The sequence below is a fragment of the Amphiura filiformis genome, unplaced genomic scaffold (genome assembly GCF_039555335.1).
Source record: "Amphiura filiformis unplaced genomic scaffold, Afil_fr2py scaffold_111, whole genome shotgun sequence".
NCBI lineage: Eukaryota > Metazoa > Echinodermata > Ophiuroidea > Amphilepidida > Amphiuridae > Amphiura > Amphiura filiformis.
In genome coordinates this window covers 91,705-163,793 of record NW_027305575.1, presented here as the reverse complement: position 1 = coordinate 163,793, position 72,089 = coordinate 91,705, and the positions used below count along the sequence as shown (strand labels likewise).

At 36.1% G+C, this 72,089-nt stretch overlaps 1 protein-coding gene across 1 annotated transcript; it reads left to right on the top strand.

Annotated features, from left to right (window-relative positions):
- Nucleotides 1–26,272: 26,272 nt before the first annotated feature.
- On the top strand, nucleotides 26,273–69,141 carry LOC140144997 (uncharacterized). Its single transcript, XM_072166790.1, has 9 exons — nucleotides 26,273–26,335; nucleotides 28,283–28,316; nucleotides 28,420–28,442; nucleotides 29,975–30,008; nucleotides 32,778–32,838; nucleotides 39,895–39,968; nucleotides 63,400–63,484; nucleotides 64,326–64,388; nucleotides 68,838–69,141. Exons 1-7 carry the CDS (start codon nucleotides 26,273–26,275, stop codon nucleotides 63,468–63,470), a joined length of 360 nt encoding a protein of 119 aa, XP_072022891.1. The 3' UTR covers nucleotides 63,471–63,484; nucleotides 64,326–64,388; nucleotides 68,838–69,141.
- The last annotated feature ends 2,948 nt before the right edge of the window (nucleotides 69,142–72,089 follow it).

Genomic DNA, 72,089 nt, shown 5'->3' with positions numbered 1-72,089 from the left:
CAAAACGTCATAACTTTAGAACTAAGTATGCTAGACCTTTGGTATTTTCAGTATATGATAGCCTAATGTTACTACCAGGCAATAATAATTACTTTCAAAAATGCCTCCTTTGACCCCCATGGTGCAGATAGTGTCACAATTCTAATACATATTTGGCTCTTATTTTTGACATGTTTTTCAGACTATGAAGGGTATTTTTACGAGGTGTTGGTAGCTTATTTGGAAGCGAATACTGGTAAGCTACAATACGTCTACTGTTCATTACAAGTTTTAGTTGATCAAAATAATGAATTGATCGGAGACGTAGTGTTGAACATTGAATTACACGTTAAAAACCAAAAAAGCAATGTGGACATTTGAAATCGAATCACCCATTCAGGTAACCCCACTTGAAATTCACACTGCCTGTGTAGAAGATTTAGGCAATGTCTTCTATAAGGCCAAAAAAAAAGGTTCGTCTCAAAGCTTGCGCGCGCGTTTGTAAAATCCCACGATTTGACAAAAACAAATGCGGAATTTTTTTTATTTCAAAAAAATTTCTTTTATTTTTTTCCAGAAAAAAAATCGCCGAAAATCAGACTTTTTTGTCAAAATACCATGAAAAAAAGTTGGGAATAAAAGAAAAATAAAAAAATAAATAAATCGCATTTCGCATTTGTTTTTAAATTTCTCGTGAGCTTTGAGACAAACCTTTTTTTTTTTTTTTTGGCCTAAGGGTGTATGGATTTCAACTATTGATCGTATTTACAATATTTGGCATATTTGGTTTATTACGCGCATTTTGATACCCTATTCGTCCAAATGTTGATTAGTATTAACAACACAGTAGTGTTTTAAAACAAATATACAACTAATTAAAACGCTGCAGCTTTTTGTATTGATTTGAATTAAGTGCGAAGATAAACTGTGATTTTGAAATTCATGTTTATTCCTTTAATTGCATATTTTGCAATTTTACATATTATTTATAAATAAATTATATTGTTTTGTATTTTTATTTGTTCAAAATGATGAAACTAATGGAATTTATTATTTTCTTTAAGACATTTGTGGCCTTAAAGTTGGTGACGCAATTTTAATTGACCTTCCAGAAGATAGGGATAAACCATATGGCCCTGGAAAACGAGGTAATTAATATTAATAAAAACAAAGTTTACCCGGACAAATATCTAGCACGGCTTATTAATGTCTTTCAATAATGAATAGGCCTTTCTTCATGTGAGATGGCTTCCAAGCATCGTTTTTCTCTGCTGTTGGTCAAGCTGGTTCCCCGCATGCTGCAGGATTTGCTGCAAAGTCCTTTAAGGTGACGTGGTCCCTCACTTGCCCGCTTGTAACAACTTGAGTCTTGATAAAGGCCACCCATATAAATGTTTCTGGACCATAAAAGGAATGACTGACCAATGAATCGAGTGTATAGGGCCAGCATAAAAGATCTAACCATGAATCTGTTGGTCCATTGGTTAAATTAATCAATGAACATCATTTATCATTGAAGTTACAGTTGTTCCTTCCCAAAAAAATTAAATTAGAATGAAAAACTTGTTAAATTTACACACGTTAATGCATACAAATAGCCAATTTAGAAAAGTTCAACTTTTGTTGATGAATATAATTTCATAAATGGCTATATGATTACTCACTGAACCATAAAACATGTTTGAAAAGTGTAAAAATTAATTCATGAACAAAATAACTTATTATTTGAATAAGAAAAAAAAATATAGAAATATTCCTTTTTGATTCATTTTATTCAAGTGAAAGAGGTCTGTAACAAACAGTCATGCATACAAAGCCTATGTAGAAAAGTGCAGTTTTTTTTGGCCGAAATTTTTATTAATGGCTGTATTTTTCAGTGAAGATGATAACATATAACAAGAAGACACCGTTCACTTGATGCATAACTAATCAGCCTATGTTCCAAACTTTAAAACAAGAGAATTGATCAAGCCGTTTTTGGATTATACCAAAAATTCTTAGGGGGGGGGACTTATTTTTTTGAACCGATTAACAGGAGATTTCCAGGTGAACTTTAGTAGGTTGGCATTTGCCATTTCGTCGTCCGTATTCCATAGTGGCGTATAGTGGGTCGCCGCGAATAAACAACTTTTCGAGAAAATCGGGTTTGAAGAAATGCCAATTTAAAATTGAGTTGTGTAAATCAGACATTCATTATATTTTGTAAATGATGTGAAATTTCTGTAGTAAACTAAATAGATTTATTTATTGTTATATATTTTTCAAAAGAAATAAATACATACTATTGCTGGCAAACTGAAAATAAAACTATACGTCACTATGGAAAACAAACAAAACGCAATACCCTAACCTAACGTTAACCGTACGCCACCTCGGTCGCCGTGTAATCCCTATGGCGTTACTTTTCGTCGTTCGTATTCCATAGTGGCGTATAGGTCCGATACGTGTACGCCACTATGACATACGATGTGTTTCATTTTTGCCGATATTTCATAATTATAAAATGTGTATAAAAAGTGGCGTATGGTCGATACGCCAATAAAAAATACAAAAAATGTCACTTTGTTACTATACGCCACATTTAATTAATTAATTACTAATTAATTAGCTAATTATGACTGATGAGACTTAGAAAAATGAAAGAGAACATCATTAAAAACATATGTGCCAATTTTCAAAAAAATGACCAAAAATCACTATACGCCACTATATTATATGGAATACAGCCGACGATTTGTGATATAACTCATGTAGTTTCATCTGGTATTATTATCTTTATTACTGCGAGAGTCCTACATTCAACTATTTTATTGAAACCTGTGTTGTAGGCAATTGGTACTGTTTAACTCCATGGTAATAATATTGTTTTAGTTGTAAGTGAAAACAGATCCGGCTATATGTGACGTGTCATGTCAAAAACAGACACTTTTGGGCAGATTGTACATTTTGAGGTTTTTACATATCTTAAATATAGAGATATTTTGCTCCATAACGCCATTTTCCCCAATGAAATCGGACATTCCTAAACGAAGATAATGAGTTCGTAAGTTATAGTAATATAAAATTGGAAATTGAGATATCGGCCTTTAAAATATTATTGACAATGTTGAGAGTATGAATTACCTTGACAAATGTCTCACAAAATACAAGATGCCAGTTATATTCCGGTCTGAAACTATCAGACAATTTTTTAACATTAATAACATCACAAATTCGCATCAAACCCAAATTGTGAAAAAATCACCCCGAGCAGATTTTTGGCTATTTCTCCATTTACGATATTGCCCCAAAGTGTCTGCTTTTGGCATGACACATATGTAACACGTCACATATGTAAAAGCAAAACACTGAAAGACGCAAAATATTGACATGATTTAAGTTAAAACTTGAACCTGTCCTGTATCACTCTGAAATGATTGGGACTTTTTTCATATGGGTTCAGCTTGTTAGTTTCATTTTAATACACATTTGTTTTTTTATTTTTTACTTGTTTTTCAGGACTCCCCAACCCAGAAGGACCACAGTCACCCGAAGTGATCAATGCGATCAATATGATTTATCTGATGGAAAGAGGTAAGCTGCCCGGGGGAGGGGGGGGGGGGGCCACTCTCACAACAAAAGTGCTACCCACCCGCGTCCGACAACCTCTGTAATGCACCCTTAATGGCGAATTTTCACATAACTAAATTGCACCCCTTAATGTCGAAACAAATGTAAAATCCTACCATAAATGGCGTAGCACATGCAAAAACCATACCCTGAATGGCGTCAACGTGTGAAATATCTAATTTATACCCAAGTAACGTAAACAGGAGAACTTGTTAATTTGATACCCAAGATGTCTTGTTGATGTTGCAGACCTATAGATACTAAAGAAGACATCCACAAAGGTAACAAGAATCAATGAAAAAGTGGTGATTTTTTATCAAATTAGTGCAAACTCACTCAAACAATAATATTACTAGCCCTAAACGTCTTAAGCCAGATTTGGCTGAAAAGGGACCCCTAAATGGCGATGCCTTCTGAAAAAGTACCCCTTTTTCAAAAAGACGTCGACGACGCTGTGTAGTGAAAAACATAACCTTTTAGACGTTTTTGTTGGACGCGGGTGCGTAGCAAGTCAAGTAGTGAGTGACCCCGGGGTAAGCAGCAGCATGTCTGCTATTCATTGGCACGATTAAGTTGATCGAAATATATATTGTAACCATGATATCCTATTTCAATTCAATTTCAACGACAGAATATTAAATACTCCGACCAGGTAAAACGTAGACCAATGTCAGTATATTTGGGTCACATGATGATCATATAAGTCCCTTCTGTGAATAGGCCACTCATTTATGTATGATGGTTTACACACTGACCCGCCCAAATATGGAATTGTCATGTCATATTACAGAATATGTTGGAAACAACCTACACATTTAAAGGTGATTTGAGATACGATTAATATATGATGAGTCCTAGGTGATTGTATGACCGTTAATAATTGAATACATGAATACAAAACCCACCAAAGTCCATGTGACGTGATTTTGAGAAACAAAAAAAACCCTGTGTATCATTTTAATTCCTTCAGTTAGATTTACCTGGTCAATATGGTAAGTTTACCGTGCAAATGAGTGGGTTAAACTGTATAAGGTGTGACGATTAGCATTTCAGGGACTTCGTGGGTTTCATTTTGAATGCTGGACTTGGGTGATTTTTTTAATCATATACAAAGACAACAATGTTGGAATGAGATTACCACTAGTAAGATAATACAAAATAAAGCACACAGGTATGTATGTTGATTATAAGCATACTGCCATGTAATATAAACCACACACTTTCCTTGATTAAACCTTTTTTTTTTCAAAAGTCACTCTCCAGCAATAAATGTGTTACAAGTTGTTCTTTTATACATACTGGATTTCAATCAATGTGTTACTAAGACTCAAATCCTGGACTTGAGTGATTCTTTCATACATGCTATTTTTCACATGCTCAATAGACACAGAGGATGAATTTGAGTTGTTCTCTCATACATATGACAGGCCTATGTATAGCAACAATTTTCATACTTAGCTCAATTTGGCCAAAGTATGGACTTGGGTGGGTTTTGTATTCATATATTCAATTAAATAAACTGATTGATTTCTTAACTGTATCCCTTCAATATGTTTTCAGCTCCGCCTTGTGATGAGCCTGCTTTCACCGAACCCCAATATGCTGACGATGTAAATTTCCCGCTATTTTGTCACACTGAAGACGGTTTTAAAATCAGATTGACAGGAGACTTTGCTGACTTGGTAGAAGAATGTGATGAAGAGTAAAAAACCATCAGGATCATACACTTCATTAATGCACATACATGAAGAAGATCAAATCCTGTAAATTCAAATGTCGTCATGCTAAGACACATCATTAATATTATTATCTTATCGTTTCATTAAAAGTTAGAAATCCCACTATTGCTCAACCCTCATTTAAATCTTCAACACCAACTGTAATTTAGTGTAAGTTTTGCGTTGACAAAATTGTGTGATTGGTGTAATGCGAACCTAAAAACCACTAACAGTTTTACTACTTTTTAAAATGTCAGTATTAGCCCTAGACCTGACTGGATCTTTTCCATTAGATCTCTTTTCATATTTATACATGAATATCATGTGTATGTCTTTGTATTTGTATATTGTGTTGATTTTTTAGAAGGTAGGAGACATTGCACATTATGTGTACTTTTTTTGCATACACTAAGTAGAATAGAGCCCAAGCATTGATAACTTCAGAAACAAGACAATAATAATAAAGGCTTGATATGCCAATCAAACATTTTGGAAATGCAATCCATTAACACAATCTGATATTCTCCCTTTTAAGATCTAAACCTTAAGCGTTTTTATTATGTTTCGAGACCGAATTAAAAAGACTAGTTTGTGCCTTTAATCTTAATCTAGTGTTTTTAAATTGGTTTGAGATAATATCGATAATCCTAAAATAGTTTCTGTTCACACTAATTTTCACATCACATATATGCAAATGAGTTGAAACTATATAAAAAGTATATTTTTAATCTTACAGAAATCCCTGACATTTTAAAGCGTGTTAAAATCTAAAACCGTATAAATTATACATTTCAAGTATGTCAGCCTTGAGAGAGTGATATCTTCTCGGGTAGCTGCAATTTTTTTGAAGTTATTCATTCAAAGAATATATCATATTTTCTAAACTCTTCATGACAATATGGTGTATGGGACTTATCCTGCATGATATAATCATAGATTATCAAAAATACCTTTGTAAGCATATCATAAAACGAAGTGGTTATGTAACTCCCTGGTATGGATCACGGACCTTTGAAAACAGTGGCGTAGCGTGGGTCATCCGATTTTTTTGGGGGGTCTGATGGGGGGCACAAGCTGTTTTTGGCAATTTTCCTATGGATGTCCCCCCCGTGCCCCCTATGACGCTACTTCACTGTTTGGAAATGATGGTAGATCCGTAGACTGTGTATCGCACAGTGTCGACTTCCTATTCGATAAATATAAATTTAATACTCCGTTGGTGAGCGACGGGCGACTGGTATTTCACCGAACTCAAGAAAAGGAGTTCTATCTGATTGGCTAGCAATCGATCGCTTAGGTCGCTTAGTAGTCAACTACAAACTCAAAACTGAGCATCGTATTCAATTCGATTGAAATCGATATTCTATTATTGCCGTAGATAAAGAGAGTGATAGTGTGTCAATAATGTACATTGTATTGCAGCTGGATTTTACATGCATTCTTTTATATAAATTTTTTCTCAAAGAGTTGAATATGATCAAAATTTTTACTCAGGATTTCAAATTTTTTACCCGCAAATTGCAGGTAAACATATCCACAGCAAAATACCGGTCCTCACTAATTAGTGTATTTAATTTCCAGTTAGTGTATTTAAGATAAAACCTGACAACAAATAAAATTTTCTTGCAATAGAAATATCATATGAGATACTGATATGGTAGGCCGCAACCGCCACAACGTGGAGCTGCTACGCGTAGCTGACTTTTTGCTCCGTGGAGCCAAATTGACCAATCATGATCATGTTAGAGTTTTTCATTACTCGGAGGTAAAACTGACTAATTAAGTACGACTTACTCATTACGTGAAGCGAATTTATTCATTAAGAATTTGCCAGACGAGCGTCACGTAGTTGCAAGATATCCTCGGTCACGAAGTTATGATTCAAAAAGTAGTTTATGAAAAGTACGAACTGACTTATTATTAAGATGGACATGCACTCATAAGAAACTCATACAGTATTGTACATAACTATATAGCTAGGCAGAGTGGTGGTAAACTATGCACACAGTTCTGCGATCTGCAGTGTATCGCCGGGAGCTAATTTGTATAACTTGCGCGGTGTCCCTGCGGAAATCGACCTTCAGCAAACTGCAAACCAGTTCGGATTTACTTTATATACTAGTAGTAGGCCATACATACTGTAGTTACTGTCCGTTTTCCTATACACAATACTCAGTGCGCTCACCATTGACGCGTGACCTCTACAAATAGTGTATGTTAGAAGTATAGGCCATTGCCTAGTTGACGTCACTACTGTGTAAAAAATAACCGGCCAATATTTAAAGTATTCTCTGAAATTCTAGAAAATATAGTTTTGTAACATGTCCTAAATTTTTAGCTAATTTAGGTGTTTGGAAATATTGGTACTTTTGTACCAAAAAATATGAAGAAATTATTTCTAAACCGTGTTAAGTCATTAAGCTTCTCATTTTCAAGAACGCTGGTTAACAATAAGCAGACTATTGTCTCATTTCGTAAACAAAAGCCCACAGTATTGTTACCTTGCGTTCGCTTTATAATCGTTCACCCAACTGAAACTATAATACCAGCTCATTGCTCATTGCACAGGTAAAACAGACACAAGTGCAGTGTGTATTTAACCAGAGAAGATCTGATGTAACATAGTTGAGCCGTTTTCATTGAGTGTTATCTTGGTTTAATAGCTTTTAATAGGGTTTAAGTCCTTCAAAGGTCGTGGTGAGTTCTACTGTAGACATGACTGCATCATGATTATTTTTAAGTCAACAACATTCAACAATATGATCACCGTGATAGTATGAGAGTATCAGTACCGTGGATGTCAGTGATCCTGGCCTGACACAGTAGACAAACAAACAAACAAACACGCCACACACATGACACATGCATGCAAGGTAACATTGACTATACACTAATCAAACAATGGTATTGATCCTGTACAACTGGTCGTGGACGTGGTTTATTTACAATCGATTCATTTAAAATCCCCATAGTAAACATTAATTTTGGCAAGAGTTTTTCTCTCTGGAACGAGGATGCATCCACTGGCTCCGCGTAATGAAAAGATCTAACATGATTGGTCAATTTAGCTCCGCGAAGCGAAAAGTAAGGCCGTATAAAATTAATGTTTTGGTTCTCGTCCAGAGGATTTTCATGAATTGATGAGGGAGGGAGGTGTTTTTTTTGTTTTTGTTTTTTTTTTCAATGTAAAATTAGCATTGTCAGTAGTTTTCGGTCTTCTCCAACAGTGCTAGAGGAAACGATGAGGCCTTTTTTTTTTTTTTTTTCAAATGTGAGATTCTGAGGATAAACCCCTAGAGTACCACAAAAAGACTTGGAAGTGATGCTTGTTCTCTAATAAACTTAATTATATGTATGAAGATATCATAAATCATTCCAAAGTCTAAAAAAATTGAAAAATCTAAAAAAAAAAAAAAAATCTGACAAATCCCACAAATTGAGGAGGGAGGGGACGAGAACCAAAATATTAATTTTACACGGCCTAAGCTACGCGTAGCAGCTCCACGTTGTGGCGGTTACGGCCAGCCATATATTGATCATGCGAAAATCGTAAAACATAGAATAGAAACAGTGTGGCAGGCGCTCAAAATCTCAAATTGTATGCTTAGCCTGAGTTGCACGGCCTATCTCGAATAAAATCACCATGCGTAGTTGTTGAGAAACGTGAGGATTCATCGTACTATCACGGCAATTTTTAACACGAAGATATAGGGATGATGACGGTGTGTATCGATCATTTTGATCATGGTCCTTTCTGCGAAGCTTAGAATCATTATCTTGTAAATATCGCTATAATCGGATTACACGTAATATTTTGATGGCGAGTTGCTTCACATACTTATCTTTTGTTTTGTTTTTATTATCATAATAAGTATACATTTTAATGTTGCAATTGTAATGATTGTTATTCGAAATCACGTTAGTATTTCAATATACTACTAATATTAATAAAGCATTTGCTTACACGGTAGATGTTGCTTCTATTGTGTATCATTTAATGTAAATTAACTACAACTTTAACTACAACTTACAAAAATGTAACCTCATAAAATGTGCACGGATAAAGGAGCGTTGGTCTATTCATTTGATATATACCCACTGTGGAAGACAGCATTTCAATCTCCCACACTCAGATCCAATATTTTAAAACACTTGGATTCATCAAAACATAATAATGATAAAATTGGGTGCTTTACGCCCTTACTGGTCTCGCTATGAGTTATACAATGTTTGGTCTTGTCCAATATTCTAAAACTCCCCAGCAAACACAAAACGTTTTGCAAACCTTTTAAACAGGTTGTATATTGTCCTTTGGTTTTGGTCACATCTCTCGACACATAATAATGATACAATTTGATGTTTTACGCCTAATATTTATTGGTCTCACAATGAGTTTGAAAATATTAGACTCGACTTCGTCTCATCCAATATTTGAAAACTCAAAGCTCGACCAATAAATATGGGCTCAACCGATCAAATTTTATATCATTACTATATTTTAGATTCAATCTTTTCACAATTGACTAGTGTCTATTCAACACAAATAATAACACTTATCTGCCTTTTTACAATGCATTATGGATTCTACGTAGATGACGAACCTTGAAGTAAAATTGTTTTTATTTTAGATATGGATTTACCTGACCCATGAACTTGTTTATCAGAGTGTTTTGAATTATAAAAGTTCATGGCGCATCAATTTTTCACGAAGGCCTCATCACAACAGAAAGTTGACATCTTATAGCGGCATTCGTCACTCAAGGATACCAAACTATTATGCACCTGTCAATTGCAACTCCAGCCCCTGAAAAAGCATACTGATAAGCTACAATACGTCTACTGTTCATTACAAGTTGATCAAAATAATGAATTGATCGGAGACGTAGTGTTGATCATTGAATTAAACGTTAAAAAAACAATGTATACATTTGAAATCGAATCACCCATTCAGGTAACCCTAGACGTTCGCCTTTTGTATCTCTTTCCTTGTTGGAAAGGTATAACGTTGAGGAGGATAGGAACATGTACCGTCATCCGGGAACTACTCTGCCTTGTTTGGCTGAGTAACGGTAGATGAACACGGTCTTTTGTGCCTATGTAAATTAGTCATTGTGTAAAGCTGTGTTTATACCCATGGGTTGCTCATCATCAGACTGAATCCTTGTCGTTAACTGCACAAGTTATGTGTGCAATTCTAGAGAACGTTGACCGACAGAGGGTGTCAATAATATCCTACCGAGATCTACGCTTTTGAAAAACAGCGAATCATGCGCATGCTCAGCAGGCAAATATGACGGCGATTTAGTACACTGATCATGCGTGCGATTCAGGTTTCTGCAAAAGCGATTAAAGTATAAATGCATCTTTAGAAATGACCGGCGATTGTGTGTTCTCAAGTGGGTTTTATCATGTTAATTAGTGACCTGACACACATTTGTATTGGTTCGATCAAGCATTGAAATGATTTCATTTTTGTACCGGATCGTTCAAGCATTCCCAATTTTTTCAATGTAAGTGCCTCTGGCCCTAGTGGAAGTAAAAACGGATACTATGGCCAGAGTTCTAGGGCTAGGTAACCCCACTTGAAATTCGCACTGCCTGTGTAGAAGATTTAGGCAATATCTTCTATAAGAGTGTATGGATTTCAACTATTGATCGTATTTACAATATTTGGCATATTTGGTTTATTACGCGCATTTTGATACCCTATTCGTCCAATGTTGATAAGTATTAACAACACAGTCGTGTTTTAAAAGAAATATATACACGAATTAAAACGCTGCAGCTTTTTGTATTGATTTGAAGACTTTCAGATATTTATCTGGAATCTCATTGCTTGGCCTACGCTCGGTGCATGGTCAAAGCTGACACACGTGTCATTCATGCGCTGAAATGTAAACTAGACCGTGAATCTCAATGGGCACGCAAGACGAGCAAAAATGGCACCAAATTTTCACCAATGCTTCCGCCAATACAGACCAGCAGACTTGGCCTAAAGTCAAGTCTAAGATCAAAAACATAATTTACGATGATCGCGTGACTTTTTGGCAAAATTACATCCGCCCTCTTCTTCAGCAGGGAAATCTTCTTAAATTAATGCATCTCCAGTCGTTCGAACTTACCTGGAGATCGTTTATCTACAGCCTTCCGAGAGGGGTGTTAAATTTTGCCGTTTGTGCATCCATCGACTTTTTGCCCACTTTAAGTAACCTGCGTACTTGGGGTAAAAGGACTAATGCTAACTGCAAACTCTGTGGGAACAAAGAAACCCTTCTTCATGTGTTAAATTTCTGCCCCGTGTCTCTTGAACAGGGCCGCCTAACCTGGCGCCGCAATACAATTTTACTTCATTTAGTTAACATTCTCAAATTTAAGTTTCCTTCGGCCACAGTTTTTGCTGACGTCGCCGGGTTCTCTACGGGTGGGTTCTACCCCCCCCCCCCTAACATCCTGATCACCAATTTTAAACCAGACATTGTAGTCCTTCAAGATGACGGCATTTCCATACAACTCATTGAGCTCACTGTCCCGTTTGAAACAAATATTGAAAAAGCCCACGACCGGAAAGAAACCAAGTATACCCATCTTATCCACGATCTGAATGATAAAGGTTATAAATGTCAGCTATTTTGCATTAAAGTAGGCAGTCGTGGTCTCATTACTCACGAAAACGAACAACGTCTGAAATCAATTTTACAGGTTAGCACGAAGAAAGTCAAACCTCTGAAGAAGGAGCTCAGCCAGCTCGCCCTCCTTTCAAGCTATACCATCTGGAATGCGCGGCATAATGCTGTTTGGGAGAATTGTTCCTACATAAAATACTGAGCTCATCCTCTGGAGGATTTTCCTTTCTTTTCTTTTCTTCTGCATCATCCTTCCCATTCCAAGGCTTTCAAGTTTTATTTTTTCCTGGCCGTTTTGATGAACTGTGTTTTATATAATTGTTCTTTGTGCTGTTTTTTGATGTTTACCCTGCATGGGTTTGGGTCTTCCCAAACCCTGTCCTGGGTTTCATGTTTCCATTCTTTGTGTTTTTAATGAATAAAGAGTGATTGATATATAAAACAGTGCGAAGATAAACTGTGATTTTTAAATTCGTGTTTATTCCTTTAAAACACTACTGTGTTGTTAAAATTGAATGACATCTGACGTATGAGGTATCAAAATGCGCTTAATAAATTAGTGTTCTTTCTATGTTGTGAATACGATTATAGTTTTGAAGCTATGTATAGTGGCTACGTTACTTTCTGTGAATACTTTACATTCATGGTAACTCTCTTTACACTTTGCCGGTGTGTAACTGTAGTTATACACATGTAAAGTCTGCCCAAGAAGTAACGCAGCTGTTAAAAATACGCATATAGCTTCAGAACTCATAATTGTTTTCATAGTATTTCAACACAAAAGGACCGATGATTTTATACGCGAATGTTGATACCCTATAAATTGTCCAATTGTGTTCAATATTAACAACACAGCATTGTTTTGAAAGAAAAATACCCGATTTGATAAGTTGCAGCTATTTGTATTGATTTGAAGTCAGCGCGACAATAACGGAGGGTTATATCATGATATGCCATAATGCTTGTGTAATAACTATTGATCGCTGTAAACTGCAACTTTTAAATTCGGGTATTTTACTTTAAAAGCACCACTGTGTTGTTAATTTTGAACAACATTTGACAAATGTGGTATCAAAATGCGCGTAAATAAATCATCCTTCTTTCTATGTTAAAATATTGTGAAAACAATTATTTGTTCTGAAGCTATGTGCGTGTTTATAATAGCTGCGTTAATTTTGTGCAGACTTTATATGGCATGCGCACCTAGAAACTCGCCTTATTTTAATAGTTTTATATATTGCATATTTTGCAATTTTACATATCATAAATACAGGGTGAGTAAAAAAAAGTGCAATAGAGAAAAGAATCCATTTTTTTAAGAACCGAGTAGAACCTTTTAGGGTTTTAAACATTTTATATATGATATATCCATTAGTGATCTTGTGTGAAAAAATCAAGGAATTAGCATTTACCGTTTTGTTTTTATAGCGATACCCAATTTTAATGTTTGTCCAAGAGACATCTAAAATTTGAATTTCAACCAACTCTGTGTAAGGTAGATTTGGAACAACTGCCATTTTCTTAACCTCATTAAAACGTTTTTACCTAAACCAAAAGCCAAAATATAAACTTATTTAAAACGTTTTTAACATACTGCAGTTACTGTCCGTTTTCCTATACACAATACACAGTGCTCTTTCCCATTGACGCGTGACCTTTACAAATAGCCCTACGTTAACAGTATGGGGATATGACTAGTTAACGTCGCTGTGTGAAAAATAACCGGCCAATATTAAAAGTACTCTTCTAAAGTTCTAGAAAATATAGTTTTTAACATGTCCTAAATTTTAGCTAATTTAGATGTTTGGAAATATTCGTACTTTGGTGTTTTAGTTAATGTTATAGGTAATAGTACATTGCCTAGTTAACGTCGCTGTGTGAAAAATAACCGGCCAATATTAAAAGTACTCTTCTAAAATTCTAGACAATATAGTTTTGTAACATGTCCTAAATTTTTAGCTAATTTAGGTGTTTGGAGAGGGTCGTACTTTTGTGTTTTAGGAAGGACATGTAAACGACAGATAACACCAAAAATATGAAGAAATTATTTCCAAACCGTGTTAAGTCAAAAATCATTATGTTGCTCATTTTCAAGAATGCTGGTTTACAAAAAGCACGCCATTGTCTGATTTCGTGAACAAAGCCACACATAACATTGTTTCCTTTCGTTTCCTTTATAATCGGTTACCCAACTGAAGCTATGAATACCAGCTTTATTGCGATATCGCACATGAAAACAGTCACTTGTGCACAACCAGAGAAGATCCGATTTAATCAGTTGAGCTGTTTCAATGAGTGTTATCTTGGTATATACGTCTAGCCCTCTTCTTTTGTTCCATTATCTATTGTATTTCTTTTGTTCAAAGTCTGGTCAACTGTCGATTATATCAAGTAATGTGGACAGGTCAAGATAATCTGGACAGGTCAAGATAATCTTGGACAGGTCAAGATAATCTTGGACAGGTCAAGATAATCTTGGACAGGTCAAGATAATCTTGGACAGGTCAAGATAATCTTGGACAGGTCAAGATAATCTTGGTCAGGTCAAGATAATCTTGGGCAGGTCAAGATAATCTTGAACAAGAGAAGTACATGTTCATATTTAGAAACACTGGCCACATTATTTGACTTTTTGGACATTTCAACAAACTTAAAATGCATTTAGTTTTATATATTTTACACGATCAGCATAAATTATTATGCAAGTTTATGCATATTAGATTTAAATGAAGATGGTAAACAATACTTGTGTGTATTGAATGACACCAAGAACACCTTTATTGAATAATGCAAATTAGTTTGTATTATGTCTTAAAGCCTGTATAATTAGGACGAGGATGTCAATCTACCTTTGTCCCCCCTCTCCCAACTAACGCAGATTCCGACAAAGTAGGTAACAAAACAAGAGCCATGAGGTCTTACAAATTAAGTTCAACCAAGGATATTTTGCACCTAAAATGCAGTACATTACAGGCCACAAGACTAGATGTAGAAGAACTACAACAATCTGCGGCCTAACCCCAACCAAAAAAGGTCGAGGAAGGTACCCAGGAATATGCGTTGATTTGGTTCAGGACATTTGTTCTATAAGTATATTAAAGATAAATATAAATTCTATGGTGTTAAATGAGTTACCGCCATGTCTAGGTAAAACACACCCACTTTGACCTTTGAACTATTTACATATTCATTATTAATATTACGAATATGTATAATCGAGTGGGACATGACCACAAGTGAATTGAATAGAATCTCCGGTTAAAATCAATGCTGTATTGATTTGATTAAATCACTTTCAATTGACACTAGATAAGACTCGTAGACTCAAACGCAGGACACACGGGAAGAATATTACACTGTCTCGGTGTGTTTTTATTTTTGGAAAACCCCAAACTTACACAAAATAATCATATCAGCTTTTCCAGTTTGTCTTTTGGAAAATGAATAAACCATAACAACAAATTCGTTTATTTTGGCTCACCGTATATGTAAGATAAACGGTTCAAAACAGACCATTACCATAGATAATCGGTGTCTTGTTGAGGTATGGTTCGCATGTTAGTCGCTCGGAAGGCTCGACCTCTTCGGGCTCTCATCCTTCCGAGCGACTAACATGCGAACCATACCTCAACAAGACACCGATTATCTATGGTAATGGTCTGTTTCTCACCCTTTATCTACTACTTAATAGCTTTTAATGGGGTTAAGTCCTGCAAAGGTCGAGATCAATTATACTGTAAACATGACTGCATCATGAAACGTTTTTGTGTTTGCTGGGTATGTTAAAGTGAGTTGATATCTACCCCTGGTAGTACTATATCTATGTTACAGTGAGTTGCTATCTACCCCTGGTAGCACTGTATCTATGTTATAGTGAGTTGCTATCTACCCCTGATAGTACTATATCTATGTTACAGTGAGTTGCTATCTACCCCTGATAGCACTGTATCTATGTTATAGTGTGTTGCTATATACCCCTGATAATACTGTATCTATGTTATAGTGAGTTGCTATCTACCCCTGATAGTACTATATCTATGTTATAGTGAGTTGCTACCTACCCCTGATAGTACTATATCTATGTTACAGTGAGTTGAAATTTACCCCTGATAGCACTATATTTATGTTATAGTGAGTTGCTATCTACTACTGATAGTGCCATCTATGTTACAGTTTAGTGTGTTGCTATCTCCCCTGATAAAACTGTATTTTAATTACATTTCTTATAAATGTATTCCTCCTCCTTCTTCATTATTTACATTTATTATAGTTAAAATATAAATATGCCAAAAACATAAACACATAATATGTATTTTTTGTCTTGATAAGTAGGTTCCAAGTAGAGTTTCTTCCACTGATTCGGAGACATGCCGCAAAATAAGGCCATAGGCCTAAATATAATGCTGTGTCTGACATATTTTTTCTTTGTCCTTTTGACCCGCACAACATATCAATTTATGAATGTATATCACTTCTTATAAAGGACAAAAGAAGTCTCCCTTATTTCAGCATTCACATGGTAAATTTCCCTGCACTCAGTTGTGTACTACAACTTCACTTAGTAACGGCCCTTAGCTGCATGGTATTTCAACATGATCTTCTTTGATTGTTAAATAGAGGTTACACGTCACTAGCTGTGGGAATATTAACGTAAGCTATATTAGAACACCATTACAAGTCTGATGGTTTAATTGTCAATCTTATCAAGAAATCCTGACACTGGTCAGCAGATTGTGTTTCAGTTTCATTCCATAGCAACCATTCGTTTAGTGGTTGGTTTCCTGTAATCAATATGCTCATTTCTAATAGCAAACACTGGGTTCTTAGGCGGAGAGGCTAAGCAATATAGCTGCTGTGTGATCACCCGAAAAAAAAAAACCCGGTGAGACCATTCCCTAAAAAAGTATACGAACCCTCGTAATGAGGGGCCCTTTGTTGAGCATATAGGATGTAGCTTCATATGCACAGTTTAATGTCATAGTGTACAGTTTTTTGAAATGAAAGTAATCATTTCATTAAACTTTTTATGTTTTGGCATATTTGTAAGGTTCCATGTTTCCCAATCTACGCATAATTGAATCAACCAAATGCATTGTATTTCTTTGATTATAGAGTAATTTTGAATCAATGTCGTAATTGTGACGTTACATCCCCCACAGAACCCCACATACAATGGCCAAGATTACCAATGGGGTTTAGTGTAATTTATGTCATTATTTAGGTAACAGAAAACAGTTATTACTGATATTATTTCATCATGTTCCATGGACCAACAAACCCCTAATTATTACATTACCACATGTAAGAAATTCGGGCAAAAATAAGTGCAAATTTCTCGACTTTGAATTGTATCCAATAGAGGTAAAAACGTACAATGGACCAGCTTTCAGAGCTATTAAATATGTGTCATGACAGGATACAATGATATCGCTGTTCTGAGTAAACGGCGTTTGAAAAAATTGGTACCCTTCCATCGGGCCTTCTAAAATATGAGAACATTTGTGAGCACTCATTTGAAATGTATATTATAGAAGTGAATGTACCCTAATTATTTGCAATATTCCCAATTTCTGAAACAATCGATATTTCCCTCAAAACAGGTATTTACAGCTATTCGGCTTTATGCTAAATCCAAAAATTGTCAACCGCTGCGCAAAGAGTTGTATACGAGGACGAATCCGCATTCAACTACGTGTAAACTATAGCACTCATCCTTGATTTGGGGATTTTATGTTAAAATTGCTGGTTGTCCTAAGGCTATAGCTCCTAAACTTGGTATATAAGTTATAATTAGTCATCCCCGTAATATTTAGTGAAAACTCCAGGTGAAATCAAGAATTTTAGAGTAGATATAACAATATTGGCCTATATTTTGTGTATAATTTTCTGTGATTTCCCAATTTTGCGGCGGCGCTCTGACATAATTACGCCATCGCGATATCGTGTGGGGGATGTTTGTACTTATTTTGCTATAACTGGATAGAAGATACCTATAGCTACCCATTGGTATCAAAAATAACAGTATATGACATGTAATATAAAAAATTCTGAGTTTCCAGCTATACTATACAATTTATCAGCCTGTTTTGTACAGCTAAGTATACGATTCGTCTTTTGGTCAAATTCATTAATCGCACTTACGCGCGATTCGTCCAAATCACAATTTCAATATCTACGTCGGGAACTAAGATTTATCATTAATTTTTGGTGGAAATGAAAGATCGCCTGATACATAATCACAAGCATATAGTAACTCATTTTGCTCAAAATGCTCGATTCGTCACTCTGCCGAATTCATAACGATATATAACATGTCATAAGTTTTACGTGCAAATGAGTGGATTAAACTGTATAAAGTATGACGATTAGCATTTCAGGGACTATGTAGGGTTCATTTTAAATTTTGGACTTGGGTGATTTTTTGAATCATATACAAAGACAGCAACGTTGGAATGAGATTACCACTAGTAAGATAATACAAAATAAAGCACACAGGTATGTACAGGGTGTCCCAAAAAAGAGGCCCCTCATTTTGCCCTCTTTTTCTCCTATTTCTGAAAAGTTGATCAAATATATTTTGGTATGTAAAGAAACCTTAAATCGTTAGCGTTAATAAAACAAAACAATTATTTCAATCGGCTCACAATTTTTGAAGATATGCCCTCTTTAAGAAATGTACCCGTTTTTCACTCTGTCCACGGATGAGGTTTGGCTACATCAAAGATTTAAACGAAACACGCGGTTAATGACATGGATAGATAATAGCATTAGGCTTGGGAAAGCATTCACTATAAGCGAGGATCACCAGCTAGCAGCACAGTAAACTCACTTCAAAAGAACCAAAGACAAACTAAACAGCCCTTTTCAGGGCTACCTTTTATTCCAAAAAGAGAAATGACTTATGTTGTCAATAAAAGGAAAGCAAGAAACAAAAAAGTAAGAAAGTAAGAAACATAATAAAACAAAAAGGCATACAATAACCGAGAAAAACATAAGTAATTGCAAGTATAGCAAAGGAAGTCCCATCCCACATCAATTTCGCCCAAATTAATGACACTAAACAAAATCCATAACCCATAAGCCCACCGGTAAAGCCCATTCCCTAAAATAAAGTTGTTATTTTATAAAGTTATCATCGAGGAACGTTTTATATTTATGCATGGTATATGCACTTTTCAATCTTTGAAGTAGCAAACCTCCTCCGTGGACAGAGTGAAAAACGGATGCATTTCTTTAAAAGATCATATCTTCAAAAGTTTTGAGCCGATTGAAATAATTATTTCGGTTTATTAATGCTAACGATTTACGATTTCTTTACATACCAAAATACATTTGATCAACTGGGCCTCTTTTTTTGGGACACCCTGTATAATGTTGATAAGCATTCTGTCATGTAATGTAAACCACACATGTTCCTTTATTAAACCCATTTTCTTTTCAAAAGTCAGTCTCCAGCAATGAATGTGTTACAAGTGGACTTTTATACATACTGGATTTCAATCAATGTGTTACAAGACTCAAATCACGGAATTGGGTGGTTCTTTCATACATGCTATTTCTCACATGCTAAATAGACACAGATGATGAATTTCAGTTGTTCTTTCATACATATGACAGGCCTATGTATAGCAACAATTTCCCATGCTTAACTCAATTTGGCCAACGTATGGACTCGGGTGGGTTTTGTATTTATATATTTAATTCCGCAGTTATGTTTGGACTGTGCATTAATGCATGTTTCTTCTTTGTGTGATCATTATTCCTGGAGATCTATATTTTGTTCTGAGTTTTCATCATGAAGGGTTATTTATTTTAACACGCTATTCTATGGAACTTTATTTAAAAACTTTCATAAAAAGCATGTTTGGCCAAAACGATCGTTCAGAATAAATTGTATTTGGAACAAAAGACCTTCGAAATATAGAACTGCACCAGCTTGTTTTATGCTTATATTCTAATCTACTAATTACATCGAGCTCTTACAAAGTGAAATTGTCGCCTGTTATTTTGTATTTTTTGTATTGCCGTTTTCTAATTAGGAGCATTTTAAGAACATTTAACATTATTTTAGAATTTTCATTCGCATAGTTTTAGTAGACAAAAATCGAGGCAAATATACCAAATAAATTGATGCGGGAACAAAGTAATACAATGACAATACAAGACATAAAATTAAAGCAGTATGCAAGCCGTAGAGGAGCAAAAAAGGATATGAGGCAAGTATACCAACTTGATGGGAACAAGTAATACAATGTAAGATATAAAACTAGTAGTATGCAGGCCACAGAAGAGTACAAAAAAGGATAAGAGGCGGGTATACCAACTTGATGGGAACAAGCAATAATAGAACAATGTAAGATATAAAACTAAAGTAGTATGCAAGCTATAGAGGAGTACAAAAGGATATGAGGCATGTATACCAACTTGATGGGAACAATAAATACAAGGACAATGTAAGATATAAAACTTAAGAAGTATGTTGTACAAGTAATACAAGGACAATGTAAGATATACGACAAAAACAGTATGCAAACCACAAAGGAGTACAAAAAGGATATGAGGCAGGTATACCAACTTGATGGGAACAAGTAATACAATGTAAGATATAAAACTAAAGTAGTATGCAAGCTATAGAGGAGTACAAAAGGATAAGAGGCATGTATACCAACTTGATGGGAACAATAAATACAAGGACAATGTAAGATATAAAACTAAAGTAGTATGCAAACTATAGAGGAGTACAAAAAGGTTAAGAGGCATGTATACCAACTTGATGGGAACAATAAATAGGCCCTACAAGGAGAATGTAAGATATAAAACTGAAGAAGTATGTTGTACAAGTAATACAAGGACAATGTAAGATATACGACAAAAACAGTATGCAAACCACAAAGGAGTACAAAAAGGATATGAGGCAGGTATACCAACTTGATGGGAACAAGTAATACAATGGAAGATATAAAACTAGTAGTATGCAAGCTATAGAGGAGTACAAAAGGATAAGAGGCATGTATACCAACTTGATGGGAACAATAAATACAAGGACAATGTAAGATATAAAACTAAAGTAGTATGCAAACTATAGAGGAGTACAAAAAGGATAAGAGGCATGTATACCAACTTGATGGGAACAATAAATACAAGGACAATGTAAGATATAAAACTAAAGTAGTATGCAAACTATAGAGGAGTACAAAAAGGATATGAGGCATGTATACCAACTTGATGGGAACAATACAAGGAGAATATAAGATATAAAACTAAAGTAGTATGCAAACTATAGAGGAGTACAAAAACGATAAGAGGCATGTATACCAACTTGATGGGAACAATACAAGGAGAATATAAGATATAAAACTAAAGTAGTATGCAAGCTATAGAGGAGTACAAAAACGATAAGAGGCATGTATACCAACTTGATGGGAACAATAAATACAAGGACAATGTAAGATATAAAACTAAAGTAGTATGCAAACTATAGAGGAGTACAAAAAGGATAAGAGGCATGTATACCAACTTGATGGGAACAATAAATACAAGGACAATGTAAGATATAAAACTAAAGTAGTATGCAAACTATAGAGGAGTGCAAAAAGGATATGAGGCATGTATACCAACTTGATGGGAACAATACAAGGAGAATATAAGATATAAAACTAAAGTAGTATGCAAACTATAGAGGAGTACAAAAACGATAAGAGGCATGTATACCAACTTGATGGGAACAATAAATACAAGGACAATGTAAGATATAAAACTAAAGTAGTATGCAAACTATAGAGGAGTACAAAAGGATAAGAGGCATGTATACCAACTTGATGGGAACAATAAATACAAGGACAATGTAAGATATAAAACTAAAGTAGTATGCAAACTATAGAGGAGTACAAAAAGGATATGAGGCATGTATACCAACTTGATGGGAACAATACAAGGAGAATATAAGATATAAAACTAAAGTAGTATGCAAACTATAGAAGAGTACAAAAAGGATATGAGGCATGTATACCAACTTGATGGGAACAATAAATACAAGGACAATGTAAGATATAAAATTTAAGTAGTATGCAAGCTATAGAGGAGTACAAAAAGGATATGAGGCAGGTATACCAACTTGATGGGAACAAGTAATACAATGTAAGATATAAAACTAGTAGTATGCAGGCCACAGAAGAGTACAAAAAAGGATAAGAGGCGGGTATACCAACTTGATGGGAACAAGCAATAATAGGACAATGTAAGATATAAGTATGGAAACCTTAGAAGAGTCATCATTTAGTCGGCTGCGAACTACAGGCTTTCTCCAATTATTGCTATATTGGGCAAGCGAAACAATTTTGTTTGGCTGCAGCATCCCTGGACATACTGTAAGTACAGTGCGCGCGGCCGTCCCGGTTTCCTCTTCCCGTGTGGTGGAATATAAAGGTCATCTTCAAGACGCAGTATATGGCCGAGAAATTTGAGTTGATGAATCGTGACTCTGGCAACCACTGGAGTGGTGTTGGCCAGATTGTATATGGTTTCATTTGGAATCCGATCCACACGCTTGATGTTTAACATGACTCTGTAGCAAGATGTTGCAAAGGCGTTTTCCATGTCCTTGGTGATTACCCATGACTCACACCTGTACAGAAAGACAGTAACACAAGTTGTCTCAAACAGCTTGATTTTTGTTTCGATTGGCAGGGATGGGCTTCTCAGAGGCGTTCCAGTTTCCAGAAAGCTGCATAGGCTAGTGCTTTTCTTCTCTTTAGATCCCAGGCACTAGAGCCAATCTTTAAACCCAAGTACTTGAAGTGACATGCTTGATGGTTCTACCATAGACTTCAAGTGCTGGATGGGCGTTACAGTTAGGAGTACAAAAGGATATGAAGCAGGTATATCAACTTAATCGGGAACAAGTAATTCAAGGACAATGTAAGATATAACACTGAAGCAGTATGCAAGCCTTAGTGGAGTATAAATTCTGGTTGGGCGTTACAGTTAAAGTATGCACGCAATAGGTGGTGGATTGTGTCCTTTACGCAATGTTGCGCGATGAGGTCCACAATAGTCTTCGACACAATTTCTTCCACACAATTTAGTAGACTGCACCGTCAACCACTTGCATTTATTTATTATTTCCCTAGCTTCCAATGAAAGCCTAGGGGCTGGTGTTGGTCTTTGAGATCGGGGGGCTGGTATGGGTCTTTGAGATTGGGGGTGTTGAAGTATCGGTAGATTGCCTGTTTCTCGCAACAAATTCGTCAAATCCTCTTTATTCAATCGGTAATAACCCCTCAGGCCAGCATCTTTGGCTATGGATCGTAATTCTTTTACGGTCGGCATATTTTATTTATAGTAAATATTTTTTTTCTTTAAGCATTTTTTTGCTCATAATTCGCGAATTCGCGAATCATTTTTTTTGTGCTCATAATTCGCGAATTCGCGAATTTGTCCATGAACCCAATGAAGGACCGTTCATAGACATAGCTCTGTCAAAGTGGACGTGCGGAATTCACGAATTCGCGAATTTGTCCATGAACCCAATGAAGGACCGTTCATAGACATAGCTCTGTCAAAGTGGACGTGCGGAATTCACGAATTCGCGAATTTGTCCATGAACCCAATGAAGGACCGTTCATAGACATAGCTCTGTCAAAGTGGATGTGCGGCATTCGCGAATAGTGAGCTTCAACCCCAGTTATATATTCTACTCTAATGGACAAAAAATACATTTATTTTGTTTGTTTTTGTAGTCCTTTGTTCATTGACAACTCTGCGAACATTTAGTGAAAACATAAATACTTTAGTTCATAGTAGACTCGGCTCCCAAAACATTACCTGACTAAAAGCCCAGAAGAGAACTTGAATGAATGTCTCGGGCGACCACAATGAAAATAATTACAAATAGGTGAGACCTACAGCCCCTATGTACTAGATAAACCCACTGAATTGAATCTAATGCATTAATAACATAAGATGCTTTTAACTCCTATAATTTGGGGCAGAAAGTGGGATGAGAGAGATAGCACAGAGGAAAGGACAGAAGAGAGACGGAATGCGAGAAGAAGGTAAATATATATTATATAGAGAGAGGGTGAACAAAACAGAGAGAGAGAGGGGGGGAGAGGGAGAGAGAGGAGAGAGAGAGAGACGCAGGGGAGAGAGAGAGAGAGAGATAGAGAAAGAGAGAGAGGGAGGGAGAGAGAGGGGGGGGAGAAAAGAGGGTGGGGAGATCCCAACAAGAATTAAGGGTATACATATGCCCTTATTTGCTGGTTGGATTTTTATTGGATGGCACTTTAAGTCTGTGTCTAAAATTCCTGTTATGTCAAGGAAGCCCTTAAGGCCATTAGGCGAACGTTCATTTATTTATTTATTTGCTTATTTATTTCTTATTTAACATGGGGTCACCAATCAGTGTACTGGCACTGTTCTCTCTTGGTTCCCAGGGATATGCTTTCGAAAAGTGTTTAAAGGAAAACATGGCTTGCTTAAAAGTACAATTTAATAATACTGCAAAATTACCAAACCCATTTTAAAAGACCGTACATTATGACTTTCAGGAATCGGTTAGCAACGTTTGCACAGTATTTTTGATGGGATATGAGAGCAAATATATTGAATTGCATTCCGCTGTAAATGAAACGTACACGAGTTCCATCGATCATTAATTTGGTGAAAGATTTCTTATCACAATAGATGGCCGATGGAACTCAAAGTGTCACGGGAAATAACTCGCTGAAAGACAGATAACAAAATATAGAGGGTATTCACTATTACGTCACTCATGACAAAGTCATCCTCATTTTAATAAAATTCTGTCCTCCATAAGGTACCACGGGGCAATTCGCATTATAATGCAATAAAGCAGATGATAGGTATGAACGGTTGTGGAATCGATCTAGAGAGCTGTCCCTCTATCATCTTAGAACTGTCCTCCAACAATTGTTATACCATTCCGGTTGGTTTATTGCATACACTCTATAGCTTCACTACTATAATCTTTAATTCCGCATATCAAATATAAACAAAGTCTCACGTATAAGTTATGAATTCCAGTACACTAGTGCGATGTTTCTCCTTCGATAGCTGACCGTCGAGTGCAAAGATTCGTCGTCAGTCAGGATCGATGAGAGAAAGACCGCGGAGCGATGTATTTTAATATATAATTGATTAATGAAAGAAAATAGCGCCATAACAATTCTTGAAGGGAAATTCATCACTGAAATTGTATCAACCAAATATCGTCACCATAATTCACACCTATTCTAAGTTACACACACTACTTTCCAGTTTGTTTGTACATTATTTCTGCTCGTCTGAACAGGTAACACATCTTGACTTTCAGCCTTATCAATAATATTTTGTTTCATATTGTGATGAACAACTCTTGTGGGAACCTTTTGTCAGGACCGCTATCAATGTTTGCACAAGGGAACTTTCCCACGTTTACATGTTTTGTAAGGAAACTGCTCAGAATGTAATTTTAGCTTCCTGCTCTTTAATATATATTATAACGGAACTTTAAAGTCCCATTCAGTGATCCCGGCGCAAGTGTAACAAATTTTAAATTGTTTATAAATTGCTTAAAAGTGAAGGAAGTCATTCAAATTGTCATTTGGTATTTTTGAAATGACAAATTTGGCAAAAAAACGAAGAAAATAGCAGTAATGACGAAGTTGAAGCCCCATTCGGCTGAACCACTCACAGGCTATGTCAGCACATCTATGCCAATGATAAAGGTACCAACATCTGAATTTTGATGATTTTTATGATCGCCCGGATGAGTAAATCACTGAATGGGCCTAAATCAAATGTGTATGGTAATATTATGGTGCCCAATTTTGTTAGATAAATTAAGCAAATAACGTACAGGGTGGGCAGTTTTGGGAATCGGTAGGTTGAATTTACTGGGCGGGCAAACTAATTTACTGGTGGGCACCTTTTTATATTAATGAAAAATTGTCAATTTGCTAAATATTTTTCCAACAAACTTTTCCCAAAAAAAATGTACACAATAAAAGTGTAAAAAAGTACACCAAATGGGGATTGGGTGGCGGTGGATGTGGTGCTACCACACTTTCCGGGATCTACTTCCCCTCCCCTGCCTACGGGTCTACATGTGCTAAGTTTTTGACTAAGTTTACAGATACCACCGTCCACACATGGTATTGATTGGTGTACATGTTATTGATACGTGCTGTAAACAAGACACGAGGACCCGCCCACACGCCGGATTGGCTCGCTAAACGTAACACGGTACCAGATCACACCACCTTTACCGATAAAAGTGAGACACACAGTGTAGTATTCGCAATTGGGATCAAACCAGTTGATTAAGTTTTCTACAAACCCATCATGCGTGTATTTGTATCTTTGCTGTTAGCTTGCCTTGCCATTGGGGCATATGGAGCTGCATTGGTAAGATTAATATTACTCAATGGTTTTTGTTTGAATCTTTGATTGTTAGCGGTTTTCAAAATGTTTTGGATTGTTTTGGGTGCAAATACAACAGTACATTGATGTTAAGTTACTGTTGGCCTGTGTAGTTGTTACTATACATGTATAGCATTTAAAGACCTTTTCAACGATTTACTCATTAATAAAATCGTAAAAGTCGTAAAAATTATTATTTTTCTTTGCAGCATTGATGAGCTATAATAGCCTGCTAGTGGTTAGTCCAAAAGCCGTGTATTAAAGTCAAAATAGGACTGTAATAAATGTAATATCTCTATTTAAGTAGAGAAATTAGCTACATGTATTTGAATGGGGTGTCAGGTGTAGGCTTGTTTTACATTTCAACCATTATTATACAAGGTTGCGATAACATAATGTTATGTGCTTAAGTTGTTGTTTACACATTTCATTTATAGAATTATAATTACAGTTACATTTAAATATGTCACTACCTAGGGTGATTTCTTATTTAAACTCATGTAATGCAATGTTCTTCCTTAGTCTGGATACCTTTCTCTAGTCAGTAATTTAGATATTGTATCTCTAAATGTAATAATGAGAAGTATATAACAGTTAAGATTTTCAGAAAGGATGATGCAAGAAATCTAACTAGCATAACACATTCCTTAGTTTTTTTAAGTCTTTTACTTTGCTGTTTCATAGTTTTCTAGTGCTAATGTTTCAGTTTCAATGGTCTAGTGTAAAGCCACGATTTCTCCGTGTTACAAAATTTAAATTCCGTGTTACAAATTGGATTCCGTGATTTGCTGCTTCCACTATAAAGTGTATTTTGTCTTACTTTTTACCGTAGTATGGCCAGAAGACTGCAGACGACAAGTTACAAATGTTCTTCTAAAATTAAAACATTTCAGAATTGTACATTGTCATGGCCATATTTGGAATCAGCATGAAAAATGCATTAACATGAGTACAAACATGCCCAGTCTTTAATCAGTTGTTCTTAAATGTTTTGAGAAAATATCTCAGAACGTTTTATGTCAATGCCTATAATGGCCAGCATGCAGAGCATTAACAAATAATCTAGATTATCAGGCTCTCCTGTTATGAAAGGTTAAGAAAATATCATTAGATTTATAAAATTTACTTCGAGAACTGTTATATATAAAATGTGAAAAATATCAAATTTTAATAATTTGTCATAAAATTTGTATTATATCGTGAATTTCAAAAAGTGAAAATTATTTTCAGAAAGACATTCTTCGTATTCAGAATGCAATTCGATATGTCTGATGTGCTCTCATGTCCCACAAAAATACCGTCAAAACGCTCATTGCAGATCCCTTAATTATATCACACATACAAAAGGACACCGACATTGATGACGCTTACCTGTCAATTGAGGGCACAAAGACAATATCAATGTCGTCGCGCACCAAACTGAATATCTCTTTGCTTGCTTCACCCGTAGCTTCATACAGTTGACCCTCGCCTCAGGTGCTCTATCAGGTCGCACGACCTTGCCGTGAACATTCCAAGGTCCTACTTGGTCTTCCATAGACGATCATTTCTGCCATACTATGCAGGCATTTGAAATGATCTGCCAGAACATGTAGCTTCAAATCATAATTTGAAGAGCTTCAAGCTTGAGGTTAATAGCTATCTAGGCGCCAACCCATCAGCGTACCTAATTAGATAACTGCAGTTAATGCCTAGATTAGCCTCTGAAGTGTGAGAGGATTTTTTGGCTATAGGACATAGCGCATGATAAATATCAAATATTTTTCCTTATTAACCTAATTTGTATATATCTTGGCGAGAACAATCTACATTAAAATAATGATGATGATTATGATGTTGATGCGATGATAATGATGATGACGATTAATATTTCTTTTCGTAGTTAATTATGTCATTTTAATCAGCATTTTTGCTTGGTTTACATTTTTACAGGATCTCCTTGAGAATAGAAGTGAAGGTGGCGCAGGTAATATTGGCGGCTTTATTTATTACTATTTCATTTGACATTGATTACTCTGTTGTTAATTGATTAGAGCTATTAAAACTTATTTTAATATTTTCTTTTTCAGGTGATGAAGAAAAGAGGGACATGGTAAGACAATCAATTATATAGCCCCAAACACTGCTTTACGAAGTATGGAGTACAATGATTTTCCAACAAGAATCCAGGAATTCGATACCCAGCTCGAAAAATCGTGCCTGACTCGCAAATATCTACGTCTAGTTTTAGGCTGATTAGGGTTCTGCGCCCATAGAGAGCTGCGTCCATGAATGATTATTAATAATTAATGACGTCATGCTTTGATTCTTAGTCATATTGCAATGCTTTCTGATCCGTGCCGAAATACCCTAGAAAACAGTTAAGGGATGGGGTATGAACGTTTGGACAGTATTTATTGTGGGACATTAGAGCACATCAGACATATCAAAATTACATTCAAAATACGAAGAATGTCCTTCTGATATCAAATAATTTTGATTTTTTGAAATTCGCAATGTAATACACATTTTATGACAAATGTTTAAAAATAATTGACATTTTTGATATTTAACAATACTCGAAGTAAACTTTATCAATCTAATGATTTATACTTAAAGTGTACGTAGGTGGGATAAAAAGCCGACGATCAATTGAAAAGTTTGACCTTTCGTATTGAAGATATGGATTTTTTTTCCAAAAACACCCAAAAAAATAGGTCTTTTGGGAAAAAAAAATCCATATCTTCAATATGAAAGGTAAACAATTTCAATTGATCGTCGGCTTTTCCGCCCAGCTACATACACTTTAAGAAAATATCATTAGATTTGTAAAATTTACTTCGAGAACTGTTATATATCAAAAATGTGAAAAATATCAAATTTGAATAACTTGTCATAAAATTTGTATTATATCATCAATTTCAAAAAATGAAAATTATTTTCAGAAAGACATTCTTCGTATTCAGAATGCAATTCGATATGTCTGATGTGCTCTCATGTCCCACAAAAATACCGTCAAAACGCTCATTCCAGATCCCTTAATTATATAACAAATACAAAAGGACACCGACATTGATGACGCTTACCTGTCAATTGAGGGCACAAAGACAATAGCAATGTCGTCGCGCACCAAACTGAATATCTCTATGCTTGCTTCACCCATAGCTTCATACAGTTGACCCTCGCCTCAGGTGCCTATCAGGTCGCTCGACCTTGCCGTGAACATTCCAAGGTCCTACTTGGTCTTCCATAGAAGATCATTTTTTCCATACTATGCAGGCATTTGAAATGATCTGCAGGACATGTAGCTTCAAATCATAATTTGAAGAGCTTCAAGCTTGAGTTTAATAGCTATCTAGGCGCCAACCCGTCAGCGTACCTAATTAGATAACTGTTGTTAATGCATAGATTAGCCTCTGAAATGTGAGAGGATTTGTTGGCTATGTGGCATAGCGCATGATAAATATCAAAGATTTTTCCTTATTAACCTAATTTGTATATATCTTGGCGAGAACAATCTACATTAAAATAATGATGATGATTATGATGTTGATGCGGTGGTAATGATGATGACGATTAATATCTCTTTTCGTAGTTAATTAAGTCATTTTAATCAGCATTTTCGCGTGGTTTACATTTTTACAGGATCTCCTTGAGAATAGAAGTGAAGGTGGCGCAGGTAATATTGGCGGCTTTATTTATTACTATTTCATTTCATTTTTCACATTTCATCTATTTTTCATCAATTATTTTACATGTAATTGGGAATGGCTTTTTTAGTGAATTGGTAAATTAAGCTGACATACAAAAAGTGGCCAAGTTAGCTGGTCATACTACATTAGCGTGTCACTACACTCTTATCTAAGAAGTTAAGATTGCGCTGTTTAAGAAAAATAGTTTACGATTTTAAACAATATCTGTTTAAAGGCACACATGTTCTTTTAAACAACTTGGTTTAACAGGTTTAGATAGAAAAGTTTAAGATCCGTTAACTTTTCAAAAGTTAAAGCCTTTAAGCGTTCGTTACGGAAAAATCCCACTTGTTTAAAGGGACATTTACAGAGTTTGTGGGCATGGTAAACAGACATTTTTAGAATGTTAATATTTTGATCTCAGTATGTGGTGTAATCAACTTGAAATAACAAATGAAAATTGCAACAACATTTATTTTGACAAAACAGCATGATTTGTGAAAGTTATGGATTTCTCATCAAAATACCCCGTTTACATTGGGCAAAAGTCGTTTCTAGTTTGTAGGCCTACTATATATGGTCGGTCATTATACATTTTTTTTTCAAACATTGAAACTTAAAAATATACCAGAACATGCTGAATGGCTCTTTAAGACTGTAATTAACGATACATCTCGCGCCGCGGAATTTAACCAATTATTGTTTAAAACGACAAAGGCAAATAGTGGACACACGTGTATGCTGGTCGTGCCGCGTACTGCCTCCTGAAACTTAATTCAAATAGATAGGTTTGAGTCAATCAGCTTGCACCAAACTCGAGATTAATTTGATAAGTTATTCATAGACATCGTTGAGACATAAAGGATGGGTATTTATGGGTTTATGGTTAAATACCACTAATAGGCGTGGGCGATACATTGAAATACGACGAGTAACTATTTGTTTTCATGGCATTCGAAAAGACTGCATTAAAATCGCTGAAATTGATCAAGTTATATAGCCAAAAAAGTACTTTTTAGAGTTTGATGCTTCAAAATGGTACATTTTCTCTCATTATATGACATTTTTGTTGTAATAGTACCAAAATTCATACGCACGGCTTCGGTTTTAGTAAATATTCGCCCTACCATATTGTAACTTTCAGCTTCGAGGGCGCACTGTCATTTTAAGGTGTTTACGGTTCAGTGCGTTAAAACAAGAAAAGTCTCAGGTCAACCTATGTTGAATTTTTGATCATTTGTCATCTAAATCATATAGTTTCACCTGATATTAGTGGCATTGAACTGTGAGAGTTGTGAATATGAGAAAATTCCACCCGAAATTAGCCATTTTCCCATTGAAACCCGTGTAATTCATAATTAGTGGTATTTAACCTATAGAAACACTGAATTCTATGGATCTGATATTCGTCATGGAGACTTTTCTAGCTATTTTGTGCTTACATTTCTCAATATTTAACTGTATTTGCCCTGGCAAGAAAACGTGCATCTTCTTCGACTACTAAGGTATGTTTTTAGAACCCGTTGAGGTAGTAACGGGTTGAGGGGGGGGGGGGGGCTTGTGGCATTAGTATTGGGTTTACGGCTGGTTTCTGTGATTTCAGGGCTTCTAAATTCAACAACCTTCGCTTGCCTGCGTATACATATAGAAAGCTTAATGATGATGATGATCATAATAGACATGCCACTTCGTTAATTAGACCCACATTCACATTTTGTTGGTGAATTCCTTGCCCTAAATATCGTACATAGGCCTATACGTGTAAATACAATATAGGCCTAGGCTAGGCATTTTGCTTAAGCTTTATGGCGCATGTAAGGCCTATATAGTCACGTGTAAAATAAAACCTAGTCTTTGTGTACATCGTTGTCTATGGGCCTCTACACTGTAGAGGCCCATGGCATCCTGTATGACCTCACTCTATCCTAACTCAAGCCGGAGCCCTAACTTGATCTTTAACTCTATTTTAAACCCATATCTAATCCTCGGACCTAGCCGTATCTCTATCCCTCTCCACGAGCCTAGCCCTATAAAAACCCTATTCCTACCATGCAATCTTACACGTGTAACCTTACACGTTTATCTTACGCGTTTTTTGGACCACTTGGCCATTCATATTATAATGCATGCGAGAGAAAAAGGTTTACAAGATTTTATTTTTTTTACTCGTTGCCTGGCTACATAGCGGGTTGAACTGATAAAAAAGAAACGAAAACAAATACTTTATGCATGAATTGTATTCTGGAACGAATCTCACAGTTGACCAAGATCTGATGACTTCAAATCTATCATGAATTATGTTTCAGTATAAAATAAAAGAAATTGACCCATTTATAAAGCAATTATTGTTTAAGACGAGCGTATTTTAAACAATAAACGTTTAAAATCTTTAAACAATTAGTGGGATAAAGTCTTAAACGTGCAATTGTTTAAAGCGTTAAAGCAGTTATTGGGTTAAGATTTAAGCAATAATTTATATAAGATTTTAAACAGTGGCAAAGTTTAAGGTTTTTAACCAATTATTAAAAGAGACGGCCACGTAAACAACGGTTGTGTAAGATTGGTTAAGGATTTCTATATCGCGAAGATAAGAGTGTAGCAACTGGACTGTAAATTAAAATTATTTTGGAAGAGAAAGCGAAGATGACGGATTTAATAATTTATAAACGTCGCCATGCCAGGTGCAATTGAAATTTTGATAAAAGTGAAGATTAAAGCTAAAGATAAGTGAAGATATTGAATAACTTTGTCAACAGGACCTAATGCATATCGTGCATGTGACGAACCAGGCGCCACTGAGATATTCAATATCACATGGTAAGTTAACCATATCCATTTATCTATTTTATCTTCTGTCAATCTGCTTCTTCTCCAACCAAAAATGGGATTTCTTCATCTAAGAATAACATATCATAGTGACGCCACCTGAACATATGCATCGACATCAGCCAGTGTCTATGGGGTGTTCTGAGATTTGGGATCAGTGGTCACTAAGGGGGTCATTTCCGGTCTGAAATTAAAAAAAAATCAAATTCTGTCTTAACTACATATTATTGTAATTCCATTTGCACATAAGCATTTTGATTAGTCAATATCTATCTGGTGTTAACACATTTGGGGTCAAATGTCATTAAAGGGTTAATTCCGGTCCGTAGTATCCATAGGGTGTTCACGGATTTGGGGTCAAAATTTATTAAGGGATCACTTCTGGTCTAAAAGTAAATAATTTCAACAATTTTATTAGCCAAGGAAAACATACCACAGTTACGGTATATTCACACATGAATTGTTGTTACAAAGAGTAAATGTGACATTTTTAAATTTGGGGCCAGAGGTCAAGGGGTTACTTCCAGTCTAAAACCAGATACCGTCAACAATTTTTATTAGCCAGAAAAAAACATAGCAGAGAACCAGTATTAGGGAGGGGTTGGTCCAAGAGATAGCAAGAATTTCTTTGACAAAAATGACTAGGTGTCTTGTTATAATAGTTGGATTGAACATCCCATGGGACATCTGAAAAGTGAAGTCTTGAGAGTCGTGAGCGGTGGAGCGTGACATCAGAGGTCATTGACATCAAATTTGACCCGTGTTCCTGTATAATTCGTTTTATGCCTGTCATTTATTAACTACAGCCTCGATTTACATATTTTTGGTGTATAATGAAAGATATTAAAATTATCTATCTAACAAAACTAATATCAATGAGATTTAGCAATTTTTCGACCCTAATTTTGAGCCAAACCTCAAATTTTAGCATTTTTACATATATTTTGCAAATTGACCTGACATAAAACTTATAATTTCCTGAAAAGTGTGGGTGTATTACTCAAACATTCTTACTCAAAAACTGACCCGTTATGTTCACTTGTTATGTTCACAAAAAGATTACCAAAACAATGTGTGTGGGTAAAGTCGTTTTTGGGCAAGAACATTTAAAGTGCAATGACCTCTTAAATTTACTAAATTTCCTATGTAAGAGGTTTTCTGCACATATGTGACTGGACACGGCGAATCAGCCGTAAAGTCGGCCCGGTCAATTTTGTTTTATTTCGTGTTTAGAAAATATATACCATAAGCTTTAAAATGGGATATCATTTGACTTCAAACGATATCCAAAAGCGGGGCTATGATTTGTTGAACTCTGTTCCTTCGACATGTGTCTCTTTTTCTACATTTCTGGTAATAAATATCCAACAGTGATAATTGGCGGTCATTTCAAATCATCCCCAAGTCAACGAGGTTCAGAAATATCCTCTCATTGTTCATTGTTGATTATACATACCTAGACAAAATGCAATGCTTTGTTATCTACCACTTGAACATGATTTAGCCAAAGCAAACAAAGACAAGACCTATTCTATAGAAATAGGTAGCTTATTATCCTCTTCAGCAGTAGTATTATTGATTGATTTTAACAGCGTTTGATAAGATACTTGTCGCAACGAATTGATACACCTATGAATACGACCTTCACATACATTTAACACTTTAACTCAGAATACAATTTGCCGAGTTTACGGCTGATTCGCCGCGTCCACTCACATATGTGACCCATCACATCGAAACACGGCAGTTGTCATCAAAAATGAACTTGTAGGTTTCTTTACCAGACTAAAGGACTGCTTTTAAGCTTTAAAATGACACCTCTTCCATTGATGTTGTACATGTATGTAGAATGGTGATTTTATGTGACAAATAGAATTTTAAATCCTTATTATTGTCTTTATTTTGCGGGACACATTTTCTTTATTATCTTTAGATGTGGGTTTCCGACAACTGCCGTGTTTCGGTGTGATGGGTCACATATAGACTGTGGGCTCTAGGGGGATTTATGGAGGCAGGTATTTTTGGGACCCTAATGCATTGAGGTTTTGAAATCCGCTTGGCGCTTTTTTTTTTCAAAATGGCCGCCATAATCACAAAAATCACAATCACTTGGTCACTGAAGCTCCTAACAGCATAATTCTGATGTATACACCTATGTTTTCAGGGTCAAGGATTCCAACAGTATCACGTTCAATGGCAAAAGGATCTAAATTTCCAAGATGGCTGCCAAAACTTCAAAATGACTGACACTGAAAATTAAAATTGCCTATATCTCCGTTCTTGAAGCGCCTAGAAGCATGGCTTTAATGTCTGTACCTATGTTTTCAGTGTCAAGGTATCCATTATAAATATCCCTGGATCAATAATTGCAAGATGGCGACATAAATTTTAAAATGACTCTCTGAGGAAAACCCAATTATTGCCGATTTATTAATTTCTGAGATTCATGTGAGGCTGATTTTTCGGATGGATACCCTTGAAAGTGTATACCTTGGTACCCTTGGTTTATGGTCAATAAATCAAACCAATTTCAAAATCTCCTCAGAGAAAAGGGTGTCGGTGTTCATGTTGCTATTCCCAATAACAGTTACATCTCTTAAATTGACAGTTTCATAGCCCTCTTCTTTTTCCTCCTCTCCGTCTTCGCGGTCTTTAGGTTCCTCTTCCTGCACCAGTATGTCTATCAACACCTGTAGCATTAAGTTATTCTCAGTCATGGTACACCAGCTTCCCATCCTCAATATCCCAGCCTTGGGTTGTGGTATATCCCAGCATTGGTTGTCATATCCCAGCATTGGTTGTCATATCCTAGCATTGGGTTGTGGAATATTTGGATCAGCCTGATCTGCCATGTACCAGATGAGCAATATGAAGTTAATTCATCAAAACCAATACCAGCAGTAGATAGCTAACCCAGTACAATCAGCAATTGGTAGCTAATTCATCATCACCAATAGCAGGTGTAGATAGCTACCTTACCATCAATGGACAATTGAAAGCTTCTTTTTCAACACCAATCAGCAATATGTATCTACTTCATCAACACCAATATCAGCAGTAGATGGCTAACCCAGCACCACTCAGCAATTGTAAGCTACTTCATCAACATCAATATCAGCTCAGCAGTAGATAGCTAACCCAGCACCAATCAGCAATTATTGCAAGCTACTTCATCAACATCAATATCAGCAGTAGATGGCTATCCCAGCAATTATCACCAATTGGAAGCTACTTCATCAACAACAATATCAGCAGTACGTTTGTAAAGGTTGTCATTTATCCAGGTATAATTAAATAAAATTAGATTCTTTAAACTATTCAACTGGACTCACGGTTTTGAGAGGCAACGGCTTCCCACCTTATCCTAGGTGCATCTTCTGGCCGTCTGTTGGTCTGTTGGCAATTGGTCACTGACCAGTTGCGGGATGGTGTTACCAGAGGCCTTAAATTTAGAGCAAACTTCTTTGGAATGTTCTTGATAACGGTATTGTAGGCCCCGCCAAATTGTGACGCAGGCCGCCTCCCTGTTGCGCTGAAGAACATTACCATCCCATACGTGTCAAATCTGTTAGAAAAACTTTGTAGGATCGTCAACCACTTTGAGACAAAAGCTGGTTCACCCAAAAGACAGGCCACCCAAAGACAAGCAGAGCAATATTGTCTATGCCAATGAACGCAAGGTCAACAGTTGCCAGGACTTGTACATCGGAGAAACAAAACAGACCTTGGCAAAGCATATGTACCAGTACAGACGTGCCAGCACCAGTTGTGGGGACTCTGCAGTGTATACGCATTTGGACAGCACGAATCAAACCTTCGACAACAAGTGCCTGAACAAGGACGTTGTGATTTTAGACAGGGAGCGCAGGTGGTACGAAAGGGGAGTCAAGGAAGCGAGCAAGAAAGTGTCAATAAAGAACAGCCTTCACTCAACAGGAGAGGCGGCCTGCGTCACAATTTGGCGGGGGCTACAATTTCGTTATCAAGAACATTCCAAAGAAATGTTGCTCTAAATCTACGGCCTCTAGCAACACCATCCCGCAACTGGTCAGTGCCAATCAGCAATATGTCTTCATCAAAACGGATATCAGCAGTTGAAAGCTAGCTTAGCAACAATCAGCAATTGCATGCTACTTCATCAACACCAATATCAGTAGTGGATAGCTAGCTTAGAGCCAATGAGCAATAATGCTGAAAGCTACTTCATCAACAACAATCAGCAATTGGAAGCTACTTCATCAACACAAATATCAACAGTATATAGCTAGCAGCAATCAGCAATATGAAGCTACTTATTCAAGAACAATATCAGCATTAGATGGCTACATTAGAGCCAATGAACAATTGAAAGCTTATTTATCAACACCAATATCAGCAGTATTATAGGTAGCTACCTTAGCGCAAATGAATAATTGAAAGCTACTTCATCAACACAATCAGCAAAACTAAGCTACTTCATCAACACCAATATCAGCAGTACATGGCTAACACAGCAACAAGCAGCAATTGGTAGCTACTTCTTCAACACCAATATTAGCAGTAGATGGCTACCTTAGCGCCAATGAACATTTACTTCAATTGAAAGCTGCTTCATCAACACCAATCAGCAATAGGAAGTTACTTCATCAACGCCAATATCAACAGTAGATAGCTAAACCTAGCAACAATCAGTAATTGCCAATTGTAAATACCAGCAGTAGATATATACCCCAGTACCAATCATCAATTGGTAGCTACTTTATCAACACCAATATCTGAATACCTTAACAACAACCAGCAATTGGGAGCTACTGCATCAACACCAGTATCACCAGTACAGTAAACCCAGCACCAATCAGCAACTGGGAGCTACGTCATCAAGCTACTCTTAGCTATCGTTTCATTTTTTTTTTCGTCTGAAGAATCTCCTGTAATTAATCCTTTTACAAATAGAGTAACTGAATATGATTGGATTAGTTGTTGATCTTGGAGTTGGGACATCAACTGTTCAGTGCCCAAGTGAATAAATGCAATAGCTGTCATGTGTAGCTGCCATGTGTATATGAATACAATATACATTATTGCCAAATGTTCACATGACAGCTATTGCACTTACCCACTTGTGGCACTGAGCAGCGACATGTTTATCAGGAGTAGTAGTACTACTTAGGCTTTGATACTTCTTGTGTTTAGGTAGTAGACATGTCGTTGATTATTTATTGTGTCATTAGTGATGCCATTTTGAAAAAGCGCCCTCACCGCCTCACCCACCGCTGGCCAATGTGAAGGCAAGCGGATTTCAAAACCTCAATGTATTGGCTGGAATCCTTGATCCCGACAACACGGCATATGCATCAGAGACATGCTCCTTAGAGCTTCAACGACTGAGATATAGGCAACATTGATTTAAATGGCAGCCATTTTAAAATTCAGTGGCAGCCATCTTGGAACTTTGTGTCCTGTGCTGTTCTTAGTAATTTTATTGGACTCCTTGACCCTGCAAACATGGGTATAGACTTCAAAAGTATGCTTGCAGAAGCTTCAAGGACTGAGATATTAGGCAACCTTGTACTTCAGAGGGTATGTACATGGGGGTTAGAACCCATGTTGATAGCAGCAAAAGAGGTAAAGAATAAAAGGATAATGTTTAGCCGCTACCTCCAAAATAAAGAAAACAACATGTAGCGCACACAAGTTCCAGACATGGCCAATTTTCCGCGCTAACGCGTATCGTGTATACGCACTTCCAACCTGCGTTCGCGTACGCTCATGGCAAAGTGTGGATTCATCACGGATTAACAACGGTTGGCTCCTGTACAACAGTTTTGGAAGAGTTGTTGAAATCTGAATAAACATAATATGTAGACAAAAAAAAAAAAAAAACAGCAACGGAACAGCAACAACATCCCAAAAAGCACATCTTTATTTGACATTTTATTATCAATAGCTAAATACTAAAAACCTGTTTAACATCAAAGTGGGGATAACTAGTCTGACTTCTAATTTTGTATTCATGTGCAAAACCAAGAAATCAAAGTATCTGCTATAATATCAAATTAACTTATAATTTTAAAGTAGTTTTCATAGATGACTGGCAATGAATACTTGTTGTATGGATAAACAAATAAATGAAGATTATAGAAACAAAGGATAATGATGTATCCTTTACACCCACATAATGTTTTTGAGGCAGTACAAAACTAAATAATGGGTAAGGAGCACTGAAACCACCAATTTTTACTTCCAAGAACACATTTGTTGGGTGTAAAGGATAAGCAGCAGTTTTTATTTCTATTATTTTACCCAAATATAGTGCGAATGAAAGAGGAAATTTCACTTTTTGGCCCAAATATTGAAGTTAATTACATCAATGTAAATCGCGTGTAGTGACAAATCGTTATGATTATAACACACAAGAAGCAAGAAGCAAAAATTTGGACAAACTCTCAGTTAACCCATTTTGACATAAAACGTCCGTTGCAGCTGAGTACCAAGCAGTACCTAAAAAGTGGCACTAGAAAAGTACCCAGACGAGAGCGTAAATATCACGCGTAGTGGCTTGTGTAAGCCAACGTAGTGTTATCGGAAATCACGATGAATTTCTCGCTCTGCTGTCCCAACAAATGGAAAAATGTGGCACTCTTGATTTTAGTTGAAATGCGAAATCAATTTAAAGGTCAATGCATGTTTGTAAGTTCTAACTCTGTAATACTTAATTTGTGCGAGAACATTTTTACATTTTGAAGTTATTTCGTTAATGATCGGAAGTAACCTCTATGACCTTTGACCCCAAATCGGAATTCATCGTGTGTGCAATAGCTAAGGTCAATGCATGTTTCTAAGTCCTAACACTGTGCTACTTAATTTGTGCGAAAAGTAGCATTTTGAAGGTATTTCGTAAATGACCGAAAGTGACCCCAAATGACCTTTAATCCCAAATCCGAAGGTCAATGCATGCGTTAAAGTCCCAACTCTGTGCTATGGAATGTGTGGAAGGATTATCATTGTATAAGCTTAAATCACGTTTTGTCTCCTGCTACGTAAAAGTAAATAAATATTTGTTTTCAGTGAACTCATATGTACGACAAATGATGGTGATAGTTATTATTGGCAACCATGCGACGGATGCCCGCGGAATCCTGGTAAGTAAGATAGGTAAAGAAACCTTATTTTCTTGGAAATCTAAAATCGATCACGCACTTTTTTATATGGAATTTCCTAAAATAGACAACCACCCACGTTTACATAGATCTGTATTTGACAATGAGTTGTTTTACCTATTCGTATCTAACCTCATTCAAGTCTGTTGCCCTGCCGAGCATCTCAACTGTATATTGTATTGATGTTGGTTTCGGTCTAAACCAATGAAAAGAAATAACTTGCGCTTCAAGAAACAGAAACGATTACGACTAGGTTGATCTCCACATAGGACGGTTAATTACATTCTCGAGCTAGTCAATAGTACTAACCGGCCAGACATTAGAAGTAACAATAGGCTATTGTATTCCAATTGAAATCCAAGGAAGACATGGCCTTTACCGTTCACAACGAGGGATTGTATTTTTTAAATGGAGACAACCATTCAGGTAAACCCACTTGAAATTCACACTCCCTATGTTGAAGATGAAGATCATGGCTCAGTCCATATGGGGGTGTATGGATTTCAACTGGAGTAGCCCAATAGGGGACTGGGAAACTGACACTGGGAGTATTGTTATGAAATACGAAACGATTAAACGCCCCAATGCAAATGTCTCATTTGCTGCGTTAACATTGTGCTGTCGATGTATAACACAGCGTAGATCAATCATACACACTCGTACTGTGAAAACACATCACATTCTTCCCGTTAATGCAGTACAAGGCGTTCCAAACACAAGAAGGTGTTATTTTATCCGCGTGTGCTGCAAGTTACAAATGTAAAACTGGCAGGCCCAATGAAAATGATGCCGTGCAAACTGTTATTCTTAGGCTGCGATCACATAGAAGTATACGGTATTTGGTATTCGCTATACGATATACGCTCATTCGATCAGGCTGAGTTCACATAGGAGTATACTAGTTCATGTGAACTCAGCCTGATCGAATGAGCGTATTTCGTATAGCAAATAGCGAATACCGTATACAGTATACTTCTATGTGATCGCAGCCTTATACAGCTAGCTTGAAGAGATCTCCCATTCACTAGGTCGTAAAAGTTGTAATTGTAATTAGTAAAGTTTCTGTAATCCATTCCCTCATTTCAAATCTTTAGTTTGGGTTTCTCTTTTGTTCAGAAACCAAAAATCAAGGGATTAAAATGTAGAGCAGATCTGGTCTGCAATCATAAAACTATTATGCTGGGAGGACACAGTAAAGGGTATATAACCAGAAGTATACAATAGCCTATTGTGCTAACATAATTATTATCATGATTGATATCGGATATCTATCCCCGCGGACGACAGTTGATGCTCTCTGTCGAAGGTGGCATATTACACTCCGAGTTCTAGGCCTAGAAATCATATACATGCGCGTATGTTGAAGGATGGGTTTGGGTTTTGGCTTTGTTTGTTTGTATGAAACATAAACGATGCATGGAGATTATTTGATTATGAATTAGTTTATTATCCCCGGTAAGCACAACCCATACCTCTTTAAGAAGGGGCTCCCCTCCCCCACCTATATAACCACCTCTTCCCTAAGTGTCTCCTTCTCCCCACTCCTCCGCTACATTCGATATATCCTCTATCTCGAGCTCTCCTACCCCTTCTCTTTTCACTTTCAATGCTCTCTCCCATCTGTTTCTCTTTCTCCCTGCCCTTACCCCCTTACCTCCTACTCACAATCCCCTCCACACACACCCCCCACACATCACACACACCCCTTCTCCCTCTATCTTCTACTTGTTTTTTTTTTTTGAATCGATTTTGTTTCTAACACTTCTACAGTTACAATAGTCGCCCTTTTGTAATGTCGAATGCATATATTTCGATGGTCTATATATCTTCACAGCTAAAATAGCCCTGGCTTATTCGATTTTGTAAACCACGTCTTTCAATATAGATTGCCATGCTCGATTTCTCTCCTCGTGAATATTGCACTGCGAAATTTAAACATTTCTTTTGTATGTATTAGTGCAGTGTACATCACCACCGACTCCCCCAATGAACATCTTCTTCGGCAACACCTACTTGAATCAATGGACTTGTTACATGTTAAATATCCGGACATTAGTTTTGCCATCTTAGGTGATTTCAATAGAATGAACATTAATCTGATAACAAGATCGTACAATCTAAAACAAATTATAAATTTTCCTACTCGTGAACAAGCTATACTTGACTTGATTATGACTGACTTTAGTAAATTTTATTCAGATCCATTACCTATGTCACCTGTGGGTAAGAGTGACCACATATGCATTGCTTGGAAACCCAATCCTTCCATCACTCGCAAGCATAAAAATGCTGTCAGAGTTGTTCGCACATTTAAAGATCCCCAATTCAGGGAGTTTGGCACCTGGATTCAAGATCAAAACTGGTCTAATGTGTTTGAAGCCAATAATACGCAGGAAAAGGTGGATGCCTTTTATGAACATCTTAACAGTGCAATGGAGTCATTCTTCCCACATGTCGCAGTAAAGAACCATGATAATGATAAAATGTGGATTACCCCCCGAATTAAAAAAATTGATTCGGGAACGCCAAGCAGCCTTTCTGGCTGAAGACAAAACTCAATGGTGTCAACTTCGCAATAAAGTTCAACGTGAAATTGCTAAAGCTAAAATCAACTATCACGCTAACTCTGTCAGGAATTTACAACATAAGGACCCAAGTAAATGGCACCAACAAATTAAAGTCATGACTAATGATACAAAGTCTGAGCACAACATATATGTCCCCGGTATTCAGAATTCTGATCATGTCAGTATTGGTAACAGCATCAATGAATTGTTGTTCCAACATCAATCCTCTGGATAACACAAAGCTTCCCTCTTATTTACCTGCTTAAAACTCACCACCTCAATAACCTTGGGACGTGTATGCTGAGCTCAGCAAGGTAAATCGGAGTAAAGCATGTGGGCCGGATGGCTTCCCTCCAAGGTTGGTTAAAGAATTTGCCTATGAGCTAAGTGTTCCCTTAACAGAGGTTTTGAACACCTCCCACATTGAGGGAGTAGTCCCTTCTCAATGGAAGAAGGCCATTGTAGTTCCAATGCCAAAAACAAACCCGCCAAGCATTGAGAAGCTACGTCCTGTCTCGCTTACTGACTGCTTTGCAAAAAATTGGGGAGGGTTTTATATCCAAGTGGGTTTTAGAAGATGTAAGTCATAAAATTGACCACCAACAATTGGTAATGTCAAAGGTGTGTCAACCTCACATTATTTAATTAGCATGCTTCACTTTCTTCATCAAGGCGCTGACAAGGCCAGCAACGTTGGCACAGTGATACTCACGGATTTCTCAAAAGCATTTGACTTGATCGACCATACTCTGCTTATGGAGAAATTTATCCATATGGGGTTCCGTGAGTCTATTGTGCCATGGTTGTCTGACTTTGTCAGCAACAGACAACAGTGTGTTCGTTATAAACATGTTCTTTCTGATTACAAAACTGTAAATGGAGGTCTCCCACAAGGTACAATACTAGGCCCAATAGGCTTTCAGATTATAATCAATGATGCTGTATCAAGTAGTGTGCCCAAAACAAAATGTTGGAAATATTTTGACGATTTAACAATTGTTGAGAACTGTATCCATCCCCAATCCAGCCAAATTCAAGATGTTTTGGATGAATTCAGTGAATGGTCTGCCAATAATAATATGAAACTTAACCCTTTGAAATGTCAAGCCCTGCAGGTCTGCTTTAAGAGGAATCCACCCAATAATGTTATCAACATCAATCACATTCCTCTCAACTTTGTTTCTGAGGCAAAAATGTTGGGTATTTGGATGCAGGACAACCTCAAATGGGATAGAAACATTGCTGAAATTGTGTCCAAAACCAATCGTCGGTTGAATATGCTTAGGATTTTAAAAAGGTTTGGTTTTAATACCCAGGAATTGAATTCAGTTTACAAAGGATATGTACGACCATTACTTGAATACGCGGATGTAGTATGGCATTCCTCACTCACCACAACTCAAGATCATACTTTGCAGCAGCTGCAAAAAAGAGCTTGCAAAATAGTTCTGGGAAAATTGTATGATAGTTATGATAACGCTCTTAATCTGTGCCAGCTAGACTCTCTAGCTGATAGGAGGGAGGACCTTTGTCGTAAGTTGGCCGAAGGGCTTTCTGCTTCTATTCGAACAAAAGATCTCATCCCTCCTACCAGACTGGAGAGTCATGGCAGGGTCCTTCGCAATGCAAATCAAATCTCTCAACTTTATGCAAGGACCGATCGTTTCAAAAACAGCGCTATTCCATACTTGATCAATTTATTGAATAACTAAATGCCCTGAACTGTTTTGCATATTCTGACTTTTTAAGTATGGAAATATTGAGGCAATTTTAGCCTTTTAATGGTGTGTATTTATTATGTTTTTGAATGATGTCTTGAATAAGTGCAATATTTTATTTTCTATCAACAGCAGTTGCTGTATTTTTCCTTGTTAATATTCATACTGTATTTTTTAATGTTTAATTGTTTTTAATATTGTAAACCACTTGTAATTTGGCCTGAGGGCCACGATTTGTGTGTGAATAAAATATACTATACTATACTATACTAGATAAAGGGTGAGAAACAGACCATTATCAGAAATAATGGGCGTGTTGTTCATGACTGGTGAGATGTTAGTTGGTTTGAGGTTGAGACCCCGATAGGGGTCGAAACCTCAAACCAACTAACATTGAACCATTCATGAACAACACGCCCATTATTTCTGGTAATGGTTTGTTTTGAACCGTTTATCTTACATATACGTTGAGCAAAATTAAATTGTTTGCACCAAAATATGTAGATATAATAGCTTTTAAGAAAAGAAATTAAATGGCAACATTTACTTTCTTGAATTAAAAACAAAAAACACCTCATCAGACGCCAGAATTATCAAATCAATACAGAATTGATCTCAATTGACATCATCTGTATTTCAAGTGGATTGGTAGGTTATTCACTTGCATAGTTAATCCGCTGGAGTGTATTCACCCTGTATGTTTAATGAATAATGCAAATGACAAAGAGTTGTCAACGTTTGGACTACGATCTGTTTCAACACCATGAAATGTATATCTTAGACAAATTTGATTAACCAGATATTTGAAAAATATAGTAACGCAGTGTTCATTGGTACTCCCCGTTATGGGTAGGTCACAGCAGGAAAAGTGAGTTGCAACCCCAGCCTCTTGACTTGTAATCAGGGCTACGACACTGACTCATTTGCATAGCAAAATGGCCCGTCTTCTCCGCAGCCAATTTGGTTTCGCTCCATCGAAATCAAACTGGCCACGGAGGAGACTACCCTCCTTCGTATTTGTTCATTTATGTATGGAGAGCCATTCTTGGAGTCTATAATGACTTAGGCTACGCTCTCAGCTAGAGTCCGACGATGCATTGTACTAGAAATAACTTTTCTGTAAATTCGCTATAGAGCCAACCGGGAACACGTATTCATTTTGAAAATATAGCATTAAAATTAGTATCACCCTTGTGGACCCCGTGAAGTGGAAAGCCTTAATTCTTTCATTAAAAAGAAATGAAAATTAAAACTCGAACCAACGATATTGACATTAGCAGTCTGATGCTCTACCATTGAGCTATGACAGCATGTAGTGATGAGGGTCGAGTTTTTAGCTTATACAGTGTTTGTCTGTGATAATGCCGCCTCGTGAAAGAAATAAATATAAAATCTCAATTTTTAATTTAAATTTATTTGATAATTTTCTAACCTATATTTTCTTTAGAGCAGGGACAAATATTTCCCCTTTTATCCAATTTGACCGCTAAATAAGAATCTATATACTTCTTTTATTACTAATTTAATTCCGCGATTTGTTCCATTAAGCAATATCAAAGATTAATGTCAAGCATCTCACAACAGATATTTAGTTGCCTTAGTGGGTTTGCACAGTGCTTTTTAACCGGGAGGTACCGAGATCGATTCCCACCTCTGCCTGCAATTTTTTTAAAGACTGGGAAATAATAACCTGACATTCGCCGCTGACATTCGTACTGCAGAAGCGGAGTTATAACTTTTTAAAATTTGCTCCTTCCGTAAAAGGGTACATTATTTTGGCACTTTTTCTTTTTTTTCCACATTGCTGGTATTAAATATCAAATGGTCATAATTGGCGGTCACTTCAAATCATCGCCAACTGAACGAGGTTCAGGAAAATTACGTCCTCTCATTGTCAATTGTTGGTTAGCCCACCACTTGAACAGGATTTAGCCAAAGCAAACAAAGACTTAAGCTTTTTACTAATGCTATACATAAGTATAAGCTTATTATTCTCTTCAACAATAGGATTAAAGATTGGTGCTTGACTGGAATTACGTGCTAGTGTCATTGGTTATTGTTTTTCCACATTGCTGGTATTAAATATCAAATGGTCATAATTGGCGGTCACTTCAAATCATCGCCAACTGAACGAGGTTCAGGAAAATTACGTCCTCTCATTGTCAATTGTTGGTTAGCCCACCACTTGAACAGGATTTAGCCAAAGCAAACAAAGACTTAAGCTTTTTACTAATGCTATACATAAGTATAAGCTTATTATTCTCTTCAACAATAGGATTAAAGATTGGTGCTTGACTGGAATTACGTGCTAGTGTCATTGGTTATTGTTAAAAGGCAATAAGGTGTGTAATTGCAATATATCCTCTGAATAGGAAAGACTCCCTACATCGAACCATGGATGCTAAAGGTTCGCAATACTGTTATTAGCTGTTATTTAGGGGAAGGTATCTTCCAACCCCAATTTCAAATGAGTGCTTACACTTTTCACTTGCAAGCCACCAAAATTCGTGATCTTTTAGCGTTGGAAAAGAAACCACGTGAAAAGAGTGCCCTCTCAAGAATATCAACTCTCTGCTTGTAATGAGTACCGCGGGTTAGTTGCCAAGCTCCCCTGGTTGGGTAGTATCCCGAGGGTTCTTGCCTAGTAGCTAATTTGCATGGACCGTTGAGCGTTTTTGGGTTGGGCAAGGATAAAGACTAGGGTGATTCACAAAAAATGAAATTGGTATTTTTCAACGGAACACCTCCTCATTTTGGTAATAAAATTATACCTGCAAAATATGAAAAAAAATTCAAAAAAGTTTAGGGGGTGCTACCGGTCAATGAACTTTTGTACACAAAGTCAATGGGATTTTTTGTCAAAAATTTTTAAACGCTTATTTCAGGGCCTAAAAAGTCTACCAGGCTTGCAAAACTGAAGTAAATGTTCAATGATATACCTAACTTTGTGAAAACATGGGTGTTTACCAAATTAAAGTTCATAATTGACTGTAATAATAAAAAATGTTTCAAAAGTGACAGAGGGAATGTAGCTCAAGAAAAGAATACCCTGGGATATCCCCTGGAATCTCACCAGGCACCCCAAATTTATACCTTATTGAACTGAACTGTTGATAAAAAAATATTAAAATTCTTCACATATTAGTTTACCCCAATGGTGATACCAGCTTTTGAAATCTTATGTAATAGTAACTATCAAAATCCATACATCTGTATCAGGGGTGGTCATTATGGCCATACCTGATGAAGATTTGTATTGTTTGAATTGAATGACCACAGGAAGGATTAGATTCACCATGGTTGAAAAGAAATGTATATAAATTGGGGTCACAACATTGGATAGTGGCCAGTTCAAAACTACACCTTGTGCTAATAGCCAAGTACCATAATATTTTGGCTGTTCCAGCAACTGCCTTGCCCCAAATGTAACAGTTTTCACAAAAAATGCAATTTTCTGGAAAGCGGGTTAAGGGCTGGGGTATGAACGTTTGGACAGTATTTATTGTGGGACATGAGAGCACATCAGACATATCGAATTGCATTCTGAATACGAAGAATGTCATTCTGATATCAAATAATTTTGATTTTTGAAATTCGCAATTTAATACACATTTTATGGCAAATCATTAAAATTGATATTTTTGATATTTAACAGTACTTGAAGTAAACTTTATAAATCTGATGATTTATACTTAAAGTGTATGTAGGTGGGATGAAAAGCCGACGATCAATTGAAAATTTTGACCATTCGTACTGAAGATATGGATTTTTTTTCCAAAAACACCCAAAAAATTAGGTCTTTTTGGGAAAAAATCCATATCTTCAATATGAAAGGTCAAAATTTTCAATTGACCGTCGGCTTTTCCTCCCTGCTACATACACTTTAAGAATATATCATTAGATTTATATAATTTACTTCGAGGACTGTTATATATCAAAATTTGAAAAATATCAAATTTTTATAATTTGTCATAAAATTTGTATTATATTGTGATTTTCAAAAATGAAAATTATTTGATATCAGAAAGACATGCTTCGTATTCAGAATGCAATTCGATAGGTCTGAGGTGCTCTCATGTCTCAAAAAAATACTGTCGAAACGCAATAAACGCTCATTTTAGATCCCTTAACATTTTTACAATTTTCTTTAGCATTTATTTTAAGGACATTACTCACACTATGATCAAATATTTTTGGCACAATCATGGAAAATTAACATGGCTTTTTTTGTGTTGTAAAGAAAATGGCTCATAAATCCCATTGACTTTGTGTACAAAAGTTCATTGACCGGTAGCACCCTCTAAACTTTTTTGAATTTTTTTCATATTTTGCAGGTATGATTTTATTATCAAAATGAACAAAATGAGGGGGTGTCCCGTTGAAAAATACCAATTAAATTTTGTGTGAATCACCCTAATAAAGACAGATTTCCTTCTAAAAACTAATGGCAAGTTTATATACATGTACTGAGTCTAAAAACGAAACAGTTACTTTTTATTTATGAGTATTACTTCGTTATGCTAATTAAATTCTAATTTGCATAAATGTAACAATGTTTATTAATTGAGCACCAGAGGTGTTATATAAAATATTATTTGAAATTTGGAATAAAATAAAATATTACTGTTATTAGGGCTGCAGTAGCCCTCTATAATATTCTCTTGCCGTATAACATTTGCATATGAATCGAGCTGTAAATGCATTTGTGGACCCCGTGAAGTGGAAAACCTTAATTCTTTCATTAAAAAGAAATGAAAATTAAAAAATAAAACACGGATCCACCTGTGTACCTATAAAGTGGGCACAGCAATTTGTCTCAAATATGAATGAATTTTAAGAAACATACGGGATATGATGAACATTGACCTGACGCCATGATAGTAGGATCTATTAGTCGTTTTGTATACAATGTATATACCGTATTGTCATAATATCAATATTTTGTCATAATATATAATTAGTAATATTTAGCAACGTAAAAAAGAATACTGATCTTTATGCTATTCAGGTTTGTGTACATCACATATAACATGACACATATGAGGTCATACGTGTTGACCTTCATCTATTGTATTTGTTAATCTGTGTATGGAGAGGAGAAACGCCATTAAGCGCCATTAAAACTCCATCAGTATGGCGTAGTTCAGTGAATTCACCGGATTGCTATTCTAAGTACTTTGATAATACAGATAGTATGTATTAATGGGTCGAGGCGATTGCATTGAAAAACCTAATAAATTATTCATAACAGTTACGTAATCAATCGATAGATCTTTTAGCGTTGGAAAAGAAACCACGTGAAAAGAGTGCCCTCTCAAGAATATCAACTCTCTGCTTGTAATGAGTACCGCGGGTTAGTTGCCAAGCTCCCCTGGTTGGGTAGTATCCCGAGGGTTCTTGCCTAGTAGCTAATTTGCATGGACCGTTGAGCGTTTTTGGGTTGGGCAAGGATAAAGACAGATTTCCTTCTAAAAACTAATGGCAAGTTTATATACATGTACTGAGTTTACAACGAAACAGTTACTTTTTATTTATGAGTATTACTTCGTTATGCTAATTAAATTATAATTTGCATAAATGTAACAATGTTTATTAATTGAGCACCAGAGGTGTTATATAAAATATTATTTGAAATTTGGAATAAAATAAAATATTACTGTTATTAGGGCTGCAGTAGCCCTCTATAATATTCTCTTGCCGTATAACATTTGCATATGAATCGAGCTGTAAATGCATTTGTTCCAGTCGTAATTCTACCCGAGACTAGTATTATGACGTTAAACGCCAAAAGAGGAAACCGAGATCAAACACAAAATGACTAGCTGAAACCAATAAATTAATTTCTTTGCAATTTAATTCTATTTCAAGTTACTACAAATCAAATTGATTATGTATAAAATGTACTCACTAATTAAAGACGTGTTGTCAACCAGCCAACTAACCCAACAAGGGCGGGGCAGTCTTTGCCAAGCTGGCTTAGTCGTCAATGCGCCGACTCATAAATAGTTTAAAAGGTTAGGTTAACGAGGTCATGGTGTCTCCATCCGATTATAATGAAATCGGGAACGGGGCTCCATAACACTAGTAACTAACTCAGATTCTACATGTATGTTGTGATCCTTGCCATAGTATTTCTAGAATGTCTTGGTATTCCTTCTGCTCGAGACAGTTATCTTGAGCTATTGTGTTGATAATGGTCTCTAGGCAGCTAGCCACCTCCATTACTCTCGGGGCGAAGAACGTTGAACAAAAGAAATACAATGGATAATCTATGAATAGAAAAGGGCTAGACGTATATATTTAGATCAGGTAACTTCAAACCAAATAATTTTCTTCTTGACACCACTTATAAGAAACTGAAACGAAAACCGAATCTGCCTGATACAAATGTTCAGTTTTTAACAAAAGGTAGAAACAAAGAATTCGATATCTTGTGAGTCAAGAGGTTAGGCAGGATAATAGGAAACCACGTGACCAAAAGCAAAAGCAAAACTAAAACTAAACATTTGAAATGACCGGATGTAATTAATTCCCTTTAGTAAGCCACTGGTGCGTTTAAAGAGCGTGACTGTCCAGGTATGACTCTTACTCATGGTTGTTAATCATTATGTCACCCACCTTTCATGTGCTATTTTCATGGAAGAAGGCCAAATTAGCGTGTTTTCTATTGATATACCTACCAGGAAATGTTCAATGGATACCCATTTTCAAAACAAACAAATATTCGCTAATCTTGTACAAATTCTTGACTAGATCAGTAAATGCTCATTATGAAAGATCCATGTTCACATGGATTACTACGGTGTACCATGAGGGACATGAAAACTTCAATCAGGTTTTTGCAAACTTCAATCAGTTTTTGCAAACTTCAATCACTTTTTGCAAACTTCAATCACTTTTTGCAAACTTCAATCACTTTTTGCAAACTTCAATCAGTTTTTGCAAACTTCAACCAGTTTTTGCAAACTTCAATCAGTTTTTGCAAACTTCAAATACTTTTCGCAAACTTCAATTGTTTTTGCTAACTTCAATCAGTTTTTGCTAACTTCAATTGTTTTCGCTAACTTCAAACACTTTTCGCTAACTTCAATTGTTTTTGGTAACTTCAATCAGTTTTTGCTAACTTCGATTGTTTTTGCTAACCCGCGCGGGCCGTGATAAGGGTATCAATTTCAAGCTTTTTGCAAAAAAATGGTACCCTTTTTAGCCACTTACGCCTACAAGTCGGCATTTAAGGGTAGTGATTTTCATGTTTTGTCAGAAGCCGTTTTCCAACTGGTATAAAGCCTGTACGGGAGCCCGAGTATTTAAGTGGCATATTTTTTAATTTCCTGCAGACGTGAAAGATGAAGGTCGGCTGCCATCAATAATATTTTGGGACATTGATAGGTTTTGATAACACTTTTCAATCACGACACTAAAAAAATTCTCTGGAGCCCCCCGTTAAAAAATATGACCACCCCCTAAAATCTCTCCAAAATCACCTAAAATATGTTTTAAAAAGCAGTTTTTCATCGCATTTCAAGGAAATATTGTAAGAAACTCCATAATTCAACAGGTCCCAAACAAATTGGCATTAAAAATACATATATTGGTGAATCTCCTCACAAATTTGCAGAAGCCAGCAATTTCATTAAGGTGGATTTTTCATAAACTCAATATAGCCATATTTTCAAAATGTCGAAAATGAGAAAAAATGCAAATTTTACCTAATTTCTAACTTAATTATTGCCTTTATTCAGGCTGAGTTTGATATGACCTTTTTAGATAAACATTTTCCATCCTTTGACTATAGGAAAATGTTTTTTCTATTGTGGGATCTTTTTCCAATTTATTATGAGGGGTCTTTAAAATATTGCATTTTGCAATACTTCGTAAATCAACAAAATCAAAATGAGCATATTAATATTGTCTAATACTATGTACAATCTGTATTAATCAGAAAGAAAATATTATATAACATCAGTATGTAGATTATTAATAGCAACTGAGTGCAAGTTTTTACCTAGAAGTGACTTTTTAATGTCTAAATATCCCATTTTTGGCTGTATTTGGTCAATAATTTACATTCATATATGCCTACATACATGGCGCTACCTAACGGCGCGCTTGATTGTTTGAGACTAAACAACGGCGATATGGCCCAGCGTTTAGGACCGGCTGATCTGAGTAGGGATTTCAGTTGGAGAAATAATGGTATATGATGAAGAAATAGTATAGTATCACAAAATGTTCTGGTATAAGCGTGGTTTTCATGAATGAATCCCTAAATTAAATTTGATGATGCGTGAGAATTTGTTAGATTTTACTACATCCACTTGGTCCCATTACCATTTGGTACAATAACCATTTGGTCCTATTTACCATTTAGACCAAAACCCAATAGTCTAGGGACCGTTCACAAACACTTGTGGGGGGGCTGATGCAAATCGCGAAATTTTTTCGGGGCCACCCCTTTACAGACCTCAAAGGCCCCTCCCCTTTTTGACATGAAAATTATGGGTCAACCCCATAGAAACCTATTTCGTTTTAAAGTTTGGAGTGACAGATAACTCATACTGGCCCATGTCCCATGCCTGTGGCACCCCCGGTGATGCATGATAAGCCTATACCAGTTATATTATTTATATACCTTGTAAAGACCGGAAAGAAGAACAAATAGCCCGGCAAATGTCACTTTCAATACATGCAGGCCGCATATGTCTTCTTCTTAATTTTTTGGGTACACTATATTTGATGAATGTAGTATGTTTATACACGTGCCCGTCTCATTTACATATATTTACAGCCCGTAACCAGTTGTAGACAAATTTTTTTGATGAATTGGCAAATACACGACATAGTATTAGATTATAACTGGTTATTAGACCATACGGTTAATAGACCAAACGGTTATTAAATCAAAGGTAATTAGGCCAGATTGTTAATAATACTAGAATTTACGAGGTTCATAATTAAGGTGGCCCCCACCCAAAGGTGTGTAAACAACAAATAATATGCAATATGTTAATAAGCTCATTAATATCAATAAAATATATGCAAATAACATGACACAAAACTATCCAGCACATCAGGCCACCATATACTACATGTATCACAAGACCAAGTTAGAAGATGATCGGTTGTTGCGTTTAAGCTGTAGAGTGGATTGATGAAAATGTAAGCAAAATATGCAAATTAGCTCATCAATATTCGTAAATATCACAAAACTATACAGCTTATCAGGCCACCATATCCAATCACCAAACCAAGTTTGAAATTTATCGGTTATTGCGTTTAAGCTGCAGAGTGGATGAATGAAAATATAGGCAAAATATGCAAATAAGCTAATTAATATTCATTGATATACAAATAACATGACACAAACTATACAGCACACCAGGCCACCATATCCAATCACCAAATCAAGTTTGAAGTTGATCGGTTATTGCGTTTAAGCTGCAGAGTGAATTAATGAAAATGTAGCTGCAAAATGTAGGCAAAATATGCAAATAAGCTCATTAATATTCATAAATATGCCAATAACATGACAGAAAACTATACAGCACATCAAGCTACCATGACCAATCACCAAACCAAGTTTGAAGTTGATAGGTTATTACGTTTAAGCTGCACAGTGGATTAATGAATTTGCTTCCGCCCGGACAGCCAAACAAAGAAACAAAGAAACAAACAACCAGTCAACCATTTGGATGATAACATAAGCCCCACATATATGTGGGGGCCAAAAATATTAGACCAAATGGTTATTAGTCTATCTGGTCAGTAGACATACTGGTTAATAGACCAAACAATATTATACTAAATGGACATTAGACTATATGATTATTAGACGTGGTAATTAGCCTTTCTGGTACTAGACCTTTTGTATATACAGACTTGATATTTAGTATGGAATATTTTTTTGCAAAATTCCAAGACTGGTCTGGAAGGGGTCTGCATAAACCGCACGGACTAAATATTAATCGGGGTGTGTCGGGAGATGGTGTAACATAATTTTTTGATAGAAAATGTGCTTTCCAAATTCCATTAGTTTACATTATGGCGCTCATAATGTAGTGAATTATCCTAAAATTGCGGTTTTAAGGAGACTGAATTGGATTTTTGTGGGGGTAAAATGTCTGAATTTGAGCAACATCATTCTGTTATTATCAAATTTATTGAGGTTTAAGGTGATGTTTACTGAACCTTAATACTAATAAGTGTTCATCAGAACTGAAATGCACTTGTAATTTACCAGTTTTGAAAGTGGGAGGAGCTTTAAAAATATGGCTCTTAAAAGTGGTACGCACTCAGAAAGTTTGAATGGCCCTTACAATCTTACTGTACACAAAGAAGCAGCGTGAGTTCATTGGACAACCAGAAATCCGCGCAGTTGTTTTTGTATCATAAGTTTATAACATTTGACCCCCGGGGGGTCATTTAAACTTTCTGAGTACGTACCACTTTTAAGAGCAATCTCCTCCCATGTTCAAAAATTTGTACATTGCAAGTGTATTTCAAATGTGATAAATGCCAATTGCTGACGAAGTTTAGGAAATATCACCTCAAACCCCTATACATTTGATTTTGATAATAACAGAACAATTTTGCATAAAGTCCGAAATTCCAGCCCAGTCCTCGAATTTGGCGAGAAAATATTCCATACTAAATGTCAAGTCTGTAGAATGCGTGAGTCTCACGCTCAATGAGATATTGTAAACGTACATCATTACATGTACATATTCACATTCAATTTTAGACAATGCTTGAAGTACCTGTACATGTTATTTGATAGATAACTCATATTATCAAATTCGCCTTTGAAAAGAAATGAAAATTCCATTGCATTGGTAGTAGATATTATATGAAGTATGGCGTGGTGTTTGTTTTGTTTTGTTATAAATGTGTTGTTGTTTTTTGCCTGATCTAACAGTTAACTAAATATTAGTCAATTTTATTTTAAATATGATTCATTACCTAAACAGTGTAATGTTGATTGCAAATTCCACTTTCGAAAATATGTTTAAAGACACAAATTCCTTGGAAAAAACAAATTCCATTAAAAAAAACACATTCTGTTATTAGAAACATATTTCTAAAATCAGCAATCAAAATAAATATCATATCAATCTAAGAAACCCGAGATTCATATCATTAGTTAGCAGGGAGATTCATATGCAAATTCCATGAAAATTAACAAATTCCACTATAATAAAAGAGCAAAATCCACATGAAAATAGTTATCAAACTTAAATCAATAATAACCTTGGTTGAGAATTGAAGCCGTGTTGTGAATGTAAAATAATTAGTATTGTTTATACATTGGAAAACGTTAATTGAGTCTACAAAAAAAAAAAGCAAAAACGGAAAATCCGCCAAAATCAACAAACTCCCCTGCAGTATAGGAAAAAAAGTCCCACGCTAATTTAAACATATTTCAGAAGTACAACATGTTGGTTATATTATCCAAAAGGTTTGATCCAATGTTAGCCTGAATATAGCAGAAAATGTGATTTGAAAATGCTCTTTTTTCGCTACTTTCAAAATTATGAAAAATCCTGTTTTTGCCCAAATTCCACGATGATATTACGTAATTATATCAAAAGAAATAAATTTTTCTGAATAGGTCATCTTATAAAGCATAGTTCAATTCCAATATGTTCAACTTTCTGTCAGACCCAGGTTATTTCAAAGGACATTTTCATGATGTCAAATGTTGTTCATTTTAAGCTGTATCAATTCTGAGGCAGGTCAAAAGAGGGCCAATTTTAGGGGGTCATGGAATTTCCCCAGGGGGTCACCTGATTTTTTTACTATCATAGTTGTGAACCATCTGACCTAGCTAGACTACATACCAAATATCATTGGATTTGGCTGACCTTCATCTTTCAGCTTTGTGTACAGGCCGCATGGTGCTTAGAAAATATTCCACTTAAGTCTACTTTATTGTATCAGTGAAAAGGGTGTACATATTTTGAGTTGATCAGTGAAGGTCAGTAAGGGTTCATTTTTTTTCACACAATTAAGGGCGGTGTTTAGGCTAAGGGGATGCTTGAGGATGACAACACATAATGGTATGTGAGTGCCGTGGGGGGGGGGGTCTCAATGGCGTAACCAGACATTTTCATGGGGGGTATGCAGGAGCACGAGTACTGACATGGATGGGGTGGAAACTACATAAGCTACATTGAAGTTACTTAATTTGGTGGGGGCATCAGGGGACATGGCTTCTGAGTGTAAATGCCCTTTCTGGTTCTTGCCACTGTGGCCGGATCTAGGGTCCAGTGGTGTTGGAAGGGGGCAGGGTGATGTGGGGGAAGGCCCATAACCAGGGGGCTGAGCGGACGCACCCCAAATGCCCCCAAAAGGCCTCCCGTTTTTACCCAAACAGTCTCCGATCGGAGTTTTTTTTTTTATGCACGTTTTGTTCAAAAAAAGGTCAAAATTGTTGGGGAAAATCCACTTTTTCAAAATGCGACGGTTACGGGTCTGGGGCCGGGGTCTAGGGAGCACCGTCAGGACAGAAACTCTGCCTGCTTTCATTTGGGGTGTGGGGGCATGGCTATACCAAATACGCCCTGACCCATTCCCCTATGCGCGCTACTCAGTTGCGGTGCCATGGGGGAATTCCCCCAGACAAAACTCTTGCCCCCTGTTCCCCAGTAAAAAACCGAAATTACTAAAATTTGCACTTTTTGCTGCAATTTTGCGCAATATTTGTTGATTTCGCCACGCCCACCCCCACCCCGACATTCACTCCCCCCCCCCACGAAAAAAATCATGGTGCCGCCACTGGCACCACTTACCTATATAGTATCATGTCAACGAAAATTCCCGCCAAAAAGTGTACTAGGGTTTTATAATTACAGAATTTTGCATGTCCCTCATGGTGCACCGTACTGTTTGTCTTCTAAAGGGTTTGAAGTTAACAAAAACAGGGTTTGAAGTTAACAAAAACAGGGTTTAAAGTTAGCAAAAACAGGGCTTGAAGTTAGCATAAACAGGGTTTGAAGTTAACGAAAAAAGGGTTTGAAGTTTGCAAAAAGTGATTGAAGTTTGCAAAAACTGACTGAAGTTTGCAAAAACTGATTGAAGTTTACAAAAACTGATAGGACCCATGAGACATGCTTGGTGGCCACCGACATTATTCAATGTCTCAGCATAGACTCTGCAGCCTATACATACACAGCAATGATAGCAGCTAGGTCAAGGCTGCTTGAGGCAGACTCCTCACAGTCTTACATCACAGTTTACAATTCATATTCAGGGCACCAGAGAAAGAGAGAGAGAGAGAGAGCAAGTTGTGCATATACTACTCTTAGTACCTATATTTAGAATTATGTAAATCAGGCAAACTGAAACAGTGACTCACTACTAATGTTCCTCATAATCTGCTACCAAAAGTTATCATAAAATCTATATGGTTATCTGGTTGAAGTTTGCACAAACTAGTTGAAGTTACCAAAAACAATCGAAGTTAGCGAAAAGTGTTTGAAGTTTGCAAAAACTGATTGAAACTTGCAGAAACTGATTGAAGCTTGCAGAAACTGATTGAAGTTTGCAAAACTGATTGAAGTTTGCAAAACTGATTGAAGTTTGCAAAACTGATTGAAGTTTGCAAAACTGATTGAAGTTTGCAAAAACTGATTGAAGTTTGCAAAAACTGATTGAAGTTTGCAAAAACTGATTGAAGTTTGCAAAAACTGATTGAAGTTTGCAAACACTGATTGAAGTTTGCAAAAACCTGATTGAAGTTTTCATGTCCCTCATGGTACACCGTAGATTACAATAGTGGCGTCCAAATGTTCTGCAAATTTGAATAATAGACATAACACGCAGAACGGTAGTCAATCGGTGGCTGTTGTTATTATCACTAAATTAGGCGCTTGAAACGATAAACTTCGGTGTTGAAATAAGCAAAAATGTTAGTTACACATTTTCACTTCATAATTAATTTTCTCGGTCAAATAAAAAGCAATAGTTTTCATTTTTTTGGTAAATGACAGACGAAAACTATAATGCTTGGTACTGTATATTTTTTCTTAGCTTTTTCTGAGGTCAACGTTTTTACTTTACAAAATAACATAATACAGTTTAATTTGCTCGTCAAATGAAACACAAAATTATCCCTGCTGCTGAAATGGGTTCGCCCTCGTGATGTCACACGATGTTTTCATGGGGGAGCCAATTGGGTGCCTCGTTTGGTGTCAGGAGGGCCAATCAAACATACGGGATATAACGAACCCTTGACATGACGCCCCTGTTCTTTTTTTTTTTTCTGCAAATTTACGAAGTACATAAATATGTTCATCACCTCATGTCCTGAACTTATGAAATATCTCTACCTACAAAGTACTTTTAAACCATTTTAGTATATAATTTTTGCCCTGTATACTTTTTTGTTTACCTGTTACTATGAGATTATAGTAACTCAGATGTGTGCCTCATAACAAAGCATAATTTATTCTATTCAAGGAGAGCACTTGAATAGAATAAATTATATCTATTGTTATCCCATCTTCAGACTGTGCTCAACCAGGCATGCTAAAATATCTCTTCCACAATGAATGGTATAGCAAATTTAATACTATGTAGCCTCTATCATGTGATGCTTGGAAAAGAAGTTTCTATAAGGTTATAGGTCATTGTAGGTCAGGATATATGTCACCTGGTTGAGGTCAAATTAAGGCATCCATTTTTAAACAACATGTGATATATCAACATAGCATAATGAGGCATCAAGTTTGATATTTTGTCTAGTTTGTCTTCTACTGGATATATAATGCTATAATGGATAGAATAACATTTCTTGGGAATGGATGTAAATGGTGAGTAAAATTTTAGATTGTCTAGTTGAAATGGATTGGACAAACGAAGGTAAAATTGGTACCAAAATCACAAAACTGAAGCTTATGAAAAACTAATCTGGTGGTATAGGTGAAGAGAAATATAATTTTTTCAACATAACTGTAGTTTGGTTGTGAAAACTTTTAGGTGTGGAGCACTAAAATCACCAAGTTCATATGAAGTCATCGAGAACCACTTATTCCAATTTTACATATCAACCTTATCTCTAATGCGTTAGCAACACTTATCCAAAATTTTAACGAAATCCGTTGATAGTAAGCTTTCCAAAATGAAGTGAATTTAAAACAGCAGCGATGTACCACCTTTTGGCTTCTACCTAAAGTTATAAGTATGTAAGCTGCATTGATACCGATGCCACCAATAGAAGATTTGCCCAGTCATTTTGCATACTACTTTGACCATTTTTATTCTCATTTCTTCACAAAATGCAAACAACACGCAAAAAAAAAATACAATGGGTCTCCATATGCAGAAATGAATTATAGTCACAAAGATATAACAAAGATTTTAAGTTGTGTTCACGCATGCACTTATTACCGGTAATATTTTATCTGGGCTTATGTCCGATCGAATTAAATATTTTCCGCTAATCCCTTAGCGCGTCTACATTAGTCGGCAATATCGCAGTGTCCGATGTGTTTATATCCGATAAGCCTATTACTGGTCATAAATCCATCCTACAGGAGCACCATGAGAAAATTTAACCCGATTATAAAGTTTTTTTTTCACTGAAAATTCAATTCCAATAAACACCCCTCTTTAGGAAAAAGTACGTATAGACAATACGGTAAGTATGTCATGTAAGAAAAATGCAAATTCTAAAGTTCCAAAATTGAGACCAATAGTATTATTATTATTATTATTATTATTTTAGTTTGACAAAGTAGTCCCATGTTACAGTAGACTTAGCTCTATATCGCATTTTTAAACATGTAGGCCCTACATGGTGGACATCCATGAAACAATGACAAAAATAATGAAAAATAATAATGACTGCCCTTATCATGCTATCATTTTTGTCGGAGGAGGATCCCAAATTTACAAAAAGTCGGCTTCTCTAAAAAGTGCGACCTCCCCTATTTCGGAAGCAAACATTTTATGACCCCACCCCCACCCCACCGTTTACACCAAACAGGCATCAGTCTTTTTGAATACAATAAACACACTATCTGTAATCATCGTGTGACTCCCTACATTTTGGTCATGAAATTTTTTTGACACCCCGTATATTAATCATCTTATAAAATTCAATTGCATGCCTTTCTGTTATCATGCTTATAGCTTAATAAATTTCATCTCCATCTTCATCCAGGGCCATTATACTGCCCCACTGAACCCTCTGGAGGGTTTACATTTCCCCTCCCCCCCTAGAAACTCGTGTAGGTCATCCAAATAAGGATGGTCAATTGCTCCTGCGCCTGAACTTTTCATTTTCATCTGGTCATGGTGGGTGCAATGGAGAGTTTTCAGTGCCTTAATCTTAACATGTGTCTGCTCCTCCGACCGTACGGGGAATCCCTTGTCATGTTATAGCGTGGCTATCTCCTTCCAAAGCTTCATTTTATCCCAGGAATAATTTCCGGGTCTCTCTAGATTTTGAGGAGGGCCAATGTTTCCTTGTCATTCCAATTGACCCCTCTGTTGTGTTTATTTATATTAACATTTGCAGCTGCAGCCATGATGATATCACGCAGAAAATTGCTCTCCTTAAAATTTTGCGCGAGTGATATACTCACAGTTATATTCGACAGCCAAAAAGTGCTGTCCACACGTAATTACTATTACCGGACGTAACGTTTCGATCGGTCTTAACAGCTCTTAACCCTGCCCATCTTCGGCTTTAAATTGTCGGACTTAAAGCACATTACGTCGGATATAGTTATATCCGACGCTTATTCACACTGCCAATTATATCCGATACTATTACCGACATAATTTAAGTCCGGTAATAAGTGATTTAAGTCCGACTGTGTAAACACGACTTTAGAAGATCTCAAATAACATGTTACCAAGCAGGTCATATGATAATATCGTTATGAATACGACAGAGTGACGAATCCGCAAAAATCGCTGTTCTGAGTAAACGGCGTTTGAAAATATTGCATGGACCATTCCATCGGCCCTTCTAAAATATGAGAACATTCATGAGCACTCATTTGAAATGTATATTATAGAAGTGAATGTGCACTAATTATTTGCAATACTTGCATGTTCTGAAACAATCGATATATTCCTCAAAACAGGTATTTACAGCTATTCGGCTTTATGCTAAATCCAAAAAGTGTCAATCGCTGCGCAAAGAGTTACATACGGGGACGAATCCGCATTCAACTACGTGTAAACTATTATAGCACTCATCCTTGATTTAGGGATTTTATGTAAAAATTGCTGGTTGTCCTAAGGCTATAGATTCTAAACTTGGTATATAAGTTATAATTAGTCATCCCCGTAATATTTAGTGAAAACTCCGGTTGAAATCAAGGATTTTAGAGTAGATATAACAATATTGGCCTATATTTTGTGTATAATTTTCTGTGATTTCCCAATTTTTGCGACGGCGCTCTGACATAATTACGCCATAGCGATATCGTGTGGGGAATGTTTGTACCTATTTTGGCATCACTGGATAGAAGATACCTATAGCTACCTATTGGTATCAAAAATTTTCAGTATACGACATGTAATATAGAAAATTCGGAATTTACAGCTACACTATACAATAGATCAACCTGATTTGTACAGCTAAGTATACGATTCGTCTTTTGGTCAAACTCATTAATCGCACTTAAGCGCGATTCGTCCAAATCACAATTTCAATATCTACGTCGGGAAGTAAGATTTATCATTAATTTTTGGTGGAAATGAAAGATCGCCTGAAACATGATCACAAGCATACAGTAACTCAAGTTGCTCAAAAACAATACTCGATTCGTCACTCTGCCGAATTCATGACGATATGATAGAGTTAATATTCCTTCTACATGTTCAAATAATACATTGTGTTTAAAGGTACTCCGTGGTGAAGAGGCCTCAACACTAAGATTTCGTCATTTCAGGGGATAATTCGAAAGATATTTCCCAACTTTCTAAAGCACATCATATAGGGCTATATGCCATAGTTTTGTTAGAATTTCTCAACTCGCGAATGTACCCATGGATGGATGAGTTTCAAAGCCACAATAGAAATATCGATTATTTCTGCTGGTTATATTAGAAATAAGGACATTTTGGCAGAACTATATTAGTTTGAAACGCAAAAAACATCAATTCCGAAAAAAGCTCACGGACGACAATTTCATGCCTAATTTTAACAACAAAATTTTATAAAGGTATATCCAAGGACTATGTTTTTAATTGAAATTACTAAAAAAAAAAAAATTGCTTGATATTAATTGGCCGAGAAAATGAACTTCATAGTAAAAGGTGTATCTCTGAATTGTGGTGATTTCAACATGTATCGATCGACTTTTAGCGCGACTATGCATAACAAAAGAAGCTGGTCAGTGGCGTACTGAGTGCATAACATGGTTGAATATATTGAATATAATCTCTTCACTTTGTGCCTTTTTTTTATAACACATATGCAATTTATATATATAGCATACAGTAAGCAAAAGACTTATGGTACCAGTTATGTTCACACCTGTATTATCCTAAACAAAGACAAATATGCCAAAATTAAAACAAGCAGCCAGTACCTGTACATTTTAGCTCTCTAAGACCTTATTTGTTGAAATTGGTTGATAATTAAAGAAACGGTGATCTAAAATCTAAGGAAGAAACGAAATCAAAAGTTGCATTTTGTTCTAATCAATGAAAACACGACGCTAGTTTTAAAGTACTAATCACTGCAACTTTTGAATTTACATCTTTCTTGGATTTTTTTGGATCGTCGTGTCTTTATTTCTTGTACGATTTCAACAAATGAGGTATTAGATTCGAGCTAAAAGATTCAGCTATTGGCTGCTTGTTCCAATTATCACATTGTTAAGGATATACATGGGGTGATCATAACTGGTACCTTACTATTTTGCTTACTGTATCAAAAAAAAAGAAGTTTTTAAGAACATGGAAAATGTAGGCCACATATATAGTTACATGATACATTATATTCTGCTTTTTTCGTGAATGTATGTGGTTCATAAATATAAGAAAACAATATTGGATCATTCATATATATTATGTTGAAATATTTTCACTACTGTAACATTTTCATTGTTATTTTAATCTATTTATAATCTTTTCGCAACTAATGGAAATTATTAATTTTCTCTTAAGATTTTTCATGCGTAGCCGACCCTTTCTATTGGTGTAATTACCGTTCACTTTCCAGTACCACAAACAGATGACACGTATAAACTAGGTAATTAACATATAATATTAAAGGGAATTTATTTAATATTTACTGGGACAAACTTTAATGTACCATAGTGGGATATGAAGCATACACGTTTAACTGTGCAGAGCCTCCATGTTGGCCAAATAAAGAACACAGCCATGCCAAGATATCCTAAATTTTGATGTTGCGATTGATGGTTTTTTTTTGGGGGGGGGGGGTGTTGGGGTTGGAAAAAACATCTTGACGTGTAGTCAACAGCACCTTTTGGCGACAGAATAAGTTTATTGGTCAAATGCGAGCGAAGCGGGCGAAAGATCTTGCCATTTTGAAGCTTAATTGATGAAATATGGTGCAAAAGTGGAATAAATTTGCACGTAGCGCGCTAAAATTTGCACTTTTGGGGCTAAAATGGTCAAATATAAGATTAATTTTGTCAGAAAACCACATACAAGCGTCAACCTGGGGGGGGGATTGTATGGACCATTCCCCCCTGGCAAAATAAGGGGGGGCACTTGGCCCCATAAACTTTCAGGCGGTCATCAATGACGCGGCTAGCGATTGCAGGTCACACTATTGGAAATATAGGGTCCACAACTTATAAGTTCCCCCTAAATACTTTTAAAATAAACCGAAAAATATTTGAAAAAATGCAAACGTGTAAAAAGCTATGTGTAGCCGTATTTGTTTTACCCATATGGACCAAATTATAGCGTCACACGTCATTGCGTTCAGTCACAATGGTTCATTATGTAAGAAAGAGACCGTTTTAAATGCGCAAAGATTGAAATGATTTTGGTTAAAATGTAAATCACTCCTGCATTTAATTTAATACATTATTGGCTCTTATTTGTTACTTGTTTTTCAGGCCATGGTAGACCACACATATTCACGAAGATTCTTAAATGGTATGAGAACGAAAACTTAACAAGTAAGCTGCACTGATATGAGCACTCATTAGCTCTTAAAAACGGTCAAAAAGGTATTTTTCCATGTTTTGAACGAAACCAGTTCTTGACCGATTTCAACCATTTTTTTTTCTTTTTATATTCTTTTAAACGTGCATGTTTCGTTATGTTTAGATCAAAAAAGAAAAAGCTTTTAGATGGAAAAACACGCACACACACATCCCTCCCAAGACTGATTGGTCGTCAATGTCTGACAATCTAACAATGTGAATAGTAATATTATTACTATGTAGATAACATGCATACTAATGAGGTTTGATAGTATTTTACTTGGTCAAATCGCTGTCAATGTCATGTCATGTATAGACCTAGTGATTATGAAGACATCGATTGCTGAATTTTCTGATTTATAGTTGTCAATAGTAGAAATAGTCAAAACTAAGATATATTCTCACATAATATTTTTTTTATTTTAATTCTTTATTATATTTCACAAACATTTTACAAACAATATAAGAATGCCTACAGCTCTTGTAGTCGGGCTCTCATTCACGCGCGGATGGGAAATAGTGTTCACTTTATGTTTGATACGGTTTTTAGACTGAAATTTTGCGTAGAACACGCTCCCGTAGTCCACTTTAATTAAAAATGTGCCCACAGTGCTTTTTCCGGGGGGTGCCCCTACAATGGGGGTCAAAAATACTAAAAATGTATTCTAAGGCCAATATTGGTGATTTTGGTGTCTAAATATATGTTTATGGACATGAGAAAGTCATTTAGACAGTTTACGAAATCCAAAATGGTTTCCTTATGGTCCCAAATTCAAAATGGCGGCCAAAATGGTGAATTTTAGCCAAACTTATTTGAACGGCTTTTCCAGGCCGATGGTGGTGATTTGAGTGTCTATGAATATGTCTTTGGACATGAAAAAGTTATTTACATAGTTTGTCAAAATCCAAAATGGCTGCCTTATACAAAATAAATCAAAATGGCTGCCAAAATGCCGACAATTATTCTAACTTATTTGAACGGCGCTCTGACCGATGGTCGTGATTTGGGTGTAGGTATATGTTTCCGGACATAAAACAGTCATTTATATTGCTTATAAAAATCCAAAATGGCTGCCCTATGCCCCAAAATTCAAAATGGCGGTCAAAATGTCGAATATTAGTCTATATCATTTGAACGGCATTCTCAGGCCGATGGTGGTGATTTTGGTGTCCAGTTATATGTTTGGGGTCATTCAGCTAGTTTACAACATCCAAAAAAGTTGCCCTATGGTCCAAAATTCAAAATGGCGGCTAAAATAGTGAATTTTAGTAAAAATTACTTGAAAGATCATTCTTAGGCCGATGGTAGCGATATTGGTGTCTAGGTATATGTTTCTGACATATAGGCCCTATAGTGTACATGACCAAGTCATTTAGATGATGAAATCTTAAATGGCTGCCCTATGCTAAAAAAAATTCAAGTTCAAATTCATTAACCAAATAATCACATTTTATGTCCATTGATCTATTATGATTTAAAAAGGTGGCCAACTGTTGTATATCCCGTAAAAGGTAAACGATTTCTTTAAACCGGGGTATTTGAAAATCGGCCATAATATGAAATATAATAATCATTATAACGCAATTAAGGAAAGTAATTAACCCTAGAACTACGTAGGGGGTTGTACCACCCCTAAGGTTTTTCATCCGCCATAAAAAAAAAACACGCGTCTTTACGCCCAAAAGACTTAAATTAATTGTAGATCCATCCTGTGCGCTATCTTAAGTGATACAATTTTTACCCCAGCACCTTACCCGTGGTATGACCGATCACCAAAGATGATTAACCATAGAGGGGGGTGAGGCCCACCATAGGTCTCTACAGTAAATACAGTTTCATTTCACTCTTGCAAAATTATTCCAAGATATATTGGCTTTTTACTTGTTAGTTTAGTTGAAATAGTCATTTTCTTTTATATTTAGGAGACAATTCGGTGAAAATCGCATGTTCGTAGAATTTTTGAAAGAAGGTCAATTTTGCCTATACTTTAGTACATACCCAGAATTGAATACACGAATACAAAACCCACCCAAGTCCATCGAAAGTGATTTTGAGAAAACTAAAAAACAAATGTGTATCATATATATATTATACATGCCGGGTATAGGCCATTTTGGATTTCACCTGCTAATACTAGACCCACGTAGAGGGTTGATTTGGGTTAAACTTTTATACATAGGATAGGCCTATGTATAAGCAACAATTTTCCATGCTTAACTCAGTTTGGCCAAAGTATGGACTTCGGTGGGTTGTGCATTCATATATTCAACTTTGTAGGATGTGCTCACATTATGACGTCATAGTGATATTATGTGGGGAATGTTTGTACTTCTTTTGGTATCACTGGATAGACAAGACCCATAGCTATACATTGGTACCAAATACAATTGAAAATTAGGGGCAACACCCCCCTAGAACCCTAGAACTACTGAGCCATATACACGGACTACAAAGGGGTCTGTTGCAACCCCCCATTTTCAATTACAAACGTCATATGCCGTTATATTTGGTACCAAAATAATAACTATATATCCACTCTCTCCAGTGAATCCAAAAAAAGTCCACATTCATCACATAATATCGCTATGACGTAATAATGTGAGCACACCCTTGTAAAATTGGGAAATTTTGGCTATCTACAGAAGTATAGGCAAAATAGATTCGGCCAAAAAAATCTACAATAATTTATTTTAAATCTTAAGTGCGATTTTCACCGAATTTTCCCATAAATATAAAAGGAAATGGCTATTTCAACCTAACTAACAAGTAAAAAGTCAATATATCTTGGAATAATTTTACAAGAGTGAAATGAAAATCATGATGGGCATCGTCTCCCCCACCCCATGGCCATCTGTGATGGTCGGTCCTACTCACGGGTAAGGTGCTTGGGCAAAAATTTTATCACTAAAATGAGCGCAATGGATGGATGGATCTACGATTAGCTTAAGTCGTTTGGACGTAAATACGCGTGTTTTTTTTTTATGGCGGATGAAAAACCTTTGTGGTGGTACAACCCCCCTGCTCAGTTCTACGTTGTAATGGTTATTATATGATGTTTCATATTATGGCCCCAAAGGTCTTCAAGTGCCCAGGTTTAGAGATAGAAATAGTTTACATTTTACGGGATATACAACATTTTCAATCGTCTCTGGACTACCTTTTTAAATCATAATAGATCAATGGACATCAAATGTGATCCTTATAGTGTGTATTAGTATTAACATTTGGTTAATGTTGAATATTTTGGGCATCTATGTTCCATTTATAAGTGATTATATTGTGACACGGTGACTTTAGATTTAAAACAAAAATTATGTCCCAAGGGCTCGGGTGTCTATATGATAATTAGATAAAATCAATATAAAATTTGCAATTTTGGCCACCACTTGATTTTTTTTAGCATAGGGCAGCCATTCTAGATTTCATCAACTATCTAAATGACTTTGTCATGTACACTATAGGGGCCAATATGTCACAAACATATACCTAGACACCAATATCGCTACCAGCAGCCTAAGAAGTAATTTTTACTAAAATTCACTATTTTAGCCCCCATTTTGAATTTTGGACCATAGGGCAATTTTTTTTAAATTCTGTAAACTAGCTGAATGACTTTGTCATGTCCCCAAACATATAACTGGACACCAAAATCGCCACCATCGGCCTGAGAATGCCGTTCAAATGATATAGACTAATATTCGATATTTTGACCGCCATTTTGAATTTTGGGGCATAGGGCAGCCATTTTGGATTTTTTAAACAATATAAATTAATGTTTTATGTCCTCAAACATATACCTACACCCAAATCATGACCATCGGCCCCCGAGAGCCCCGTTCAAATAAGTTAGAATAATTTTCGGCATTTTGGCGGCCATTTTGAATTTTTTTGTATAAGGCAGTCATTTTGGATTTTGATAAACTATGTAAATAACGTTTTCATGTCCACAGGCATATTCATAGACACTCAAATTACCACCATCGGCCTGAAAAAGCCGTTCAAATAAGTTTGGCTAAAATTCACCATTTTGGCCGCCATTTTGAATTTTAGAACATAAGTAAGCCATTTTGGATTTCGTAAATTGTCTAAATGACCTTCTCATGTCCATAAACATATATTTAGACACCAAAATCACCACCATTGGCCTTAGAATACATTTTTAGTAATTTTGACCCCCATTGTAGGGGGTCCCCCCGGGAAAAGGCACTTTGAGCACATTTTTAATTAAAGTGGACTACGGGAGCGTGTTCTACGCAAAATTTCAGTCTAGAAACCGTATCAAACATAAAGTGAACACTATTTCCCATCCGCGCGTGAATGAGAGCCCGACTATTGGTTTGATTGATAATTTATTAAATTGATTGATTGGTTTGTTGATTGGCTTCATGCTTAAATTTAATATTTCCCTTATTTATTTTCAGTTCCAGATTGTGATACAGCCCTTCCCGATGACGCTGTGTGTTTCCATAAATACGATACTAGTGCATATGTCAGATTGACAGGAGCGCTTGCTGAGTTGGTTACTCTTGTGGTTGAAGAATGTTATCAGAGTGTCCTGCAGATCCCACACGACAATCAATGATTTCATAACAGCCATTGACCATTTAAACAAGAATTCCTGAAAAAAATTGGTGTCAGTTCCAATTTACAATGTAACTATTATTTTAATGTAATGTTAAAGAGAAGTTTTGCACTGCAGCACTGACAAGAATATTTAGTGGTTGTTCATTTTATCATTAAATAGGCCTAATTATACACTTACATAGGACTGCGTGTTTTTGCGCAACGTCAGCCTTCTATTCTTCAAATTTTTTCACAGGAGGAAGATGGCGAATTTCATCATTCGATATCAGCAAAGTATCAGGCCCTTGCAACTCCTATACCAGCGCAATACAAAAAGATTTTTGTTTAATTAACACTGGATGTTTTTATAAAAATATTGTATGTGACGAAGAAGGGGCTGCCCCAGCAAACACAAAAACGTTTTAAAAGTTCTATTTTGGCTTTTGGTTTAGGTAAAAACGTTTTAATAACATTAAAATGTCGGGTTATATAAAGGTCATGATAACGTTTTAAAACGTTTTGTATGAAAACACACTACAACAATATTTTTAAATGTTTTCAAAAAATGTTATTGTAAACTATTTTTGCAAACATTTTTGCCAAATATTGTGTCAATACTTAAATTACATTATGTTAAAATATTTGAACCCATTAAACACAGAAATGTTCTTAAAATGTTTTTTTCAAAACCTTTTAATAACATTTAAATGTCGGGTTATATAAAGGTCATGAAAACGTTTTTAAAACGTTATTGAAAATATTTTGGGCAAACATGTTTCGCAAAATATTTTTTCAACCCCAAAATAACATTCTGTTTAAAATGTTTTGTATCAAGTTTTCAAGAATGTGTTTAGAATGTTATTAAAACGTTATTATACCCTTTATATAACCCGACATTTAAACGTTTTCTGTAAAACATTTTTGTTTGCTGAGCAGTAGATTATCAAAAATGTTTTTAAGGTTATGAAAACGTTTTATACTCTTAATATACCCTTTATATAACCCGACATTTAAACGTTTTCTGACAACCTTTTATAACCTTTTGCGAATGATGTCGAAAACGTTTTGTGTTTGCTGGGTGGTGGTTTATTTGTGTAAAGGTCAAAATAGGATTCGGATTGGGTCAGGACTCTTGTTTCGTCATCTTCCTTCATCCAAGACCCACAGTCTTTGAACCGGCTCAGTGTCTGGTGCTTTTTTTTTTTTTTTTTTTTTGTAATTTTGATTTTGAAATGGAGCCTTCATCTTTGGTTCGAGTTGTATTTTTTCCTGAATGTATTTTAATGCTTTCTCTCCCCCACCAGCTCTCCAAGTACTGATAAAATACAAAAAAACTGAAGAAAAAAATGTGGACACCGTCGGTTCCCCCCGTGTATTATCCGCCGGTGCCATTATCACGTGACCAGGCGGGGTAGGAAGCGCAACACGTGACGTTCGAGATTGGCGAAGATAGACAGCCCCATTCAAAATACACGGCTAGCAATTCTCGCTATTCGCAATAAGGGCGCCGCCAGCGGTTTGCGATGTAATCGTGATGTAGCATGGGAAAAGGTCGACATCCAAGTCCGCGCAATACGAATATTACCATGCTATTACATAGGAACACGTGACAATATTTTTTTAGTTTGTCAAAATAAAGGTCTTACACGCGAATCGATACTCAATAATACTTAATAATGTGATTTGAAAAGTGCACAATTAATTTTTTCTCTATCGATTTGCGTGTAATACCGTTATATTGACAAACTAAAAAATATTGTCACGTGTTCCTATGTAATAGCATGGTAATATTCGTATTGCGCGGACTTGATGTCGACCTTTTCCCATGATACATCACGATTTTCCCATGATACATCACGATTACATCGCAAACCGCTGGCGGCGCCCTTATTGCGAATAGCGAGAATTACAAATGGAAAATTAACATACTTGCAGTGGGGTACTTTGTCGTACCCCGACGGTTTTAGAGTAAGATATTTTTGCTTTGACACCACAAACAAATGTAGACTTGTTCTTGACGATTTCATGATTATGTGTTAATCCAATGGCGACCTCAAAATTGGCGATATCGCTTCCATCACCGCCTGACGTGACTGTAGAAAAATGCTGCTGCCACCAGATATAGGCTAAGTAAAACAGCGTATTACTATCAAGATTTATGTTTGAACGCTATCCTCAGATCGATGCGTCAAGTTTCCAGTCCATCACACTACGTGCTCTATATATGCCGTCGTTTTATCTTTTCAGTTTCTGTTTCCGTATCCGTAATAGTTTTTGTAAGTCATTGTTATTCTGAAGTGGTAGTCTCCCAGGTGTGACCAATCTTTTATTCTAGCCTTTGGTTAGGAAGCAAAATAGGGAGATAAACATTGATACGAGGGAAGTGCGACACTGTAGCCCTGCACAAGTGCATTGGGACGCGACAGGCTCATAAGCGGACCTTTTGTGATTTAAGGGCTTATTTTCAACGTTTTTACAGAAAAAAAGTGGACATTATCATTCGGATTGGCATACATTTTGTCAAATTAATATAGATCAATTTAGCAATGCAAAGACGAGAGGGCGCTAGACCATTAAAAACATCGGTCTTGTCTCTCCCGCTTTTATTGACATAGGCATCTGCTTCTATTGAAATAAGCTGATTGGTACTTCAAAGTTAACAATGAAGTCAGATTACAGTAAACTTACTGAACTACTTGCGTTTTCGTATCTGAACAATAGACTTACGGAAACTGAAAAGATAAAAAGACACATAATATAGTCCATGTCAATATTATCAAGACAGAGATTGTGTCTGACGTCATCTGTCAAAGTCGTTGAACAAGACTTGCTAAACCCGGCGCCTTATTTTAAGCTTATTGTTAATTTTGCACCTTCAAACATATAAACCATCTCAAAAGTTAGGTCTTTATAGTAGGAAACTTTCTTGGGCGAAGGCACCATGTCAACAATGCCTAGAAAAGTTGCTTTTTGCCTTGTAATTTTTCGCTACTTCCTACTTCCTGCTATCAGCATGGAAGCAGGTCGATTCGGCCAAACCAATTCGTCCACAGTTGACTTGGCCATATGCCAATTCATGCATTTGGCCCCGAGCTAAGTCAGCCACAAAC

Excerpts from the sequence above, each read along its gene's own strand:
- LOC140144997 (XM_072166790.1), top strand. The coding sequence starts at position 26,273 with ATGCGTGTATTTGTATCTTTGCTGTTAGCTTGCCTTGCCATTGGGGCA. Across the intron at positions 26,336-28,282 it reads GGGCATATGGAGCTGCATTG|GATCTCCTTGAGAATAGAAG; the intron begins GTAAGATTAATA and ends ACATTTTTACAG. Across the intron at positions 30,009-32,777 it reads TAGAAGTGAAGGTGGCGCAG|GACCTAATGCATATCGTGCA; the intron begins GTAATATTGGCG and ends CTTTGTCAACAG.